Source organism: Cynocephalus volans, chromosome 5 (assembly GCF_027409185.1).
Source record: "Cynocephalus volans isolate mCynVol1 chromosome 5, mCynVol1.pri, whole genome shotgun sequence".
In the NCBI taxonomy this organism is placed as follows: Eukaryota; Metazoa; Chordata; class Mammalia; order Dermoptera; family Cynocephalidae; genus Cynocephalus; species Cynocephalus volans.
This window is the reverse complement of record NC_084464.1, coordinates 22,851,127-22,922,519: the sequence shown is the minus strand read 5'-3', so window position 1 is coordinate 22,922,519 and position 71,393 is coordinate 22,851,127. Positions and strand designations below refer to the sequence as shown.

At 46.8% G+C, this 71,393-nt stretch overlaps 2 protein-coding genes and 2 pseudogenes across 2 annotated transcripts; 2 read left to right on the top strand and 2 right to left on the bottom strand.

Moving 5' to 3' along the window:
• Positions 1-22,414: 22,414 nt before the first annotated feature.
• Positions 22,415-23,099, top strand: LOC134379204 (chloride intracellular channel protein 4-like; annotated as a pseudogene).
• A 13,490-nt stretch (positions 23,100-36,589) lies between these two features.
• LOC134378916 (butyrophilin subfamily 2 member A2-like) lies at positions 36,590-45,822 on the bottom strand. Its single transcript, XM_063098216.1, has 8 exons — positions 45,774-45,822; positions 45,200-45,327; positions 43,853-44,200; positions 41,247-41,528; positions 39,539-39,760; positions 39,119-39,139; positions 38,994-39,020; positions 36,590-37,194 (listed from the first exon to the last, which is right to left on the bottom strand). The coding sequence occupies exons 2-8, from the start codon at positions 45,282-45,284 to the stop codon at positions 36,590-36,592; spliced, it is 1,590 nt and encodes a 529-aa protein (XP_062954286.1). The 5' UTR covers positions 45,285-45,327; positions 45,774-45,822.
• A 4,092-nt stretch (positions 45,823-49,914) lies between these two features.
• Positions 49,915-61,833, bottom strand: LOC134377816 (butyrophilin subfamily 3 member A1-like). The gene is given in 11 exon segments (XM_063096543.1): positions 49,915-50,463; positions 50,465-51,003; positions 52,461-52,487; positions 52,909-52,935; positions 53,814-53,840; positions 53,929-53,949; positions 54,108-54,308; positions 56,065-56,346; positions 56,833-57,189; positions 57,423-57,557; positions 61,712-61,833. Coding segments are annotated over 10 exon segments (1,743 nt in total). The 5' UTR covers positions 57,502-57,557; positions 61,712-61,833; the 3' UTR covers positions 49,915-50,280.
• Positions 61,834-67,824: 5,991 nt separating this feature from the next.
• LOC134379287 (ragulator complex protein LAMTOR3-like) lies at positions 67,825-68,198 on the top strand (annotated as a pseudogene).
• Positions 68,199-71,393: the final 3,195 nt, after the last annotated feature.

Here is a 71,393-nt window from a genome sequence, read left to right as displayed (position 1 = left end):
TTCCTCCTTTCCTTCCAGCACGCTGGAGGGAGTGTTCTTCCTCCGCTCTGAGGATAATCTGCCATCCCTACCCCATGCCCTGGGCCCACCCCTCGCCTCTCCCAAGGGCACCATTCCACAGAGAACCCCTCTCTCGTCACCTCAACATCTCCATCACTACTGTCCTACCTTAGAATATAAACTACCCAATCCTCTCCCATTGTTACACCAAAAATTCTGGAGAGAGGTGTCCTCACTCACCCTCCCATCCCCCCGCTGCCATGCACTCCCTAACCAGGCTCCTGCCCCCAGCAGCCACATGTCAGTCCTTCTGCTTGACCCACAGCACTTGGTGCTGCTGACAGCCCTGACTTCTGAGAATCAGCCCCTCCCTTGCTCTTCTGCTGGTCCTCCCACCTCTCCCCCAGGGCCTTCTCAGTCACCCTTACAGGCTTCCCTTCCCTCTCCCATCCCTAAATGTCCGTGGTCCCGGGGGCCCCCATCACTGCCCTCCTCTCCATGTGACGGCACTACTGCCTTGGCTCCGGTGATCACCTACAGGCTGACGTCCACTCCTCAACCTCTCTCTCCAGCCCACTTCTTCACCTGAGCTCCACACCTGCAGGTCTGCAGGGTATGGCCAACAAGAGGCACATGCCCCCAAATGAACTCACCATCACCCACCCTCCCCCTCAAAGCCTTCCCTGTTTTTCTGAACGGCCCGAGCATCCATTCAGTGGCCCGAGACAGGAAACAGGGTGCCCTCCATGACTCCTCTCTCTCCTCACGCTCTTACTTCACTAGTCACCAAGACCTGTTTCTTCTACCTTCTGAACAGCTCTTAGAGCATCTCCTCCTTTCCTGACACTCTCCTGGTTCCAACACCATTATCCCTAGCCTGTATCTCTGCAGTGGCTTCTCAACAGTCCCTCCACTCTAGTCTCTGCACAGAAACCACGTTAACATTTTTTGGAAGCATAGGTCTGACCATCTCCCTTAAAGCCTTTCAGGGCTCCCTACAGCTCACCAGATGTCATACCCACCCCACTGCTCTGTCCCCTACTTTTCCTCCCTGCTCCCAACTCCACTCTCTGCCACATCGAGTTACTTTCAGTTCCGCAGGCAGGTTCCCTCTCTCACATCTGGGCCTCACCCATGCTGTTCCCTCCACTGCCCACACTCTTCCCACATCCCGTACACAATTCTGGCTCACTCTTCCATCTCGGCTTGGAGGCCGCCTCTTCCAGGAAGACTCTTTAGATTTGGTAACAAGGGGTTTCTAGATGCCCCTCCAAGGTGCCACCACAGTGCCCTGTGCTTTCCCATCACAGCCCCCACGCCCTCAGATGACACACACCCCCTTTCTTAACCTGCACCCCACCCCAGACTACAAGCTCCCTGCAGACGAAGGCTTCGCCACTTGTTCTCGACTGTTCCTGCAATGCCTAGCAGACACTGAGTGCACGCCCAATAAACAGCTGTTAAATTAATAAATGAATGTCTCCTAAAGAATATCCAGTTTGGAGAGGGAGGAAATGGAGGGTGTTGGGGAGGGGTTCACAGGTTCTACCTTGCACTTGGAGGCAGGCTTGCCAAGGGATGTGGGACCTGCTACCCACACACCAGCTACAGAAGGCTCCTCGGCCAGCCATAGGGTCCAGAGCCACGTGAAGGGCGGGCCTCCTGGAGCAAGGAGGCAGGAGCAGAAAGGATGGATGAGGCAGCCAGCTCTGGGCTCAGCTGCCTGGCAGGACAGGGCAGGGGAGAGCCAGGGGCTGGCTGCTCTGGGCATCAGTGCTCTGCATGCACACGGCCTGCCCTTCTCTCTCCTCCCTCCTACTTCTCCACCTACCTGATGACTCTCGCCTTCTCTGGGACCACCTCACACCGTCCTTGCATAAATCCCATGGTCCTGCTCTTTCCCCACCCTGCTCATCTCCCCTTCCTCCAGCCTTAGCTCTCCTGGCCTTCTCCCACACCACCCTCCTAGGTGGGGTGGCTACGTCCTCTGGGCTCTAGATTCCCCTGGTGGATAGACACAGAAAGCTGGCCAGTCACCCCATTACCAAGTCCTCCCTCCTGAACCCCGGGCCCACCACCGCCACCTCCCGGGCTTACCCTCGGTCAGCCCCAGGTGGATGCTCCAGTAGATCTGCAAACACTGCAGCTCCTTCTTCATGCCCCGCTTGCAGCGGCAGTCATAAAGCGGTTTCTCCTGCAGGACGTTCAGGGCCGCCTGGCACTCCTTGTTGGCCAGCATGGTGTTGCCATCGCTGCCTGCCAGGCACTGCCGCAGCGTGCGGTAGCGGGAGCTGCAGTTGGATTCGGCCACACACAGTTCATTGGCCGGGACACAGTCCACCGGAGGGTACCAGCCGTGGAGCTCGGGGCCCTGCACGGAGGAAGGGCTGGCTAAAGAGCGGAGGGTCTCATCTGGGTGGTGGGGAGGGAAGACAAGCATCAACAAGGACCCCAGAGGCCGGCCCAGGGACGGGGCCCTTCTGGGAACTTCACGCCCATTTTACACCAAAGCACACCAAGGCCAACACAGTGGAGTAGTCCTCCTCAAACCCAACGAGAACTCAGCCGTCGTTCTCCCCTGGCTCCACCAGGGTGGCTTCCTCGGCACCGGCACTAGGGCTAGGAGCACAGCACAGGAAAGCCAAGAAGTCCCTTGCTTGAGACTACAGACAGTCTAAGACACCAGGAGTCCAGAGAAGCATGTCACAGCCTCAGCCCAGAGCTGGGAGCTGCAGGGCTTGCTGGGGTACAGAGGGGGACTCTCAGATCAACACCACCCCAGGCCTCCTGCAAACCCTACTCCAGCCAGAGGCCCTTGCAAGGCACTGTGTGAAGCCGTGAAAGCAACAGAAAGTCACTGAACTTGCACAGTCTGTTAGGACCTTAGAGAGACACGCAGTCGGGCCCCCACATTCTACTCTTGGGAGACTGAGGCCCAGAGAACAGAGATGACAACTCAAGATCACCCACAGAAGCAGAAAAGCCCCTCCGACCCCTACTCTACTCATTCTGAGTTGCTAGACTGTAAGAGAAGACAGGGAGAGAGAAGCCAAACTCTACGGTCCAGGCGTGTCCAGCAAGGAGGGGCTGCCTCATTCCCTTCCAGCCCAGCCCGACTCTGCACCAGATGGAGACCTGAACTCTGCCTTCCATGGGACAAGTTCCACCCCAGCTCTCCCAGAAGCAAGTGCTTTAGGCAAGCCTGTAGAGCAAGTCCCATTCCTGCCTCTCCTGTCTCTGCCTCTCACGCCTCTCCTGCCACCTCACAGGGGGTGTGATTCTCCACCACCTTTTATCCGTTCTCCTTGACGGGCCCTCTCTCTCTCCTCCTCTCTTTCTCATTTTCTTTCCTCTCCTCCCCACCCGTCCCCTGAAACCCTCTCTCCTTGCCTCTCTTTCTTTTCTGCCTTCCAAAAGCCAAATAAATCAATTGCAAATGGGAATTTTTTCCCCAGACCTCCTTCGGACTCTGGCCTGGAAGACCGACCCTCGCTTCTCCACAAATGAGCAAGCACCCATCAGCCAGCCCTCTCCATCCTTTGCCCCTGGTGTCCAAACCCATGGTGCTTCAGAAGGGAGGGCACTGGGGGAGAAGATTATACAGAGGTGAAGGGCAGGGAGAGGCCAGCCTGATGCCTTCAAGGCCAAGCTCCCAAAATGGTTTCTTTCAGACATAGACATCCTCTTCCCAGCCCCCCTGTCCTCTCCTAAGGCCCTGATTCCATATCCTGCCACAGAAAAAGCCCATCCCATGTCCCAGAGCCATGACTGCTTTTTCTAAGATGCAAATAGTGACTTGGGAGACTTCCTCCACTCCGTCCCACCCCAACGCATAATAAAATTGTAGGCCACAAGTCTCCCCCTCAGAATACCGCAGAATCCCCTCGTCCTACCCAGAAGGGCCACTCCTTCCCTCAGGAGGCCCTGCTCAGGGGGGAGCTACTGCAGGGAGACAGCGACACCTAGAGGCAGAGCACAGCACCGCAAGCCTGTCCCTCCCCAGAGCCCGGAGGGAAAAGGAACCCACACCACAAGGAGACCACATGGAGAGAGTGCTGGGGTGGGCCTGGGGTGGAGAAGACCTCAGCGCCACAGCAAAAGACCTTTCCTCCTCTCAGTGACCATACCTGTGCCCCAGAACAAGAAGAGCTAAAGGCTGTAGCCAGACTGAACTGGACCAGAGAAGAAATCGCAGAGAGTGGAGTGTGAGGCCCAGGCAGGGCAGCGGGGCATCTGCCCAAGCGCGGGCTGGAGAGGTGTCCTGCAACAAGCTGAGGCAGCATCTTTCTTTCTTGGCTTCAGCAGATTCCAACATCCCTGAGCAGGACCTGGGTGCATCTGGGCCACTCAGGAGCAGCTGAGCCGACACGGCCACTGGCACCTGCTACCCCGGCCCAGTGTCCCTGCAGGCTTCTCCCCTCCCACCTTGACTGAGTCAAAGCCTGCACAGCCAGAGGAGGTCTGGGAATGGGACATCCTCTCATCCTCGGCCTTCTGTAGGCTCAGGCCCTTGCTCCTGGAAAGACACTTCACCATTCCCCCAGCCAAGACTGCCTAGCAAAACTCCAGGAAAACCTCGCCCGCACGTGGAATTTCCAACCAACTCCCAACTATGGGCTCCTTGCCAGGAAAAAGGCCTTAAGGCTAAAGTTGCCACCAACCTATCCCTTTCTTTTGGCTGGCCTGACCCAGAGCCTCTCAAGATCCTGCAGCCACTCAGCTAAGCCCTCAGCCCGGCTTTGGAAAAAGACTTCTCAAAGGAAAGAGAACTAAAGGGCTGTGCCCCGAGGGGATGCTGCCCCTGCGCCTCTCCTGCTCCCGCCACCACCACTACTCAGCACTCAAGTCACAGACACCAGGTGGGAGCCTCCGACCAACCCCCCCATGCACACACTTCCACACACAAACATACACACCCACCGTGAGCAGGATCCCCAATGCCACTTCTGGGAAGGACAGGAGAGTCGACTCCTCAGCTGGGGAAAGCCTGACTACAGCATGGGGGTCTGGTCTGGAGGGGGCTAAGGGGCCCACACTGCTCTCCTCCAGCCCCAGCCCTCAGAAGGCGCCCCCACCAGGGAGCCCTGCAGGCAAGGGGGTGGGGGGGTGTGCAGCTCAGCATCGGGCAATCTGGCCGCTTTTCCTGAAATAAGATTTTCTTTTCTTATTGGCCCTGATCATTCTCAGACCCAGAAAGCTGGGTTTTCAAATCAGCAGTGGGAGAAAAGGTCAGGTTTTATAATAGCCCCTTCAGAATGCGAGGCCACTTCCCCAGGGCTGCTTGGAAGGGCTGGGGGATCACAGTGGGCCCAGAGCATCTTCCAGCTTCCCTACTCACCCTCCCACCCCAGAGAGAAGCTGCCTGCCGCCTGGGAGGTGGGAAAGGCCACACCCCAGAACCGGGCCATGCCCCCTGGGAACTCATGCCAAGGGCCTGGGGCCTGACCAAAGTCCACCCTCGCTGACTCCGAATCCCCTGTCCAGTCTGGAGAGTTCTTCTTAGACGGCATACCTCTTCCTGTAACCAGCACCTACCGCCGCCCACCCCTGCCTTCCCAGGGCCCCTCCTGCAGGAAAGAAATGGTGCCGGGCTCACAGCGGGCTCACAGCGGGCCACACAGCCAGGCAGGGCGGCTGGGGCAGCACCGGCACTGAAGCACATGTGCCTCTTTGACACACACCGAGTAGTGCCCGGGCTCCCCTTATGGGGCACCTACCCGGTGGCAGCAGCGTGCCTGGGACTCCTGTCAGCACACTGCCTGGCACACACTCTTCCGCACTCAGCTGGGCGACTGCTTTCTCTAGACTCCTCTTCCTAAGCAGCTATTGCACACAGGATAATAGGGGGCGAGGGCCTGAGAGTTCCGTGTGGGAAAGAAGCTGCTGTGGGGATCGGGGGCACCGGGCAGCCCCTCCTCCCTGCCCTGGAGGAAGGGGGCTTTACAGAGGGGCAGCGGTCTTTGCTCGGATCCGTTTCCACCCCACCTTCTTCACCCTAGGAAGCAAACTTTGGCCTCCCTGCCTCTTCTTCCCACAAACTACGGGGTCGCCGGTCCCCAGAGGTGGGCGAGGGAAGGCCGGTACCGCTGCTCGCAGCGCTCCACTCCCGCCCACCCATCTGGCTCCGGTCGCGGTGGGTGGGAGGGAGGGAAACGGCGGGGAGACACTTGAAAAGTGTTCCAGGGGGTGGAGCCGCTGGGAAGGGGCTCCGGGAGGGAGGAAACGGGGTGCATTTTCCAGAGGTTGATTGGCAGGTGACTGCCCGCGCTTTCCCGCTGATGTCCAACCAGGAGCTCCTGGACAAACCCATGCCCTGCACCGCGACCGACCGCGACCGGGAGCCTACCGCGAACGGTGGGCCTGGCACGACTTTTCCCTGCCAGTCTCTGAGCCCCTCCTCTCCTTCCCCTGTTCCACATGAAGAGTTGGATTTTTTTTCTTAAGTTGGGGCAATGTGAACCCATTAATTCGGGGGAAATATGTGCGATCGCGGCGTGTGAGCGAGCCAGGCTGTCTGTGCGCGGGGATGGTTGGACGTTGAAGTCTCCTTCCCAGGCCCCCGCGCAGCCAGCCAGACGCGACTCGCGTCGCTCCGCCCGCGTCCTCGCTGCCCGGCCCCGCTCGCTCCGCGGCGCGCGGTCCCCGCCGGTCCCCCGCCGTCGCCCCGCACGCCCCCGCGATCCCGCGACCCCGCTTCTCCACGCCCGCAGGTACTCACCTAAAAAGGAGGCAGAAGGCGTTTGCCAAGATCATGTTAAATAAATCCCACAGTTTTTTTGTCTTTCTCCCTTGGGTAAAAAAAATAACAACAATAGTAGAAACAGCCAAGCAGTGATAATCAGAATGTTCTGTGCTCTCTCTTGAGCACGCCCAGCCACCAGATTGCACAAGCCAGGCCCCTGTGGTCTCATTTTCCCGTTGGTGCTAAAAATAGGTCTAACTGGCAACAGTTACTTTCCTGCAGGGGAGAGCTCAGAGGAGGGGGCCTGAGACCTCAGGGAGTGGCTGGAAACGCAGAGGCCTGTCCTGAAACCCCAGCCCAGGGAAACCGAGCACCTCCTGTATCAACCTGGCAGTGTTTGTCCTCTTTCTCCACTTAAAGGTCCTCCCCCCACTCCCTACTTTCCACACTGTCCTCTTTTGAAGGAAGTCACTCTGCAGAGCCCATACCTGGTAAGATGCTGTGAAAAAGAACAGAAAACAGTAAAAGTAAGAAAAGTGTTAGACATTAGAACACGGACGTTTAAGGGAGGAGGCTACTTGGAGCTCCCCTCATGAAAATTATTTAACACAAATGTAATGGTCTAATAGCATTATTTTTTCTTTTATCCAAATTATTCTCATGTTAACCCCTAACCGAGGACAAGCACTGAGGATCTCAGAGGTAGAAAGCAATGGAAGCAATTCTGAAAAAGGACATATTGCTTGAGAAAGGAATGGGCGAGGAAGCTGCCCCCAGTAACATGCTGGGGGTGACAGGGGTTGTTTGTTATCAGGAAGTTGGAACAGAAAATCAGAGGTAAGAAGGTGCCAGAAACAATCAGGTGAATTTACCATGCCTAAAGTGCCTTGTGGGTCTGGTGGCAAATACACTGAGCAGATCACATGATCGTCCCTCTTCTTTTTTGCTTTGGCTTTGACCATGTGGTGAAGAACAGGACTTCGAAGCAACAGATTGCATCATAGGTTGTCTGGATTTCTTCCTGACCAGGATGATGCTGAAAGTTCACCTGCTCTGAGACAGGATCCAGACATTTGCTAGTAAATTACCCCAAAAGAATTGCCCTAAAAAATGGTTCCATTTGATGATTTTTTGTTAAAATCAGATTTTTTTTATTAACTCAATTCAGAAATGTTAAATGTCCTAACAGTCTTGCTAATGAATATAAATGGCTAAGAAATGTTTGTTTGTAGTTTTTGTTTTTGCTGGCCAGAAAAGATCATACCTCTCTTTCACCTACTAAGAACCTGGGTTTTGTTCTCCCCCAAAAAGATTATAAGCAGAGCATATGGCTAGTGAAGTAAGGTTAGACAACATTATAGATATAACCTCATATCGATGCCACTACACCTGTGAGAATTGTGCATTTGTTTGTAAAATATAAATTTGCCTAGGCTTGCAATGATTTTATAGTTTCTCAGTTGGTAGAGAACATGTCATTTACTGAAACTGAACTGAAGAACGTGTGATTTGTGCTGGGTCACACAGCTAATTAATGGCCTGCAGCAAGACATGTTCCCAGGAGTCTTGATTCCGGACCAAGTGTTCCTCTAAAGGCCAACATGTCTGACAGAACAGAAAGTTTCTTTGCTTTTGTAAATTCACCATTAGCATCAGGAATAAAATATAGATGCAAATGTCTGCCTTGCTTAAACAATATGTCATACCACCATCAAAATATTCTGACTGGATGCCTGTTAATTGACTGTCTTATCATATGATGCTGTCTAATTTTTATGACTATAACTGAAGTCCTAAGAAGCTCAGTCTATAACAACAGTGGGCATGTCCTTATTCAGTAATATCCACAAAATATTAGAAGGGATCTGAATACATTTTGTAAATGCCAATAGCACCTCTCCACTACCTTTACCTGCAGTACCACTTTTCTTGTCTAGGATGGAAAACACAGAACCAAGCTCTCCTCCAAACCCTCCATTCTGCACCTCCCCCCAAGCCGACCTCCAAAGCCATGGGAGACACTCGTCAGCCTTGGCCCTCTCTCCTGCTGGCTACAGCTCCACACTCCTTAGCAACACAGTGCTCCAGGAAGTCCCTAAAACTGAAATGGATTTGGCAAATGAAGGGAAAGTTGTTTAAACATCCTAGTACTAAGCCCCTTTGCTGACATCCTGACACTTACTCTTTTCTTCTTCATACCTCAACCTCTTTATCCAGAAAGGCAGTGAAGCATTTATTTTCATAGCTTGGTACTTTCTTAATTAGAGTGTACAGAAGCAAATTAACTATTTTTTGACATAAAAATTTTACACACAGCCATCATGGTACTATGTAACAATAGAATGTTGAATTTCTAGGTTTCTTTTCCTCTGTCCATTGTTATGACTTCATTTCTTCTGCTACCAACAGCCTCCTGTTCCCTCCATGTCTACCCCTCATCCTCCAAGTCTTTGCATCTAGTATCCAATTTTATATGCTGAAAGCTATAAAGCGGTAGACTAAACTCATCAGGGGTGTACATGTAAAGTTAGTATCTGTAAAGCTGTACAGGCTCCAGGTGGAAAGAATGTGGGACTGCTGTGGTTGCAGCTCATAGTCCCTTTTGTTAAGATCTGGGTGTGGCTGGATTGTGACACCTAGCACCAAAGACTGGGGCAGATTAAATGGAACCACTTAGCTCTGCTTCTTTCCTGCCTATGTCTGTTACATTTCAAACATCGATTCCCCTGATGCAGGGGTTGGTTTTCTTTTTGTGATGTTAGGTGAGAGCTGCTCAGACCAGAGGTGCAGCCGATAAGTAGGTTGTTCCTGAAGTGTATAGAGTGACTACTGTGGACAAATCGAGTCTCCAACCTATTTTCAGAAGGAGAAGCCCAACTTTGGTAGAGTCAGGAGCTGGATGAAAGGGATGGGGGACAGATAGGGGCTGGGGTGTGTGGCCTCAAGTGGAAGCAGAGTCCAGGTGTTGTAGAGAAGATCTCTCAGCAATCAGAGGACTTCAAGGGTGGAGGTCTGGTATGAAGGGGTTGTCTCTGAATGTTCACATTGGGCTCTATTTATTTTATCAGCTGAGTCTGTTTCCCAGTTAGTTTGGAATTCTGCTGTGATTTTCCCAAGTGTTGAGTAGGCCTCATGGAGCATCTGTCAACACAAGTCCAACATTGCACCCTCCCCAGCACCTGACTAGGAGTAAGAGGTGGGTTGTCCTGTCCCGGGCTGGGTTGAGAACCCTCAGTCCTTCTGCACAGCTGTACCCCACTTTCCTCTGCTGAAGGTGAGCTCATTATTGGGCTTGACTTTCCCTTCTTGGTTCCATTCTTGTTTAAAGTTAGGCTCCATTTCAAATTCATTAAAGAGTGTAATGACACAGCCACTCAAGACATCTCCCTGGAAAGTCATCAGAGCTGACCACGGCTGGTAAACGTGCTGACCTCCTGTCATTCCTCATCCAGCGTGAGGAAGCTCACCACCTCCTCCTCTTTGCTGGTTGTCACTAGATCCACGGACGTTCACTGGTTTTACTGAGAAAATCCTGACAGTTACTGAGATTTTCCAGCCCTCTCCTGAGAACAGTCATGGACACAAGAATCACGTTGTCCGTCTTGTGAAAGTTGAGAACATTGATTGTGGCTCCTAGAGATGGTTCTGGTGCCCTTTAAGAGTCGGTGTGGACGAGGAGACTGAAGCCTCTTTTATTGCCATGAGTCAAGTAAGGGGCTCGTTTGGAAGTGCAGTGTCTTCTGGACGCATCCAGAGAGTTCTTTGCTTCCTGTTTTAGGTATCAAGGAAAATGTCAACAATATTGGGGAAGGTTCTGGAATGATTCTGAGTAGAAAATGGCTGTCTCCCTGGTGTGTGCACGGAGGGTGTCCTTGAGGCTCCCTCAGGTTGAGGGCATCCCATACTACAGGACTTCATTTTTTTGGCCTCATGGCAAGTACTTTGCTTCCATAGCCAGACGGACACCATGGACCATGTAGGACCGGCTACGACAGGCTGTGGTCACGGACCACTGGAAAGTGGTGAACTGGCTCATAGTGGAGTGAACAGCAGTTCAGTGCTAGGATAGGATGCCCATCATTAGGGGGCAGGCCCAGAATTTTAATCTTTTTTATAATTACGTCTTCCAGGAACCCCCATCTGCAATTTTAAAGTGTCAGCCAAGGTGAAAGGCGCCCATCCCTCCTCTCCACAGGCTATTTGCTCACTGCAGATGTTTCTTATTCCAGTCTTACCACAGCTGCCAGACAACAGAACAAAGAGCTTAGACAAGTAGGTCCTAGATCACGTGGTGTACTTGGGTTGCCAAACCCAGAATCGACTCCTCAGTGTGGTTTGCAATCTTGGCAAACCCTGTCTTATCTTAAAATGGAAAGTATATTCTTCAGGAGGAGAAAGATAACTGATAAAACAGAGAGGATTTCAGGGAAGCATTGTTCTTAGACACCCACCCCGGCCCCTTGTGCTCAGGAGGTAGAATGTTGTCTTCTGCACGAGTCCAGCTCCGGCCCAACGGGCCCCTCTCTCCAGGGCTCCAAGCCCTTCCCTTCCCAGATGTCCAGGCTGGGGAGAAGCAGTTCTTGCTGAGCAGGGATGTGCAGCAATACACTTCACAAAGACACGAGGTAATTACTGGCCACAGCTCTGCATTTTGACAGACTTTTCTCTTCCCGGACTGAACATCTGGATGTGGCTGCTCCTCTTCACCTTCCAGCTCCCTGGAACTGCAGCCCTCAGGCCCTCCTCGACTCTCTCCTGTGCTTCACATGGGGAAAAGCATCCAGGGCAGCAAGGTGGCAGGCCCCCACTATGCTGGACATTTTTGACTTCAATGCAAGTGGTAGCATGGGGGAGCCACACCTGGAGGCAGCAGCACCTGGATTGGAACGATGCTGTATCACTGCAGCCCTGTCACTGTGGAGAAGTCTCTTCCTCAGTGTGATCTTAGGGCTCCTTGTTTATAATGCTGGGGACACCCCGTGATGGCCACCTCCTCCCAGGCTGGTCTGAGTGTGATCACATGGTGCAGAGCAGGCTGGGAGCTACCAAGGATTGTGCAGAGGAAGCGGTACTTTGACTGAAGAAGTTGGCCTGGCAAGTGGTGCAAAGGGTCCTGGCTTTGGATACAGGACACCAGGGTGGTAAAACTGCTGATGGCACATGCATGTGCCCTCAGCATGCCTGAGTTCACCTGACACTGGGGCAGCACGTCCTCTGCAGGCCTACAGCACCTTCTCCCCAGACAAGTGCGCGCGCACACACACACACACACACACACACACACACACACACATGCATAGACATCTCTGCACACCCACACCTATGTGCACACCCACACGACTGCACATACACACCTACAATTACACAACCCTGCACACACACACACACCCAAAGACACAAACCTCCACATGCCTCCACACACTCACACCTACAGACAGACGCCTGCCCACACACATCTGCACACACACACACCTCCACACAGACACACACACACACACTAGCCTGAACGCAGGGCAAGAACAGGAAAGAAGAACACCACAGTGGACACCCACTGGGCATCTGGGTGGAAGGACTGTGTTTTTAATCTTATTGTTCATTAATATTGAACTACTGATTTACTTATAATCATTATTGTCTTTGTAATAAGTGCCTACAAAAATTGAAACCGGGTAATGTACTTTACTTAGTAGGTGAGTGTTTAGTGGATAGTATTTAATGTGATGTTAATGTTTATATAAACATAAAATAATGTGCATATTAAAAATATTCGCATATCACGTAAAGGAGAATAAAAGGTTTTGAAAGTCCCACCCAGCAGAGCTGGTCCTCATTCATGGCTTGGTCACGTCTCCCAGCCTGTCTCTCCCATTTGACTTCCTCTGTCCTGTGTCTGTCTGTCTCACTCTCTCACCTAAACAGTCATTTACATACAGGTGTGTATGCATGTTGACATCACATAGATGTTTTTCAACATGAGACCCTCAATACAGACTGGCCTTCATGACATGTTTACATGACAATTTCTGTGTGCAGCTCAGCACCTGCTCAATTTAACACCCAGCCCCTCTACAAGATGTTAGAGACGTGGCCAGCCACTTGCTACCTCCACCAGTGCTGTGATGAAAACACTTCAACAGAAATCTTGAAAACCTGGGCCGTTGTGGTTGTTGAATAACCTCCCCAGATTACCACTACTTGGCAGATGGACACGTGTGTTCACTTTGATAGAAGTTGCTGAGTGGTTCCTGAGATGGGGTATCTACGCACATGTCTCCCAGGACATCCGCTGGCACCTCTTCTCCCACATTGTCACCAGAGCTGGTCATCACCAGATATACAGACCTGTCCATCTGATGGGGCAATGACATCTCAATAATGTGTAAATTGTTGTGTGTCATCATAAGGGATGTCGTGGATGTCTGACATTTACTGGCCATATGAATTGCTTCCCTTTGGAACTGCAGGAATATATCCTTTGTCCCCTTAAAAACATGGATAAATGAAAACTCTTTGTACCACTAGGTCCATGAAGAATTTTCCAATGTGGGGTTGTCTTTTAAGTTTTTGACATTATTCTTGTTTTGTTTTGACCAGGAAAAGTCAGTCTTTTCCTCTGTGGTGTCTGGCTCTCCAGTCATTCAAAAGTAGTTCCTATTTCATGATTATGACAATAATAACTATTGCGGCTCTGTGTTTCTATGTATAGTCTTTGATTTTTCTGTAATTTTCCTCTTACTAAAAATATAAAATAAAAATTAATCAGTTCCTTCTCATATTATGTGGCCAGACACAAAAGGCCACATAACATATAACTGTACTGATAGGAACAATCCAAGATAGGTAAATTCACACACAGAGAAAATGGAGTGGTTTTCAGGGACTAGGAGAGGCGGGATGGGGAGTGACAGCTTAATGGCTACAGAGTTGATGAAGCTGTCCTGTCACTAGACAGAGGTGAGGGTTGCACCACATGAGAAATGTACTTGATGCCACTGAATTGTAATTTTGAAAATATTAAAACACTTTATTTTATACAAGGGATATAAGTGAAGAGAAAAGATGATAAAATTTGAGGAAAGTCAGGACAAAGACAAAAACGAGGACAAGCACAGTGGCAGGGAAGGGGAAGGACAGCTCTGGAGTGGGGACTGGTGAGGGTGTTTGTGGGAGCTCTGGAGCCAGGGCTCGCCTGGATGCTGGTGTTTCTTCTACTCTGGCTTGGGCTCTGGATCTTGCTCAGGCTCTGGCTCTGTCTTGGGCTCTGGCTCTAGCTCAGGATCTTGCTCGTGCTCCAGATCTAGCCCTGGATTGGCCTCTGGATCTTTCTCCTGCTCTTTCTCTGGCTTGGGCTCTGGCTCTTGCTCTGAGTTAGACTCTGGCTCTTGCTCTGTATCTGGATCTAGCTCTTGCTCTTTCTCTGGCTTGGGCTCTGGATCTTGCTCAGGCTCTGGCTCTGGAAGTGGAGGTGGAGCTGGAGCTGGAGCTGAAGATGTCTTTAGCCCTTGGGACAGTTGTTCAGCCTGGGCAGAAGCTGGAACTGGAGGGACAACAATTGAAAATATCAACATGAGTTTCTATGTCTCTTCCAATGACACTGTCTTTCTGAGAAGCCCAAGTCCAGAGACCCAGGCTCCGGAAGTCTTCCCATACTGCAGAACACTGAATGATTGTTCTGATTACTCAGTGCCCCTGTCCCCAGCTTCCTTCTAGAAACTCTCCTCTGTGTGGCCTGGCCCAGCCCCCTCCCCAAACCCTCACAGGCACCCACCCTCTTCCTCCTCACCCTCAGTCTCCGCCTCACTGGGCTCCAGGTGCTCCAGCTTCTCCAGCTGGGCCAGAAGAAGATCAGCCTTGCGCTCCACCTCTGAGCCTGGCAGATTGATGTGTACATATGCCAACAGAAACTTCAAAGGAGGAAACTCAGGAGGCTCGTGGAAGTCAATGGAATAGAATTCCAGCCAGATCTTTAGGATGGAGGACATGGCGCTGGGAGGAGACAGGTGGGCAGCAGCATCAGAGGCCTGGCCTATCCCTCTATGCTGCCCTCCCAGGGCTCCCCTGAGTGAGCTGCCGTCTTGTACCCTCTGTCCCTGCCTGTCCATAGACCAGCCCCTCCAATGTCCAGTATGACAGCCCTGGCAGAGATGGGCCTGGCAACCAAGGAGGGGCTGGGAAAAGCCTCCATGGGGGGAGCCTTCAATTTCCCTGCAGGGAAATCCTGAACCCTCAGCCCTGTAGCAGGAATCATAAGATGTGTGGGAGCCAGAGATCTGCCAGCTCCCCCATCTACTGGCTCCCATACACCACACACAGTTCTGTGGAGATGGGAGCCCCTCCATCTTGACCCAAACCCTACTTACGCTTTTAGCTGCTCCAGGGGTCCGCCATCCCCATGATAATCCAAAAGGATGGTCCTGTACCTAGAGGAGACCAGGGCGGTGTCACATCTACCATATGGTGGCACTACCTGCTCCTCACGTATGTTGTGGTTTACTGACCTCTGACTAGAATGGAAACCCAGGAGGGCAGGGAATGTAGTCTCCTCGGTTCATTGGAATATAGTCAGTGCCCAGAAAGTCACTGCACATAGTGTGACTTCAAATATGTTTGTTGGAGGAATGAACCCCAACCGACTTCTCCCAAGATATCTGGGTGCACCTGAAGCCCCCTGCCAGCCCCCGGTCTCCCTGCTTTGAATACTCCCAGAAGCCTGCAGATAGGATCTCAAATGTGAAAACAGTGAAGCCCAAGTCAACGAGGTCAGTGAGGGTGTGACAGAGACTTCCTCGTGGGGGGGCAGGAATCCTGAATGAGGACAACCGTGGCCCCTCCAGCAGAACTTTTCACAGGGCTGGACTCAGGAGCAGCGCTTTCCATGGGGGACCCACTGGAGCTTGTTCCTGTTACCACCCACCGAACACAGGTGGAAACTGAGGCTCAGAGGGGTGTGGTGACAGTCCCAAGACTCACAGCTGGGAGGCGGCTGAGTGACACTGTGATCGAGGGACAGAGTGCTCACCTGAGGAAAAGCAGATCCAGCGCCTGCTGGGGAGTGGCGAAGTTTCTGTAGTTTAGCAGAAACGTGTGCACATAGGAGTCATTGCCACGCATGACAGTGGGCACCAGGTACTCCACCCACTTTTGCAGGGTGCCTGCCGGGACAGGCCACAACATGTGGGTGGCATCTGGGCTTAGGGAAGACTTCTCTTCACTCTAGGATAGGACAGGGAAGAGATGCACAGTGACAGCACCGTGAACACCCGGGACGGAAGGGGCTGGAGGCCAGTCTTAACCCCAGGGAGGACATGAGAAGTGAGCCTGAGGGTCCAGGGTTAATGTACAGGGTGGTGGTTGCCACCCCGGCAGTCCCCTTTCACCCTCTGGCCATGACCTGAGGTGTGAACACACCAGGACCAGCAGGTTTATAAACACCCCACCCTCTGCCTCTGCCCAGGGAGGTTGTCCCATGTCCCCATTCCCCCGACACGCAGGAGGAAGGTGTGCGGTCACCCAGGGAGGCTCACAGTGCTGGCCTGGCCTGGCCCGCCCTCCCCTGGGACACCTGACATTACCTTTGGGGACCTCCTGCCAAACGGCCACTGGAGTCCAGGGCGAGGGCTGACCCAGCGCCGGAAGCAGCGGACAAGCCTCTCAGCACAGGGCTGCCTGGGGCTACTGCCCCGGGACCTCGGGATACAGCACAACATCTCACTCTGCCTGTGGCCAAGTGAGCTGGGGAAGGGGCTGTGTATAGAATGTGGGTGCCAGGTTACCGAGTTCCGAGTTCTGTTGGGGTCTGTTCTCAAGGAAGTGAGGTCACTTCCTGGTACCTCATTTCCTGAACCCCTCCTCTGTGTACAAGACTGCAAGTGCCCCTCTGGGTACCTGACTGCTGACCCTCCTTCCCCATGACCTCTCTCTGTTGCCCACACTTCCACCAACACTGCCTGACCGCACCCCTGTGCAAGGCCTGGGTGCAGCCAGCTTCACAGCTTGGAGGAGATTCATGTAGGTTCAGCCCCAGCACCTCCTTCTTATCACTTATGTGACCCTGGACAAGCCACTGTGATTCTCAGGACCTCCCCAGTCTCCCCTTCGGCACAGTCATGATCATTCTAGCATTTCCTTCCTAAGGATGTCATCAGGGATGTGTGAGCAAACATCCGTGAAACCTATGACCGGTGTCACATGTAGCTAATGAACAAAACTAGAGATAAAAATCCATGATGGTGTGGAAGGTAGCATGGAATACAACTGACCGGTCTGGTTTCTGCCACTGTGGTTAACATAAAATGTTTGATATTTACTAAAGAAATCTGTTTACCTTCATAACTGTATAATAGGGTCATTAAAGACAATAGATACAGTAGTTTAAAAGTAATAAAATTTAAAGCAAAGTGTATTTAATTTAAAATTGAATTGCCAGCAAACGGGTGTCCTAATGAACACTTGTGTCAACATAAGCTCTAACCAAATTAAGAGACATCATTTGTATCACAGGAAACTAAATCAGCAGTGAGACCCCAAAAGGCACTTCCTCTGGTGGGGATACAGTCATTGTCACAGATGACCTGGCTGATGGAATTAAGTCAGGACAAGTGAGAGTCAAGATTCTTCTTAACTTAAATGAATATGGAAAAGCAGGCGAATGCTGTCAAGATTTGAGAAGTTGGGAAAAAAAAAGAGTCAACAATAAAAAGGAACCTCCAATGAAGTCAGCAAGTTAAAAGGAAGAAAAGAGTCTGGGGAGCATTTTGAGGGTAGAAATAGATCTTGATCTCTGGTCATTGTAAAAAATAAGAACGTTTATGTCCTATCAGCTATCCATCTATTTAAATGATTTTTTTCCTCAAAGTTTCTCTACCAATTTATAAGATTGAAGCGGGGGAGGTGATAGAAAATGAAGTGGGAAAAAGTCTTATCACATGTGTGATCTGGTCATTTCTGAAACAAGTGACATTTTAATTGTTGGGAGATCAGTAGCTAATATAGTGAGTCGTATTTTATGGGGCCACACTTCAAAAGCCACTCACCTCTGTGAATTTAATCAGCCAGAGCATGTGTAATATGGTGTCCATCTAACTCCTAGTTAATCTGACAAAATGTTTAAGGAAAACATCAAATTGTGTTGTGGTTCCAAAGGCAAACCTTTTCATTATACCTCGTTGTCAATTTCTCTTTTATCTTCCCTCATTCTCGTGAGTGCTGTAGAGCTCCACGCCAACCCTTCATTGCAGACCTAAATGTCTGTAAAAAGGGCAACAGAGCTAAGCCTGGTACCCACAGAAGTAACTAAGGACTTCAAGGGAGCAGCCGGGTCTTGCTGCAAGGTAAGGCTCTTGCATCTGGCTTTTCCTCTGATGTAAAATGTTAAATGATGACATCAATTGTATTGCCCCACTCGCCTGGTGGGCTTTTTCTCCTGTGGGACTCTTGAGAGAAACAGTTTTAGCAGGTGTTAATAAATAATTCTATCGAGAATCCAATGCCAAAATAGGATGGTTAACAACTCTAAATGCAGAGCTGCTGGAATTTCTCAAAACAGAGCATCAGTAGGACCAGTCTCAGCCCCCAGCAGACAATGAGGCAGCCTGCACCGTGCAAATGAGACCAGGCTTGAGATGGGATGAATCTATCTTCTTTTCCTACTTGTCTGACACTCGCTTTGAGGAAGGTTGTAAATGCAAGAGAGACTGTGGTATACTTCCTCAGACTGGCATTTCTGCCCCTAGTCACCATTCGATTATCTTCCAAATTGCTGTGCTTCAGAGAGAGAAAGATTTTTTATGGCTTGCTGACTTGAAACAACCACAAGAGCCAGCGACGAGATGGCTAAGTGGCCAAGCATAGTAATTCCATTGGTAAATGACAAAATCTTTGTGTGTATGACATTTCCAAAATTCCTACAAAAGATGAATCTAAAATACAAAATGTCAGAGGATGAAGAAGTACATCGAGGACATTTTCAGGGAGAGGGAAGAGAACCACTAAGAGATGAGGTCACAAAAATATACATAGTGTTAAAAACTGCATCAAGTCTGTCGGGAAAGGCAAAGGCTGGCGATAGCTCCAATGATAAAATGTGTTTTTGTTCCTGCCAAACAGAACCAAAAGTATCTTGGACTAGTTGATATAGCAACCCCAAATTTTCTTCCCCTGTGTCAGAAACAAATGAACAAAAAATAATTACCTCCTGCCACAGTCAAGGAAAATTTACTCTTTAGCAGCTTGACAAAATGTCACTGAATTACATCCGTCCCTTGCTTTCACCTAGCAAAATTCTGGCTCCCCAAAGGAATATGCTAGGCTATTTCGTATTCAGTGAATATAAGAAAAGTACAAAATTTAGGATGAAAACAAAAACAAGAAAAGCACCAAAATATAGAGAACTTGACAGGAAAGAGAAGTCATCTGAGGCGTTTTGCTTTCACAATAAAAATGCTGTTGCTCAAAGTCTGCTCATTCCACTGGGCGCTACCCAGTAGCATCAAGTTTTCCCACTAAGCACACAATTCTGCTGCCGGTCACTCTCCTGGCAGTTAGCGGGAGACTGACAGGTAAAAAAGCAAGTTTTCAAGCAATGCAATTCTGTAATAAAAGAAATAAACTCACAAAAACACATACATGTGCATTGTGTATGTAATTGATATGGGGACATTTAAGATATTTATTTCATTCCATTTACAATACAAGTCTAACATAGGTGCATCTCTATACTTACACTGTGAGTGGGAGAAGTGGGCTTCCATAAAAAAGAGAGAGATGATCATGGCCTTGGACTGGGTGTCTCCCCAAAACTTGACCCCCACTGTGACAGTGTTGAAGAAGTTAGGAGATCCTATTATGATCATTGAAAGGTGGGGCCTTGAAGACGTGACTAGATTGCAGGACCATGCCATAGTGAATGGATTAAAAATGGTGGTCATGGGCATGTCTCAGAGGGCTTTAAAAGGAGAGTGAATGAGGTTAGTCTCCCTCTGTTTCTCTGCTTCCACCATCTTGCAATGTGAGACCCCTGGGTCACTGTCACCACTTGTATTCCTTGGACTTCAGACGTCCCAGCCTCTGAAGAATAAGCAATAAATTTTGTTTTCTTTATAAATCACCCAGTTTCAAGTATTTATGTTATAAGCAACAGAAACAGACTAAGACAGTCATCTACTCCTGTACAAAAAGAACTGAAAGTCATACAAGGCCCCATTCATTGAGAAGCCCCAAGTCTGCAGAGGAAATGCCCACTTTACACATCTGTAAGCCTACGCTGCTAACAGATTTCTGAATGAGGGCACAATGTTATAGCATCAAGGGTGGCTTACCTTTGACATCAGGCTGGGCCAGGAGACAAACTCCTGAAGGTTAAGGTGAAAGAGTTGCTTATAGGTGTTTGAGAAGTCTCCTGAGGGAGTAGGGCCAAAGGTGTATCACTCCAGACGTCGCAGTACCATTTCCAGATACTATCCCTTAGATCTTGCTCCAAATAATTCCCCATCTTGACATCGGTTTTTCTCAACTGTAAGGTGAAGGGGGTCAGACACAATGAGTTAACTGACAAGTCTAAGGCTCAGTCCCCTCATGGAAAATAAGGTAGTAATAATTCCCTTGTTTGGGTCACTGTGAGAATCTTGTTAAGGCAAATACAATTATGGACTCCAGACTTAGGCTCATAACTTTTGAGCATCTTTTTCAAAGATTTTGAGTAATTCCTTGGTAAAGGCATTTGGAACATATTGATTTCTGACATTTATCCTGGAAATATTTCAGATGGAAAACATTGCCTCCTTTGTTGATAGTATTCAGCAATAGCCAATAGGCTTAATTCTTTGTAAAAAATGTGCCAAAAAATATGCCTTTTGACTCATGGTTCTGGCAGGTGATGAACTAAGGTAAGAGTTCGTGTTATCTCACTCCACCATCCTGCCAGAACCAGGAGTCAAAGGCATATTTTATTTTTAGAATTTGTTCTATAGACACCTGGGAATCTAGGTAAGATATGAGCAAAAGGTGTTTCCATGCATAAACACTCAAGAACAAAAGGCATCTTCTTGAGTACCAGAAATAAAGACAAGATTAGAAACCAGAGAGGGAAGTGGGTAACCTGAGGCTGTGGCTACCAAGGAGAGGGGAGAACAGACTCTCAATCTCATTGAACTAAAGGTTTGGATTTTTAGTGGCCATTCAGGATATGAATGAGGCCTTGGGACCAGCAGGTATAGAATGTTGAAAGACAGTCTCCTGCATAAATGTAGGATACTCAAAGTGTGTCTAAAAGGCATAGACTACACCAAAAAAATCTGTCCATTAGATAAAGATAAAAGATGGAGATAAAAATCTCTATTAGAGAACTAATAAGAAATTTATCTTCCTCCAAACTCTGTTCAAAATTGTAATTCTCCTAAAAATCTGCAATAGAATTCCTATGATGGAAAAAAATGTATAGTAGTTGAAATTAAAAATTCAAAAGGTATATTACACAAAGATTAGACCCTCTGAGTAGAAAACTAATGAACTAGAAGCCAGATCTGAGGAAATTTCTTAGACTGCAGCACTAATAGATAAAAAGATGGAAAAAGTGAAGTGACTTGAACAGACAGAGAAGAGGAGGTCTAACACACCTCTTATACAATTTCCAGAAGTGCAGAATAGAGGGAAGGAGAGAAAGACATTACGTGAAGAGATAACAGCTATGAATCTCTCAGACGCATCGGAAGACGTGAACGCTCAGATTAAGGGAACAGAAATTCTGAGCAGGACAAAGTTAGACTAATGCACGTGGACACAGTATAATGCTACTGCAGACAGAGTCAGCAGAGGACTGAAGACAATTGAACAACACATTCAAAATTCTGAGAGAAAATTAATAAAACATATTACTCAACCAATCTATCATTCAGGAGTTGGGGCTGGGGTGTTGCAAATCAATAGAAACATTATTTGACTAAGAATATTGTTATTAGTTTCCTAGGACTTCCATAAGAAAGTACCACAAACATAGTGGCTTGAAACAACAGAAATTTGTTGTCTCAGTTCTAGAGGCGGGAAGGTCCAAATCGAGGTGTTGGGGCACCAGGCTCCCTCCGACGGTGCGGGGGTCTGTGCCTTTCTCCCGGCTTCTGGTAGCGCCAGGGGTTCCTTGTCCTGTACACGCGTCCCTCCAATCCTCATCTCCACGTGGTGTTCTTCTTGTGTGTCTTCATGTCACCTTCCCTCTGTGTGTGTCTGTCTCTGTCTCCAAATTTCCCTTTACAAAAAAAAAAAAAATACACTGGTCATACTGGATTAGGGCCCATACTGATGACCTCATCCTAACTTAGTTAAATCTTTAAAAAAAAAAAAAGGGTCGCGCGCGGGGCTTGGGGCGGTGCTGTGCAGCCGAGGCCGCGGCCAGCTCCACGCCGGGACTGTCCAGCGAGCGCAGCGCGGCGGGAGCCAACAGCCCCAGCGACCCCGGAGCAGCAGCAGCAGCCACAGCGACCCCGGAGCAGCAGCAGCAGCAGCCACAGCGACCCCGGAGCAGAAGCTGCAGCAGCAGCAGCCACCGCGACCCCGGAGCAGCAGCAGCAGCCACAGCGACCCCGGAGCAGAAGCAGCAGCCACAGCGACCCCGGAGCAGCAGCAGCAGCCACAGTGACCCCCGAGCAGCAGCAGCAGCAGCCGCCGCCGCCGCCCTCCGCGGGGCACAGCCGTGCCGGCCCCTGGCGTTGTCGATGCTCCTCGAGCTCTTGGTCAAGGCTGGCAGTGATGGGGGAAGCGTAGGAAAACGCCCCTTTTCCCAGAGGCTCTTCATGATTCTTTGGCTCAAAGGCGTTGTATTTAGTGTCACAACCGTTGACCTGAAAAGGAAGCCTGCAGACCTGCAGAACTCGGCTCCTGGGACCCACCCGCCATTTATAACTTTTAACAATGAAGTCAAAACGGATGTCAATAAGATCGAGGAATTTCTTGAAGATGTCTCATGCCCTCCCAAGTACTTAAAGCTTTCACCAGAACACCCCGCATCAAACACTGCTGGAATGGACATCTTTGCCAAATTCTCTGCATATATCAGGAATTCAAGGCCAGAGGCTAACGAAGCACTGGAGAGGGGTCTCTTGAAAACACTGCGGAAACTGGAAGAATATCTGAATTCTCCCCACCTGATGAACTTGATGAGAATACTATGGAGGACATTAAGTTTTCTACACGTAAATTTCTGGACGGCAATGAAATGACATTAGCTGATTGCAACCTGCTGCCCAAACTGCACATTGTCAAGGTGGTGGCCAAAAAATATCGCAACTTTGATATCCCAAAAGGAATGACTGGCATCTGGAGATACTTAACTAAGGCTTATAGTAGGGATGAGTTCACCAATACCTGTCCCAGTGATCAGGAGGTTGAAATAGCATGTAGTGATGTAGCCAAAAGACTTACCAAGTAAAATAGCACTTACGAGAGAGCTATCTTTCTGTCTTCCCCTAAGAAGACAACAGAAACTGATAGGTACCTGATACTCTGTCTAAATGTATTGCGTGTTACGTGTATTTTGCCCAGTGCCATTCATTTGGAGCATTATTGCTTTCTTTCCTCATTTTAAAAAGCTCCTTTTTAGGTAAGCATACACCTTGCTGTTTATACATCTTTGGAGCAACACTACATAAACTGATATTTAGTTGACTTAGCTCTAGCAGTACAGTGTTTAGTAATGTAGAAGTTAACACATACAGAAATTAACCTATGGAATGTAGGGTGGGTTTCTCAAAATATCAAGTAAAATTTTGTTTCTAAAGCATGTTTAATGTAGATGACCCAAAGAATACATTGTCCAGATGGCCAACTTTCCCGTCCCATCCCCATTTACTGTTAAGACTTTGCGTAGAGGATTGTTCACTCCTTGTGGAGTAAATTATAGTTGTGTTATGGTGAGTGCATATTAACAGTTTTGCCTGATCTCAATTACTGCTCTTCCTCAATTTAAATTTTCTACAGCCACATTGGAGAATATAATCCTGCATGTTTTTGTTTTGTTTTGTTTTTGAAATCAAAGTCCCAAACCAGGAATTATTTGTGCTCTAACAAGGGAGAATGAACTTGGTGATTAAAAAATAAAAGTTTTCTATGTATGTAATTCATCTTTAAAAAAAACCAAAAAATGGACTTTCTAAGTACTAAAAGAACTGTGGTTGTGACTCTAATACATTTTGGGTAATTTTTTGTACCTAACTTGTTTAAGAAGTGTTGTTTCTCATAGGCTGATTAGGCTGTTTTTTGAAAGTTTAAGTATATTGCTTTAAAATGGCAGTACTTTCCCCCCTTTGATGTGCTAGCATTTAGTAAGCACTGGCTTTGTGGAAGCAGCCTGACTTTTATCAGCATACTGCATTTTTTACCTATCAGTAACTAGCTTAGGATAGAAACATAAGAAAAACTCTATGTTGTATCCATTTGGCTCAGGGAGATTCCTTTCCCTTAAGTTTTCTAGAACTCCTTATTGCTGATCTAGAGTTTGAGCACCCATGTTTTTGTAATTAAATGTTGGGTGATGATGTGTCTGGTTCCAGGAAGAAGCACCCGCTCGTTATCTACTGAAAGATTGTGTTGCAGTAGCTTCAGGGGGTGCAAGTGCCCTGTCTGCACTGGTGCGCGGACAAGCTTCTCACTCTTCACCTACTTTTAAATCATGGCAACTTGGCCTTCAGGTGATATTGAACCTTGCCTCATAGCTTAAAGTACAAGAAAGACTCGAGGAGGGTGTCTTTCTCCTAATGAATGGTGGGCTGAGTGGTGCAGGACAGAGGGCTGACAGAGGAAGGAGCTCCAGTTCTCAAAACAGAGTGGCAAACAGTACATTCTGAGCCTCAGTTGTGAAGTGTTTTCACTTTGGGTATTTATTCTATTGTTTTTTATTTATCCACTGATTACAGTTGGCTGTCCCTCTGGATGTCCAAGGAAGTCAGGTCTATTATTATTTTGATGAAGGCAGAATTATTTTTCTCTGCAGAAAGACAGATTTTATTACTTTACGAGGGAAGTTATTCACGTGAAATTGATTTTGGCAAATGGACGAAAGCTAGTAAGAAGGATGATTCTACATGCTTTTACCCCATTGTATATTTGTGGAAAGATCATGGCTTAAAATCTTGAGATATTTGGGACATTCAAGTTTTCTTGGCAGTTTGTGTAGCATATGTATTAACATGGAAATCATCTGGTTTTATTTCTGCAACTAAGGAATCATTTCCCCTTTTGTGTTTCACTTCAGAGATGAGATCTGGATGGAAGGTCTCATTATTTTCCAAGGGATTTTGAAAAATCATTGTATTCAACCTTTGGAAAGCTCTCTGCTATTCCACTTAATGTAACTTCCCTTTTTTGATGCAGATGCAGGTTTTCTATACGGTTCTGTTCTCTTCTTGTGCTAGGATTATTAACTTTTGTGATAGAATTCAAATAAGATTTTATTTCTTGGTAACTGGCTTTCACAACTTATCTTTAAACCCTTGAGCAATATGTGTACAATTAAGAGATTTCTGACATTTATTCTTATACTAAGTGGATAAACTCTAGAATTTAGGCATTTTCACTTTACTTCTGTTGTGTTTCGATTCTCTCCAGAGTTGCATGTAGATAGCTTTTATTTCTGTGCATTTACAAAACCCATTTAGAAAATATCTACAAAGTAAAAATGAGAGGAAATAGAAATGTATTTTTTCAAGAACATTTTGATACACATTTCATGAAGTTTACTGATTTATCAATTTCTTACACTGGTTATAATCAATATTTAATTCAAAGAGAGGGAAGCATTCATTATGATATACATGGCTTTTTAAACTCCTTCCTTTTCGATTTATTGCGGTTGGGGCCACCAAAATTATATTTTTATCAGGAAAAAAATTTTCGACTCCTCTAGCCATAATGTTGAACAGAATTGGAATATTTTCTCTAGAATTTTCTTCAGCAGGCAAATGAAAGCTTAGAGTACTTGTATTTTCTTTTCTCTCTCTGGAACATCAATACCAGTATATTGCTTGCAGCTATTGTAATAAAAAAAAATAAAGTATATTTTCACTATCAAAAAAGAAATCTTAAAAAAAAAAAGCCTATTTCCAAATAAAGTCACATTCTGAGGTATTGGGGATTAGGATTTCATCATATATTCTATTGGGAGACACAATTCAACCCACAACAAATACACCCTTAGCAGAAACTTGCTAAAGGAATTAACAGAGAATATCTTTTAAGATCAAGGAAGAATGCAAGAACTATGACATCTTTATTTTTTATAAATTTCCATTTTTGAATTGTTTTATAATTTTACAAAGGAATATTAAAAACACAATATGCCTTTTTATCCAATTTTAAGAAAATTTTAGGCAATTAAGAACATTTGAATAGCAAAAGAAAGAACAAATGATCATATAATTTGCATAATTAAATGATTATTTCTCCAACTAATTAGCTTCATAAAAACTCAACTAATTAACTCAAAGTCAAGGGTTGGGGCTAGGGCATCTTTACTTTTCATAAGACATACATACCACACTTTGGGAACCACTGGCTTAAACCATTCATATATGCGTGCAAATCCATCTTGTTGATAATTAGCAAGATGAAAAGTGACAGAAAACATTACTAAAAGAAAACACCAAGTTAGAAGAATATTATTATAGGAAAATTGTACAGAACCTTTAGAAGTTTGGTGAGAGATTTCACTATTTCTTCATTAGTGCTTGATTTCTAATTCATTAATGTGAATAAATAAATCCAGAAATTTTAGGGCTGTATAGAGGATTGAAAGAGAAAATGTTTTAAAGTAATTTCAAAGCATGTAAAGCTGGATACAAATTAAAAATTGTGATGACGATTTTCCTGTTGCTGATTATCTCGCATTGCCATCTATTGGGGTGACATTTTAAAATATCATTACTGAACTTTGGCAATGGTATCTGAGCTGAAAGCACTTTCTGTTAATTATTAGCTAGAACTGTTATGCTTGCAATTCTCATTTCATTGGGTACAGAGATTGGCCAACTTAAAAAAAGGATGCAAATAGTAGGTTAAAGAAGCAAAAGCAGCAAAATTCAGGCAAAGAACATTGATTAATGAATTTTTAAAAATTCTTAAAAGTCATGTACTCGAGTTTGGTTAAGCTTCAGGCAGACCTAATGAACATGACCAGACCACTCCATATGGAGCAGGTAACCCATGCTGACTCCAAATTTGCTGACATTTTAGGGTTATTATTTCTGGAAGGATGTAGCATTCTGGAACAATTTCTTTAATGATTCCATTAAGACCATGGTTTCCTTCCATTTAGGTTTACATATTTCATTTTTCACATTACCCCATACCAAAAAGAAAATAAAACCATATTTTAGATTGAGTGTCTGTGTCAGCCAAAGGAAAAAGAAAATCACTTGATTTTGATGGTTCTTAACCCCATTTTATTTGATAAGTACATGTGTTTTTTGGATCATGCATCAGTGTGTAAATGATGAAATTTTATGAATACTAGTTTAAAGGCAAAAAGTGATTTTGCTTACACTAAATTATGGCAAGCTTAAACGTATGCCATCATATGAATGATATGGAAATGCACACTCCATAACAAAGAAGCTGCAGGAATAGGGATCTCAGAGAACAGAATGTGACAACACAGGCTTCCAGATAACAGACTCACACTGAGTGTGCAGTTACTAGTCTCTTAGTTTGAAGAATATCTGCTTTTTACTTATTTGTCACTAGATGTTGCTTTTTCTTTGGACAAAGGGATAAAATTTATTTTAATTACTAATAAAATCTTTTGAAATGCTGTCATAGAAAGGTTCTTCTTGGATATTTAAATATAAAAAATTAATTCTGAAGGCCCAGACATGGTTGAATGGTGGTTGAGTGTGAGCCTTACAATCTGATTTGAATTCTGGTCCCCAAACCTGCTTAGCAATGTGACAGCAGTTACCTGACCTCCCTGTGCCTCTGTTATCTCCACTATGAAATAGTCATCCCAAGAAGCCCTGTGATGTTGATCTTATGACGTTACCACCAACAGAGCAGTGGTCTGGAGTCAATGTTATAGTGCAGTTAGTGTCTGGCATACTGAAGGACTAAAACAATTTTCAACTAAAACCAGACCAACTCTAAAAAGCAAACAGTGAACAAGACCCAAATATATACCTTAAATGAAGTTTTGGTAAATTAAAGTATGTGGTTATTTCCCTTTATAGCACATCCATGATCATATTGTTTGAAAGGATAAATGAGCAATTTTGAATAACATTTATATTTTGATTTTTTAAGTCCTTCCTTTCTAAAAACAATAAAATCTTTTTACATTACGGTAGCATTTACAGCTTTCACTGATATTATGACCCTGAACTTCAAAAGAAATTAGTAAGGTGTACTAGTCCATTTTGTGTTACTATAACAGAAATACTTGAGACTGGGTAATTTAGAAAGAACTGAGGTTTATTTGGCTTATGATTCTGGGACAGCTGCATCTGGCACGGGCCTCAGGCTGCTTCTACTCATGGCAGAAAACAGCAGGCAGCTGGCGGGTACAAGCAGATCACATGGCGAGAGGAAGCAAGAGACCGAGAGAGAGAGAGAGGAGGTGACAGTGTCTTTTAAACAACCAACTGTCATGGGAACTATGACAGCCCCCCCACTGTGCTGGTCATTTTTTACTTCAATGCAGGTGGCAGCATGGGGCAGCCACACCTGGAGGCATCAGCAGCTGGATTGGAACGATGCTGTGTCACTGCAGCCCTGTCACTGTGGAGAAGTCTCTTCCTCAGTGTGATCTTAGGGCTCCTTGTTTATAATGCTGGGGACACCCGTGATGGCCACCTCCTCCCAGGCTGGTCTGAGTGTGATCACATGGTGCAGAGGAGGCTGGGAGCTACCAAGGACTGTGCAGAGGAAGCGGTACTTTGACTGAAGAAGTTGGCCTGGCAAGTGGTGCAAAGGGTCCTGGCCTTGGATACAGGACACCAGGGTGGTAAAACTGCTGATGGCACATGCATGTGCCCTCGGCATGCCTGAGTTCACCTGACACTGGGGCAGCACGTCCTCTGCAGGCCTACAGCACCTTCTCCCCAGACAAGTGCGCGCGCACACACACACACACACACACACACACACACACACATGCATAGACATCTCTGCACACCCACACCTATGTGCACACCCACACGACTGCACATACACACCTACAATTACACAACCCTGCACACACACACACACCCAAAGACACAAACCTCCACATGCCTCCACACACTCACACCTACAGACAGACGCCTGCCCACACACATCTGCACACACACACACCTCCACACAGACACACACACACACACTAGCCTGAACGCAGGGCAAGAACAGGAAAGAAGAACACCACAGTGGACACCCACTGGGCATCTGGGTGGAAGGACTGTGTTTTTAATCTTATTGTTCATTAATGTTGAACTACTGATTTACTTATAATCATTATTGTCTTTGTAATAAGTGCCTACAAAAATTGAAACCGGGTAATGTACTTTACTTAGTAGGTGAGTGTTTAGTGGATAGTATTTAATGTGATGTTAATGTTTATATAAACATAAAATAATGTGCATATTAAAAATATTCGCATATCACGTAAAGGAGAATAAAAGGTTTTGAAAGTCCCACCCAGCAGAGCTGGTCCTCATTCATGGCTTGGTCACGTCTCCCAGCCTGTCTCTCCCATTTGACTTCCTCTGTCCTGTGTCTGTCTGTCTCACTCTCTCACCTAAACAGTCATTTACATACAGGTGTGTATGCATGTTGACATCACATAGATGTTTTTCAACATGAGACCCTCAATACAGACTGGCCTTCATGACATGTTTACATGACAATTTCTGTGTGCAGCTCAGCACCTGCTCAATTTAACACCCAGCCCCTCTACAAGATGTTAGAGACGTGGCCAGCCACTTGCTACCTCCACCAGTGCTGTGATGAAAACACTTCAACAGAAATCTTGAAAACCTGGGCCGTTGTGGTTGTTGAATAACCTCCCCAGATTACCACTACTTGGCAGATGGACACGTGTGTTCACTTTGATAGAAGTTGCTGAGTGGTTCCTGAGATGGGGTATCTACGCACATGTCTCCCAGGACATCCGCTGGGACCTCTTCTCCCACATTCTCACCAGAGCTGGTCATCACCAGACATAAAGACCTGCCCATCTGATGGGGCAATGACATCTCAATAATGTGTAAATTGTTGTGTGTCATCATAAGGGAGGTCGTGGATGTCTGACATTTACTGGCCATATGAATTGCTTCCCTTTGGAACTGCAGGAATATATCCTTTGTCCCCTTAAAAACATGGATAAATGAAAACTCTTTGTACCACTAGGATGCATATTACCATTTCTCTGCCCATGAAGAATTTTCCAATCTGGGGTTTGTCTTTTAAGCTTTTGACATTATTCTTGTTTTGTTTTGACCAGGAAAAGTCAGTCTTTTCCTCTGTGGTGTCTGGCTCTCCAGTCATTCAAAAGTTGTTCCTATTTCAAGATTATGACAATAATAACTATCGGGGCTCTGTGTTTCTATGTATAGTCTTTGATTTTTTCTGTAATTTTCCTCTTACTAAAAATATAAAATAAAAATTAATCAGTTCCTTCTCATATCATGTGGCCAGACACAAAAGGCCACATAACATATAACTGTACTGATAGGAACAATCCACGATAGGTAAATTCACACACACAGAAAATGGAGTGGTTGTCAGGGACTAGGAGAGGCAGGATGGGGAGTGACAGCTTAATGGCTACAGAGTTGATGAAGCTGTCCTGTCACTAGACAGAGGTGAGGGTTGCACCACATGAGAAATGTACTTGATGCCACTGAATTGTAATTTTGAAAATATTAAAACACTTTATTTTATACAAGGGATATAAGTGAAGAGAAATGATGATAAAATTTAAGGAGATGCAGGACAAAGACAAAAACGAGGACAAGCACAGTGGCAGGGAAGGGGAAGGACAGCTCTGGAGTGGGGACTGGTGAGGGTGTTTGTGGGAGCTCTGGAGCCAGGGCTCCCCTGGGTGCTGGCGTTTCTTCTACTTTTGATGTTTCAGCAGTGGTTAGGTGAGCTTGCTCTGGCTCTTCCTCTGGCTCTGGTTCTGGATCTTCCCTTGGCTCTGGCCCTGTCCCTGGCCATGGCTCTTGCTCTGGCTCTGTCTAGCTCTTGCTCTTGCTCAGGCTCCGGATCTTGCTCCTGCTCTTGCTTTAGCTCTTGCTCTTCCTCTGGCTCTCGCTCTGGCACAGGATCATGCTCATGCTCTGGCTCTGGCTTGGGCTCTGGCTCTAGCTCAGGATCTTGCTCGTGCTCCAGATCTAGCCCTGGATTGGCCTCTGGATCTTTCTCCTGCTCTTTCTCTGGCTTGGGCTCTGGATCTTGCTCTGGCTCTTCCTCTGGATCTTGCTCCTGCTCTTTCTCTGGCTTGGGTTCTGGATCTTGCTCAGGCTCTGGCTCTGGCAGTGGAGGTGGAGCTGGAGCTGGAGCTGAAGATGTCTTTAGCCCTTGGGACAGTTGTTCAGCCTGGGCAGAAGCTGGAACTGGAGGGACAACAATTGAAAATATCAACATGAGTTTCTATGTCTCTTCCAATGACACTGTCTTTCTGAGAAGCCCAAGTCCAGAGACCCAGGCTCCGGAAGTCTTCCCATACTGCAGAACACTGAATGATTGTTCTGATTACTCAGTGCCCCTGTCCCCAGCTTGCTTCTAGAAACTCTCCTCTGTGTGGCCTGGCCCAGCCCCCTCCCCAAACCCTCACAGGCACCCACCCTCTTCCTCCTCACCCTCAGTCTCCGCCTCACTGGGCTCCAGGTGCTCCAGCTTCTCCAGCTGGGCCAGAAGAAGATCAGCCTTGCGCTCCACCTCTGAGCCTGGCAGATTGATGTGTACATATGCCAACAGAAACTTCAAAGGAGGAAATTCAGGAGGCTCGTAGAAATCAATGGAATAGAATTCCAGCCAGATCTTTAGGATGGAGGACATAGCGCTGGGGGGAGACAGGTGGGCTGTAGAATCAGAGGCCTGGCCTATCCCTCTATGCTGCCCTCCCAGGGCTCCCCTGAGTGAGCTGCCATCTTGTACCCTCCGCCCCTGCCTGTCCATAGACCAGCCCCTCCAATGTCCAGTATGACAGCCCTGGCAGAGATGGGCCTGGCAACCAAGGAGGGGCTGGGAAAAGCCTCCATGGGGGGAGCCTTCAATTTCCCTGCAGGGAAATCCTGAGCCCTCAGCCCTGTAGCAGGAATCATAAGATGTGTGGGAGCCAGAGATCTGCCAGCTCTCCCATCCACAGGCCCCCACACACCACACACAGTTCTGTGGAGATGGGAGCCCTTCCATCAGCACCCAAACCCCACTTACCATTTTAGCTGTTCCAGGGGTCCGCCATCCCTGTGATAATCCTTAATGATGCTTTTGTATCTAGAGGAGACCAGGGCAGTGTCATATCTACCATATGGTGGCACTACCTGCTCCTCACGTATATTGTGGTTGTCTGACCTCTGACTAGAATGGAAACCCAGGAGGGCAGGGAATATAGTGTCCTCGGTTCTTTGGAATATAGTCAGTGCCCAGAAAGTCACTGCACATAGTGTGACTTCAAATATGTTTGTTGAAGGAATGAACCCCAACCGACTCCTCCCAAGATATCTGGGTGCACCTGAAGCCCCTCTGCCAGCCCCCGGTCTCCCTGCTTTGAATACTCCCAGAAGCCTGCAGATAGGATCTCAAATGTGAAAACAGTGAAGCCCAAGTCAACGAGGTCAGTGAGGATGTGACAGAGACTTCCTCGTGGGGGGGCAGGAATCCTGAATGAGGATGACCGTGGCCCCTCCAGCAGAACTTTCCACAGGGCTGGACTCAGGAGCAGCACTTTCCATGGGGGACCCACTAGAGTTTGTTCCTGTTACCACCCACTGAACACAGGTGGAAACTGAGGCTCAGAGGGGTGTGGTGACAGTCCCAAGACTCACAGCTGGGAGGTGGCTGAGTGACACTGTGTGATCGAGGGACAGAGTGCTCACCTGAGGAAAAGCAGATCCAGCGCCTGCTGGGGAGTGGCGAAGTTTCTATAGTTTAGCAGAAACGTGTGCACATAGGAGTCATTGCCACGCATGACAGTGGGCACCAGGTACTCCACCCACTTTTGCAGGGTGCCTGCCGGGACAGGCCACAACATGTGGGTGGCATCTGGGCTTAGGGAAGACTTCTCTTCACTCTAGGATAGGACAGGGAAGAGATGCACAGTGACAGCACCGTGAACACCCTGGACGGAAGGGGCTGGAGGCCAGTCTTAACCCCACGGAGGACATGAGAAGTGAGCCTGAGGGCCCAGGGTTAATGTACAGGGTGGTGGTTGCCACCCCGGGTTCCCCTTTCACCCTCTAGCCATGACCTGAGGTGTGAACACACCATTAACCAGCAGGTTTATAAAGACCCCACCCTCTGCCTCTGCCCAGGGAGGTTGTCCCATGTCCCCATTCCCCCACACACGGGAGGAGGGAGTGCGGTCACCCAGGGAGGCTCACAGTGCTGGCCTGGCCTGGCCCGCCCTTCCCTGGGACACCTGAAATTACCTTCGGGGACCTCCTGCCAAACGGCCACTGGAGTCCAGGGCGAGGGCTGACCCAGCGCCAGAAGCAGCGGACAAGCCTCTCAGCACAGGGCTGCCTGGGGCTACCGCCCCGGGACCTCGGGATACAGCACAACATCTCACTCTGCCTGTGGCCAAGTGAGCTGGGGAAGGGGCTCTGTATAGAATGTGGGTGCCAGGTTACCGAGTTCCAAGTTCTGTTGGGGGTCTGTCATCAAGGAAGTGAGGTCACTTCCTGGTATCTCATTTCCTCAACCCCTCCTATGTGCACAAGACTGCAAGTGCCCCTCTGGGTACCTGACTGCTGCCCCTCCTTCCCCATGACCTCTCTCTGTTGCCCACACTTCCACCAACACTGCCTGATCGCACCCCTTTGCAAGGCCTGGGTGCAGCCAGCTTCACAGCTCGGAGGAGATACATGTAGGTTCAGCCCCAGCACCTCCTTCTTATCACTTATGTGACCCTGGACAAGCCACTGTGATTCTCAGGACCTCCCCAGTCTCCCCTTCGGCACAGTCGTGATCATTCTAGCATTTCCTTCCTAAGGATGTCATCAGGGATGTGTGAGTAAACATCCCTGAAACCTATGACCGGTGTCACATGTAGCTAATGAACAAAACTAGAGATAAAAATCCATGATGGTGTGGAAGGTAGCATGGAATACGACTGACCGGTCTGGTTTCTGCCACTGTGGTTAACATAAAATGTTTGATATTTACTAAAGAAATCTGTTTACCTTCATAACTGTATAATAGGGTCATTAAAGACAATAGATACAGTAGTTTAAAAGTAATAAAATTTAAAGCAAAGTGTATTTAATTTAAAATTGAATTGCCAGCAAACGGGTGTCCTAATGAACACTTGTGTCAACATAAGCTCTAACCAAATTAAGAGACATCATTTGTATCACAGGAAACTAAATCAGCAGTGAGACCCCAAAAGGCACTTCCTCTGGTGGGGATACAGTCATTGTCACAGATGACCTGGCTGATGGAATTAAGTCAGGACAAGTGAGATTCAAGATTCTTCTTAACGTAAATGAATATGGAAAAGCAGGTGAATGCTGTCAAGATTTGAGAAGTTGGAAAAAAAAAGAGTCAACAATAAAAAAGAATCTCCAATGAAGTCAGCAAGTTAAAAGGAAGAAAAGAGTCTGGGGAGCATTTTGAGGGTAGAAATAGATCTTGATCTCTGGTCATTGCATTAAAAAATAAGAACGTTTATGTCCTATCAGCTATCCATCTATTTAAATGAATTTTTTTTTCTCAAAGTTTCTCTACCAATTTATAATATAGAAGCTGGGGTGGTGATAGAAAATGAAGTGGCAAAAAGTCTTATCACATGTTTGATCTGGTCATTTCTGAAACAAGTGACATTTTAATTGTTGGGAGATCAGTAGCTAATATAGTGAGTTGTGTTAGTCAGGGTTCTCCATACAGACAGAACGAACAGGATAAATAGAAATAAATATAGGTATAGATGATATATAGATTCAGGTATAGACATAGTTATAGATACCGGTATATGGAATAGATATGTTAGTGGAATTGGTACAGACAGTTACGGAAATTGTGAAGTCCCACAAAAGGCATTCTGCCAGTACCATGGCTCAGTGCAAGTCCAAAAGCCTCATAAGCACAGAACTTGAAGAAGTAACTATCAGTCAGAGGCCGAAGGCCTGAGAAACTGAGGGGTGAGAGGTGTTGCTTCTACAAGTACTGGAGTCCAAAGGTTAGAGAACGTGGAGTTCTGATGTCCGAGGGCAGGAGAAACAGGGTGTTTCAGCTCCAGGAGAGAGAGGGAGAATTTGCCTTTCCTCTGCCTTTTTGTTCTATTCAGGCCCCAAGTGACGGGATGGTGCTCAAAATAGAGGGTGAATCTTCCCCACTCGGTTCATCGACTTACAGGCCCAAATCCTTCAGAAACATCCTCACAGACACACCCAGACATAATGCTTTACCAGTTTTCTAGGTATCACTTAATACAGTCAAGGTGACATATAAAGTTAAACATCACACACCACACTAATTCAATACCAGGATCTTCTATCTTAGTTCTCAGATATGGTCTGGGGAGTCCTAGTGGATCTCTGATATACTTTCAAGGGGTCAACAAGGTTAATGCTATTTCTATAATAATAATAAAAACATAATTTGTTGTTTCAATCTCATTCTCTCACTAATGTACAGGAAAGTGTTCTTGAGTCTAAATGACCTGCAATATCCCCATTGATTGAAAACAAAGGCCACAAGGATCCAGCCATCTTCTATTCAGACAGACATTCGATTTGGGAAGTTAAACATGCCACACTTCTCAATAGAATTTATTTTGCCTTGCCAACAATAGTTATTTTTCATAAGAATGCTATTTAAACTATAGTTAGTTTATTAATGTTATTTTAATATAAATTAAAATATTTATTTTTAAAATCTGTCAGTTTCAATCTCTAATGTCATAAATATTAAAGATAGAACCCAAATTTAAAAAAAGCTATTAGGGTCCTCAGTAATTTTTAACGTCTACAGGCATGTTGAGACCAGGAATCGTGACACCACTGCTGTGCCAACTGAACCTGAACCCTGTGCTAGACGTGGCCCAGGACTCACCTGTTCCACCAGGACCTTAACCCTTAAGCCATACTCAGTGACTGAGTACCGATGCCTTCCTTATTTCAGGGACATCAGAGGCAGGCCAGATCTCGAGAAGTCCTTCTCCTTCATCCTCCCTCATCCCACTTCTAGGCCTGGGGGGCCTTACCTTGGGATCTGGAAATCTTTGGGGTTGGGTGGAAATGGGCCATCAGCTCCTGGCCATGTAGCTGTCATGGTGAGGCTTGAACATGCTCACAGCCTTGGCTCCCTCCCAGCTCTCTTAGGAAAGGTCCCTTTTCTCCAGCTCTGACTCCATGTGTGGTTTCCTCCTTCCCTCAGGAAGCTCTGTGGTCCCCTCCCTCTTCCCACATTACAAGGGTCCTGCTGCCCTTGCCCCAAGTCCACACTGTCTGATGCCAACTACAGCTTCAGGCTGAATGTGTCGCCCGGATGTTAAAGCAGCAGGTTTTCAGCCTGTCACCTTCACACACTTTCCTCCTGCATGGGAGCCCTGTGGCAGCAACAGCATCCCTCAGACTGGACCCTGCCCCATGGCCTAGTGAGGGGAGAGCTGGGGCTGCTCCTGCAGTGGGTGAGAAGGAGGCAGCTGAAGATGTTCTCTTGTGTGACAAAGGGAAGAAGGGCCCATTTTCCAGCAGGGGGCGCTGTGCAGATGTAGCTGAGGTGACCATAGCTTCTCTATGTTTCTCTGACTCCAGGGAATTGGGTCTTTGCCCTGTGAAGGATGAGGCCGCCCTCAGGCACCGTGATCTCATTGGCCCCTGTGAATGCTGGGCAGATGAAGAGGGGGCTGTCATCAGACCCCAGCCTGAAGAAGGGCCTCAGGGGCCCAGAAAACACTGAACGGGGACATGTGTAGATGTGTGATCTGTCCCTCATGTTGTAGAAGGAGACATCTCCAGCCTCATAGTCCAGGAAGATGCCCACCCGGCCAAGGCGCTCTTTCAGAGGGAGAATCCTGTCAGGGGATGACAGGGCCCGGTACTGGTTTCCAAACATCTCCAGGGTCCAGAAGCCATTCTCAGGGACCAGCAGGGCCTGTCCTTTTCTCTCAACACCATCTCTACAACCCCCCACGGTCCACATCATCACGTTTTCAACCTCCACCTCCCAGTAATGTTTCCCTGAACTGAAGGTCTCCCGACCCAGGACACAAGGGTGACAGTCGAATCTCTCCGGGTTGTCAGGCACCCACTGCTGGGAAGGGCCCCGCCTCACACTTCTCCGGTCCTCTGACAGGTAGAGCTCAGGGTGAGCGGTGTCAGGGTCCAGCCTCACACCAGCTGTAGAGGAAGTCTCAGGTTTAGACCTGGGGTCTCAGGACCCCTGAGGATTGTATGATCCCTGGTCCTAGAGAGGTCCCAGAAAGCTGGGGTGGGATCCCCCATAGGGTGGCCTTTTTCATGAAGACAACTTTATCCCAGGAGCTCACAGTCTAGGAATTACTGAGGCTGCACCTCAGTCTCTCTAGAGACAGGAGCAGTGCCCTCAGGCAGAAGAGAATTGGGGTGCCAAGAAATCAAGAAAATTAGCAAATGAGCCCAAATTAATAATTCCCACTTTCTCTCAGCATTCTCAGATTTTGCCCTCTTTCCTATTTAGGACATATGATCTCTAGGCCTCTGGAAACACTCCCACTTGGCTGAAACCAATGAAGATGGTTCATCCCCTGCTTCACCCCAACTCCCCTGCCCTAGTCTCATAAATTAATTAAGGTGAGTCTCTCACGACAGTGTCCTTGGTGGTATGGAGTTTCTTCATTTGTTCCTTGTATTCCTTTCACAAGTGACAACTGACTTAAATGACTGAGAAGGGCACCCTTCAAGGGGTTATAAAGGATAATGAATATCCCCAAAACCCAGTCTGTTTCCTGAGAAGTATGTGGGGCAAACATAAGAGGAAATATTTCCATCAAGTTTTTTTTTTTTTTTTTTTTTTTTTTTTTGTCGTGTTTTCGTGACCGGCACTCAGCCAGTGAGTGCACCGGTCAGTCCTATATAGGATCCGAACCCGCGGCGGGAGCGTCGCCGCGCTCCCAGCGCAGCACTCTACCAAGTGCGCCACGGGCTCGGCCCTTCCATCAAGTTTTGCTTTAACAACATGGGTCTGAAATCTATAGCTATGACCTTTCTGGGTATAGGAAATGCTTCAGACCCTGGACATTCTGCAGACCTATCTAATCTACATATATTATTAGGCATTCAATCTATCTTTCTATTTTGTTAATAAGATTTCCTCCTTTCCCCAAGTTGGAATATCTGATTATGACAACTAGGGATTGTGTCCCAAATTAATTGTAGCAATTTTGAAATTCACCCAAAGAGGGAAGGTCTGTGTGTCATGGCAGCAAGTAAACCCTGGATTCTTTGGTGCTTATGTGCGGAAGGTGACAAATCATGAAATGCAGAGTGCTCATTAGGAGTGGTCAGTTGGATTCTGAGCTCTCCACTCGCCTGACCCTCTGCCTGGCAGGCTACATGTAGAGCACAAGTGCATTTTGGGAGCAGGAAGGCGTTTCTGGCTATTTATAAAGCTTTGAGTCAGGTTTACTGGGGAACCTAATTGCATTTTCCTCATGTGGCTCTTCAATGACAGTCTACACCAACGCCCAGTTTATAAAGAGCTAAGCCAGCATTGTCCTCTTTCAAATTAATCCAGGATCCAAGAGCAATAAGTATAGAAATGGAACTCTTGAGGAGGTTCACTACGTATGGGGGACCTCTGGTAATCACGTATTAAATTATTCTAAGAAAGGCTATTCGGTTAGCTCACTTGGTCAGAGCGTGGTGCTGCCAGCACCAAGGTCAAGGGTTCAGATCCCCTTACCGGCAAGTCACCGAACAATAATAATAATAATAATGGAAGGATCATGGGAAGTAAACTGTAGGGTTGATTAGGAGCTGCAGGAATCCCTGACAGGAGAGCTGGGATCCAGCACAGGTGGGACACTGCTGGTGAACCGACCCCAGCACCCTACAGCCCCCCATCCAGCCCTGAGCCCCCTGTTCATCAGCTCTAGGGTCCTGTTGGCTGGCTAATGGGGAGAAAGCTCAGGGACTGAGGGTATGTCAGTTGCGCTCACCAGCATGTAGGAGGGTTCTTCTCCACCCTGCAAGGGACAGACACAGAGGTGAATGTCATGAGGTAACAGCTGACTGAGCAGAACACACTTCGTGCATTGAGTGGTTCAGGAAAGGTTAAACTTACGCAATTCTTCTTGAAGTTGATCTAAAAAAGAAACAGAAACAAAATAATGTTCTCAACAGAAGAAACGAGAGAGGCTGGGTTTGTGTTAAATGATGCACGACTGGCCCCTTTCCGTGAATAGCACTGTCCCCTCCCCTGTGCCTTGGGAACAGTAGGAAACCAGAAATGACACAGGATCAGGTGGCTGGACAGTACCACTACGTTTCTAGGCTCGCTTTTGTCCAACAATGAGCATTGTGCGTAGCCAGGTCAGTGAGTGCAAGGTGTGCAAAGTGGAAGACAGAGGGCCCTGAGGGACCAGCTACTGGACAGAGTTCCAGCCTCACTGCTGCCGTGATGCGTGCCTCTGCTGTTCCCAAGCTTCCACCTGTCACAGCTGTGTCCCTTCTATGACAGTGACTTGTCTTCCCACTCTTTTACCTTTCATTTGACGTTCTCTCTCTTTTTCCACACGTTCTTTCTCCAGTTCCTTCCGTGCATTTTCTTTCTCTTCATGTTCAAACTCCCTTTCCCCTGACAGAATCTCTTTTTCCCTGTGGAGTTTCTTGATGAGAAAGACGCTCCCAGCCAGGAGGATGATCAGAATAGCCAGGAAGACAACCAGGGCCACTGTCCAGGGAGATGTGTGGGGCATAAAGGATTCTGAAAAGCGAGCCAGAAAAAAATTCCATTTAGTGAGAAACAGGAGAGCCGGGCTGAGGGCGCCCCTCAAGAGCACATCTGAAGAGCTCCCTCAGGTCCCTGCTTGGTCAGCATCTGCCTCAGACCTCAAATGGAGAAAGTGATGCTGGCTCTGCCCTTCCTGGCCCCACAGTGACTGCCAGGGCTGGGCCCCAGGAGATAGAAGAGCAGAAACCTCTGGAGTCAGCACGGGAAGGACCGGGTAATCAAGGCTCATCGGGCATGCTGAGTCACCACAGCCAGCGCATGGGAACAAGCCCCATCACCCCGTGCCTGGGGAGCTGCAATGCCCTCCTCCTCGCTGTGCCCTTACCATCTGCATCATGTCAATGCTTTGCTCAGAACCTCCAAAGCTTCCCATTTCTCTCAGACTACAGGCCTGAGTGTGGCCTGTGTTGCCACATGTAGTGTGGTCTCTTAGGTTCTGTGAGTTCATTTCTTCCCATTCCCTGCACTCATTCCATTCCAGCATCACCAGCATCCCGGCTTGGACTTCCTCAAAACCAGAAGACATGTATCTACCTCAGGGCCTTTGCATGTGCTGTTTCTGTTCCTGGTTGCTCAGTTCTCCTACACCTGCTTGGCTGATCCCTTGATTGCTCAGTTCCCATCTTCACAATGATGTCTTCCTGACCATGCTGCTAATGTCCCTGACAATTCCTAGCCCTGCTTGCTTGATTTCCTATAGTATTTGTCACCATGTGATATAATTTGGACTTTAATTATTTAATCACTTTTTAAAATTAATTATTTCATTTATTTATGTCCCTGCATTCCCACAGGACCCCCTGTGAAGGGACGAAGGAAGGAAGGGAAAGAGGGGAAAAGACACAGGAAGGAGCAAAGGAAGGATGAAGGAAGCAAGAATGGACCGTGATGGTGGAGAATGACAGGAGATCAAAATGCCAAATGAATTGTGAGATCTCTGAGGAAACATTACATTGTACAGTTTCCTTAGTCCCTTGAAAATGTGAGCTCCATGGGGGCTGTGAACTTGGTGAACTTTGTTCAGTGATTTCTGTCCAGTTCTGGAACAGTGCCATGAACAGAGGAGATGTGTGTAAAGTACTTGTTGAGAATTTACGGATGTCTGTAGGCGGGGAAAGGAAGGGCTTTAATAGACAGCACCTCCAGGTGTAGATAGACACCCACCCATACCACACTGTGTGTTTTCTGATGTTCTGGATGTTTAAAAATTGCTGCAGCACAAGGACTCTATCAGGGAAAAAGATCAGATTTACCCTCAGAGAAGAGGCTCCTACTTATGTGGTCTGAGACTACTGGATTTTCCCCTTGTGAGAGGGGGCAAGGCCTCAGTTCAGCTGTAGCCTCCAGCTCTTCAGGGCCCAGGACCCTTCCCCTCAATCCCCTTCCCCATTCTGGGCTGCAATCTGTCTTCTGAGGATCCGCCTCCACAGGCTGAGTCTCCAGAGGGCAGAGAACTGACCTGGGATGAAAATCACGGTTTCCTTCTTCTGGCCAAGCAGCGTGTTGTTGACGGAGCAGGACATCTTCCTCACAGAGGAATCAACGATGATCACAGCCGTGGTGACCGTGAAGAGGCCGTCTGCATCAGCCGTGTAAGCCTCCTCCAGGGCGGGCATGACCTCACCGTAGGGGTCCCTCCACACCGCGCGGGGCTCAGGGTACCACCCTCCAGCTGTGCACTCCAGCCGGATGCCCCCGTCCTCGTGGCCCTTCATTTCAATGACGGGCTTAGAGCCCAGGCCTGAGGGGACAGACCAGGCTCAGCTACAAAGGCAGGGGTGTCTCAGCCAACATGTCCTAGAGCAGCTCTTAATGGTGGTCATCCAGGGAAGGGGAGAGAGCAAGAGGGCCGCACCCAGCCCCCCTGAATGTGCATGTCCCATGCATTCCCACAGGACCCCTCTGTGAAGGGACAAAGGAAGGAAGGAAAAGAGGGACCAAGAAACAGGAAGGAGGACAGAAAGGATGAAGGAAGCAAGAATGAACCTTGATTCTGGAGAACAACGTGACACCATATGACAAACAAACTGTGAGCTCCTTGAGGAGAAAATCACACTGGGCACTTTCATTTGTGCTCCACCTACAGGCCCCATCACAGCACCAAGCGTCTCTCTGTCTATGATAAATGCTTGTTGTTCAATTTATTCTGCCAAACACTATCATTTTTTCACTTCTGGGTGGGTGTGTCCAGTTTAACTTGAAAGGGGCAGGTTTAGGATTTCATTTTCTCCTCCTCGGATGACTTCTCCATACACGGGGTTTCCTAAATCTCTAGAATAATACAGCAAGGACAGAAACCTGCCAGGCTGACAGAATATTAAGAAACCTTATGACGAAAGACCGTGTCCCTTCTATGCAGGTTCAGGTCTTCACAGCACCACCGCTATCGACTACCCACAGGAGCTGGTGCTTCTTAGGAGAATGGACAGAGCTGGCCTGCAAAGCCAATCCTTGCCCTGATTCACAGAAGTTTACCCTCCAGGGGCTCAGTCAATTAGCTAATTCAGTTATAGTCTCTTGAGAACATCAATGTATTAGAAAGATCTGGACGCTACTGGGATATCCTTAAGATGACCCTGTGACATCCTTGATGTCAGAAGATCATCACTAAAAACCCTAGGAATCCAGACTCATCCTAACTATATTCTGTCTTTAAAACGACCTTTAATAAAAGAGAATACCTGATGTGAGAAAACTGCAAAGACATGGTGCTGGAGGCCCTTCAGTTGTGTCTGACCATCCAAACTTCCATTGAGTAATTCCTTTGTAAAGCCTCACCAACAAGTTATATCAAAGTCAGAAAATTAAAACAATCACTTGTCCAGCGCTTCCTGTTCAATGTGATTTTGCCAAGAGAAAAAAAAAAAAAAAAAAAAAAAACCTAGTTGCACATTTAAAGGCTCACACAGAAACCCTGTAGTAGAATAACAAATAAAATAACTTAATTACAAAAAAGTTCTACAATACATTTTACACGGTTCAATATGAGCAAGTGGGAGACAAAAGACTTAAGGACAGAACCAGTCAGCCAAATGATCCAACAAACAAAAAATCCTACGACAACCCCATTCAGAGTAGGACAGGCCAGAGCAAGGTCATGCTTACAGGGAAAGAATAAAGAGTTCCTGCCACACACAAATCATAATGGGTCAACTGGTAAGTACTGCTTCAAACAGAGTCAGGACACAAGGGTCAAAAAAGCCTCCTTCCTTCATGTTCTGTATTAATTACATACAACATTGCCACTGTGAGCAACAATGATGGGGTCTCCTACCAGTTATGATTTGAGACCCCCTGGGAAGGTCACACTGTCTCCAAACCTCACCTCCCCTGATGGACTGAAATACCACCATTGATTTTTATGTGTCTTAAAGGATTTTCCAGTCTTCAAACATTTCCTTTAAAGAATAACATACTGATTCCAGGAGTGAGGTCATCCCTTAAAGCCATTGTAATAAACTCTTGGAAATACCAGTATAAATGCTGCTTCTATTTTGAAGTCTTGACAAATTCCTCCCAGCCGAATTCTCATTCGTTTTGTTGGTGGGGCCACCAGGCCAAGTACATAAGTTTGCCTGTGTACTTAATTTTGCTTTAATAAAATCACCTATTTAAATGTCAGCCACTCTCACTACAATCAGTGTTTGGGGGAAGGGACAAAGGCAAGATGAATATTTATCAACAACAAGACACGCACATGTCCTTCTCTGGGCAGTCCTTGTTTATTCCACTTGGCAAGTGCAATGCCTGACAGTGCTTCCTGTCACCCTCAAGAGGGCAGAGTTTGAATGATAGGGCAGGTACAAGAATAATCTGCAGGGATTAACCACTCTCTCCTGCCCAGGGCCTCAGCTGAGATCGTGTGGGCTTCTCAAGCAGTGATGCCCACAGCTTAGCATAGAAAACCCACTCATGTGGCCCTTGGGCAGTAAGAAGCCACCCTCCCCGCATAAAGGGCATTCCAGGCAAAAATCTGTTGGTCTGCAATGGGCCCAAGGTTAAGAGAAAAGGTTTCCTCAAAAGGAACACTGCGCAAAGGCAACAAAGCAAGATAAAGTGACGCACCTGCCACCATGAGGCGCAGGATGGCCTCATCATAGGACCTGCCTTCTTGGAAGTAACAGCGGTAGAAGCCGTCCTCCTGGGCTGTGACGTTGTGTATGACCAGGGCCACACTCCCCCTGCTGATGTCGTTGCTCACAAAGATGGTTCTTCCTCGGTAGTCCTCCATCTGCTCCTCTGCTCTCTCTAGCCCTCGCTTATACACCAGCACCGCCGGGGAGAACTGCGACCGGAACCACCGCACCTCCATGTCCTCAGCATTTTTCTCGGGAGACAGGTGGCAGCTTAATGTGATGTTGTCTCCCACCATGGCCAGGATTGGATCTGCTGGTCCCACGACAGTAAGCTGTGCTGCCCAACAAAGGGGAAGAATCAGAGGGGACACTAGGCATCAAATATCTCAGGCAGGAAAGGAAATGGATATTCCGGGAGACACATAAATTCTTTCCAAGGCCACAGGAACTTCCTGGGCTGAGGAAGGATTTGGGGGACCAGTAGCCGTGGCTGACCCTTGGGAGCGGTACCTATTGAGGCTGCTAATGCTTCATTAGCAACACATTGAGGAGCTCACCCTGATCACCTCTAGGACCTGTGCTCCCTAGGACTTTTCCTCTATTTCCCAATCTAGTGCAGTGCCTGAGTGTAGCATGAACTTGAGCTGTCCAATAGGGGAGCCACAAGCCTAGTGTCAATCAAAATGACCTGAAAGTGTAAAATACACACAGGACTTTGAAGTGAAAATTTTAAAAAGTTGAGCTGAACACATCTCTCTTAGTACTGGACAGATCATCTAGAAAGGAAATCAACAGAATACCTGTTACTGTTTCAGAAAGAGAGAAGAAATCGAGGGTTATCAGAGGTGGGACAGGGGAGGGAGAAGGGTATGGGGAGAGACTGGATAAGAAATATAAAGAATAAGTATGATTTGTAATAATAAAAACCACTCTGACAGGTTCTAAGAAAAAATAAAAATTAAATTAAATTGAATTAAATTGCAAAATGTTAAATTTCTCATTTGTAATATTTTGTAGTAAAATAGACTTAAACGTAAATCTTTAGTTGCAGTTAAATGAAATATATTATTAAAATTTACTTTATGGTTCTGTTTACTTTTTAAAATAAAAGGTATAAAAAAATTTTTTTTGATAAGTTACAACTAAATACGCAGCTCGCCTTTGTGGCTCTCAATGCATTTCTTTTGGGCAGCGCTGGTATAAATTTGATGAACACGCTCAGACTAAAAGAAGAGTCCACAGGGCTGCAGTCCTTCTTGGCTCCTCCTCCTTGCAGACTGCAGAGCTGGTGTTGCTTTCTGAGAAGGTGACAGGAGCTAGTGGCATGCATCCCTACCTGAGACTCGTGCAAACAGGCTGAGGAGCAGGGAGAGGAGAAGGGCGGCCGGCAGGGAGAAGGGTCTGGAGGCAGCTGGCTCCATACGCACAAGGACGGAGTCACCCCGGACAGGCAGGGACCAGGGCCTAGGTGTGCAGAGGAGAAGTCAGCAGAGGAGAAGAACTCGGCAGAGCAGACTGGGCACCGCAGCTGCCATCTACGTCAAACTCGCCCGTCACCATGTGGTCGCATCAGCGCCCTAACTTCGGGCTTGGGCAGCCTCCTTGGTCCCATGGTTCAGGTACCTCCTGACAGGTGGGTTCGTGAGACGCGCCATGAAATAAGCCACTAGTACGACGCGGAGGCAGGCGGTGCCCGCCCTCCCCGGCTCACGTCTCTCGCCACAGGGCACTTCCCTCAGTTGTCACTTGACAGCTTCCGCGCTCCCTCCCTTCTCTTCTTCCTCCCCGTCAGCCAGGCCGGGCACCTACCGGGGGCTCCCCTCTCCCAGGGACCCCGTTTTTCCTCCGCAGCAGATTCCGGCCCCCTCCCGTCCACCCCGGAGCTGCAGCGCTTCCCCTCCCTTTCCTACCTTCTCCAGTTAACCTCGCGTCTTACTCGGCCGACCCTCGATGACCATTTTCCGGTCGTCTCTTTTCTTCTAACGCTCCCATGAGCACAGTCACCACCAGGGAACAAAACGTCGGGAAGACGGAGAGAAAACTTTTCTTCACCTCCCAACATCTCTCAGTGTCCGGTGTCCCAAGATTTCCTGTTAATGGTTTGGAGCCCGGGATTGGCCGGCTGTGGTCAGCCAGCCAATGGTGTCCCTGGGCCTTAATTGTCACCAGTTACTGGGTAGAATACACAGAAGTAGTTTTTTTAAAAAAATCACAAGCGAATAACCTTTTGAGATGATTATGTTGTTAAATTTCCTTTTACTTCTTTAGACACAAGGCACTTTTTGTTCTTTCCGAGGCCTTTAGGTCCCCCGCGGATTGTGGCGTTGATGCCAACCACGAGTAGAGGCCTCTGTTTGCCGTAGTGTGTGTGGAGAGATGATGAGGTAAACATAAGCAGCCTTCTTTGCCAAGCCAGAGGAATCTTGTTCTAGTTCCTGGCTTTGGAGGTTGTTTCGGGGTGGTCTTGCCGGCAGGGGAAGGATTGCAGAGATCAGGCAAGGGCTGATGGGAAGGGGTAGAGAAGGAAGTGAGACAGCAGCTGCAGCAGCTGTTATGAAGACCTCGTCACTCATTCACAACTGTTGGGTAAGAGAAGCTGAGGAGACTGAGCGAGAGTCAGAAGCCCTTTCCCTCAGGCAGGTGGCATTCTAGTGCGGGCAGGAGATGGAAGTGGACAGAGACTTCCTAGTTGGGCTTAACATCTGCCAGAAGATGGTCTGGTTGGGCCCATCCTGCACCCACACCCACACATACTCTCCTCGCCACCAGCATGCCCCACAGACTCCAATCCAAAATCCAGGAATAGATTTTCTCTGTAATAATCACCCTAAGTCTCAGTTCTCAATAGTCCCCTCAAGTGTCCAAATGCTTCCTCGGAGTCCTACGATCCCCTTTTGATTCAACTCAGAACTGTGCAGTTGACCCGCTAGCAATGGATCCCCCTTGCTTGTGTCCCTCCTGCACCTGAGGCCAGCACTCCTTTTCCCATGACATTCCCCTCGCCTGACCTGTTCCCTCCATTTCTGCCTCTTGAAATCCTGCCTGGCCTTGATGCCCACCTCATCTAAGAACAACTCAGGATGTTCTCAGCCTCTTTTGACACCCACAGTTTTTGCTGTTCCTATACTCTGTCCTGCATAATTGTTATTTAGGGAACAATTGTTATCTTCCCAGGAACTGGAGTGTCTGTTTCTCAGGACAGGTATCTGGCGACGTCATTCCTCTCTCCTTACAGGGCCCACCCCTGGCTGTGCACTCAGTTGTGGTTCAACGCACGCATGAGAAAGGTCTGTGTAGGTCATTTTTCCAACAGCATGACCTTGTTCCTTGACTCATCTGGCACCAGAGCCAAGAGCAAGGTGGCAGCAGGATCAGGCCACCCATGGTCAGTGGTTCTTGGACAGGGAAGGAGGATCAGAGGTACCCAGAATAAGTTACCAAAGCAGGTTCCTTCTCTACTCTGCAGAGGGAAATCTTTGATTAGAATAAGCTACAGAAGGCCCCAAGAACTGCTTTTTGTATTGTGCTGACCCTTTAACTGTCTGTTTCTCATACAGCAGCTTCACTCATCACCTGATGCTTCTGGTTTAAAATTAAAGAGGCTTCTGAGTTCAGCCACAAATGAGAATAAAAATGTAGTAAGTATGATCACCCCATGCAGGAGTTGCTATTGAGAAGGCACAGAAGGGGAGACCATAAGGATCAAAGAGCCTGGACACCCACAGCTTTTATCTGAAGAAAATGAGGCCCAGGCCTTCTGAGGCCATTTATGCCAGATGCACCCAGTGAAGCCAGGCCTGGGCACCTGCCACGGCTGGCCTGAGCCAGAGGGAAACATATGTTCTGAGCAGGAGAAGGGTCCACTGCCCATGCAGTAGTTAGCAAGAGACCGTGTCCAACTGGGGTGTGCCCCATTGGGTGGTGAGAACCTGACCTAATCATTCTCTGCCTTGGGAGGAGTCAACACAGAGGGAGGGTCTCCTTGGTATGGTTCTCTATGGACCTGGTGGACATGGCAGTACTGCAAGAACCCAGAGTGACTTCTGATCCCCTGTTCTTTCCGAGAAACTCTAATTTCTTTTTTTCTTTTTATTTTTTAGGGGCTGGTCACTGTGGGTTCCAAACCCATGACCTGAGTGTTATAAGGCTATGCTCTATCTAACTGAGCCAACTGGCCAGCCGAACTCCAATCTTTGAAGGCAATCTGTCTGCATCTCTTCCTGTGAGTCACCTCCAGCCATGGAGTCCTCCCTTTGAGGCCCAGACATATTGGAACACAGAACAAACATTTCTATTCTTACCCGTTCAAATTTCAGATTCTTGACTCTCAGAATCCATGAGCATAGTGAAACAGTGTGCAAGCTGCTAATTTTTAGGGCTGCAGCAATAGTAACTGGTACATTTACCTTCTCAGAAAAGAAAATATCTCACCAAACACAGCAGAAGTGATAGTGGGCCCCCAAAGGAACCAGAGACAGGAGAGTTGCCCCAACGTTTTCCATCTCCAAGCTTTCTATGCACTGCTGCTTTGGTCTTCTCTCTCTGCAGTCCACCTTTGATTTTTCTGGACCACACTGTGAGTGGAATATGCCTTCCCACAGCTCCTATGCATACCTCCTACAGGTGTAACTGGTAAGATGTCACATGGGGATCCTCTAGCCTAGCCTGGGGCAGGTGTCCATCCCACATCCAGTCCATGTGTTAGGGCAGCAGGGCCATGTGACATGGACGTGTGTTGGAAGAAAGGAGGTCACTACTGCTGCATGTTGGGGATGCAGGCATCCCTCACCATGGAAGACAAGAAGGGCAGACGGAATTTAGTAGGTACTCACTATGTTCACAGCAGGGCCCTGTGAACAGATGCTGTTAATGCCTCATCCCATATCCTCTTGGCCCATCTCAGTTCACCCATAACTGAGGCAGACGGTTTCCTGAAAGGATAACAACTTCAGACCTCATGAGGCCTGCCTTCTTCTACCTCTCTGGGAGCCTTCTCCAATTCCAGTGGTGTTTGCTTTCTTGCAGATGTATGGTCCAGCCTGGAAATGCAAGAGAATTAACAGCTCCAGGGGCAAACTTCAGCCAGTTCAAGTGAAAGACGATGGGAGTTGTGAGTAAATGCTCCACTCCAGGCTCGCCAACCCTTAGGAAGATTTTGAGATTCATGTCACAATTTCATATGGTTTCATAGAGAGTCCAGGGTGGGATTGAGCCCACGTACCTACATGGTAAGGGGCCCATTAATAAGCCCATTATGCCATTTCTTAATTGTTTTTCTGTCTTCTGTGTCTCACTTTATTTCTGCACTTGTGTTTCCAGGGATCACTTTCCAAGTAAGTGTGGTAGGCTGAATAGTGCCCCATCGCCCAGTGATGCCCACTGCGAAACTTATGAATATGATATATTACATGGCAAAATGAACATTACACATGGAATTAAATTATGGACCTCAAAATAGAGAGATAATCTTGAATTATTTGGGTGGGTTCAATCTAATCACACTCAATCTAATCAATTTAATCTAGTCCTTAAAAGCAGAAGGCCGAAGAATCAGAAAGTGAAAGAACAGGGAGAAATACAAAGATTGAGAGGGGCTCAGTCCATGTTTGCTGCTTTGAAATGGAGGAAGAAAGCCATGAGCCAGGGTGTGGCAGCTGGTAGAAGCAGAGAATAGCCCTCAGTTAACAAGTATCGGTGACCTCAGTCCTATAACTGCAAGGAACTGAATTCTGCCACCACTCTGCATAAGGACACAGATTCTTCCCTAGAGCATCTTGAAAAGAACCCTACAGATACCTTGATTTTAGCTCAGTGAGATCTGTCAGACTCCTGACCTATGCAAATGTAAGATAATAAATTTGAGTTGTTTTAAATCTCTAAATTTGTAGTAATTCATTACAGCAGCAATGGAAAACTAATACGATAAAGATTTTGTGCAGATGTTTCAATGAGGTAAGCTGTGAAACTGTGGTCAGAGAGTGGGTGTGGAGACCACTGTGGTGAGCAGACTCATCAGAGGACAGAAAAAGTTCAGGAGAAGAGTGAGGGTTATTGACAAGTTTATTGAACAAATAGAACTTAACCACAACATGCCAGGCAGAGGGGATACAGTGAGGAGCAACAGTGGTGATGACGATAAAGCATCTGTCAGCTGAAAGGAATATCCTCTGAACCTCCACCAATGCTCCGGAGTGTGTATACGCCTTTCCAGGAGATGGATTTCACAGAGTGGTTAAAAACATCCTGAAGTTCTTCTAGCTTCCTTTCTCCCAAATTCATATATCTCAGACAATGTTTAGGTTATTAGCTACACTTCCTAGAAACCTAGAATGTAAGAAGCTTGGTTCAGGCTCCATGATGGTACCAAACACAAAGAACTGTCATAGGCGATAACTGAATTATTTCCAGTAAAGTGCCTCAGTCTGTGCATGTAGCTTTACAGTTGTCACTGGCTGCTTTGGAGGAGGATGCCCTCAGCTCCAGACTGGCAGAGAGAAGCAGAGACCTTAGATCAGCATGAAGCTCCTGGCTCCCATTAGCTGGGCCCTGGGTTAGTGGGGTCTCCAGGGAAAGGTCAGCGTTTAGGTCAGGAACAGTGGGGACTTTCCGCTCCTTTTGGTGCTGGGCAAACAGTCAGAGCGGTGGGCTCTAAAGTCAGAATTCTGAAAACAGGAAACAGAGGCTGAGAGAAGGAGGTGTGGGGAAAGGTGTAGACATGAGAGCCATCCAGAGCATTGTAGAACGAGACCTCTCCAGACTCATAGTCCAGGAAAACCCCCACTCTTCTAGGGCGCCCGGCAATCTTCAGTTCGGTCCTGGGCTCCGTGAGAGCCCGATACTTCTCCCCGTCAGATAGCCCCATAGTCCAGTATCCATTCTCGGGTTTCATTTTAACCCAACCTTTTCTCTCCACGTTCTCTCTACACACTCCGATATGCCAGTCTTTCCTGTCGCCCACCTCCACCTCCCAGTAATGCCTCCCTGATGTGAAGCTGTCACAGCCAAGCACGCAGTGATGCCAATCAAATCTCTCAGGGCTGTCTGGCAGATTCTCCTGCTCCTTTGCCTGCTGCAGACTCCTCTGGTCCTCAGAAATACGTAGGATGGGGTTTGCTGTGTCTGGATCCAGAATCACATCAGCTGCAGAGTTTGAAGATGTGTCTGTGGGCTCAGCCATTCTTCCTGGACCTCACAGCCTCAGCATTCAAGGACTGAGCCTTGCCAAGGAGGCCAGAAACAGAGCCTGGCACCCCTCGCCTGCCCTGAATGTCACTCCAGTAACTAACATGGGAGAAAGCCCCAGGGGTCCTGTGTCCAATGGGGAAGGGGACGGGAGGGTGAAATGAGGGTCAAGGTCTGCCTAGCCAGATATCCTGATGCTGGCTCAGAAGGCAACAGGACTCCTTCCTTTACATTTTTCTTGTTTCTTCCTGAAATTGACCCTACCCATTTCAGCTTTCTAGTCACATACATTTAACTTTCAGTTATCACTCTACCAGTGGTGACCTGAATGACTTTTTCCTTTCTGCATAGTCTCTCTTTCCACACATCCAAGTGATGGAACATCGTTGAGCCTTACCTGAAGCATTTCCTTACCTGAAAAGTGGGGATAAAAGTACTAATCTTTAGGGTTGTAAAAGTCAACAGTGTAACTCACTCAGCCCAGGGCAAGGCACAGAGGACGCACCTGACATGTAGCAGGTGCCATGCCTTCTCTGTGCTAGGGGCTATGTTGGGGGCTTTATGTGCCCCCACATACACCCTCATCTGGGCCCCAGGAATCTGTCCTGTATGGACAGCATCTCTGGGCTCCCTTGTCCTCTGATTTCCTGTTGGGTGTGGCCAGTGGGAGGCCCTGGCAGAAGACTGGAAGGATCACATGGTGTTGCTCTGACAAAGGCATGACTCTTTGGAGGCAGCCTGTTTTTGAGCTGCAGCTTCCTCTGGCCTCCAAGAACTGCCCGCCTCCCCATCCCTCCAAGCCTAGGGCTGGAGACAGCTCCCCACTGCTGTGAGGCCTGGGACACCGCACTTTCCCTCACTGGTTTCTCTTGACCCTGCTTTCTCCAAACGCTCCTCAACTACTTACTTTGAATATGCCATCTTTCTTGCTAGCTTTTCGGCTAATACATAGTCCTTCAGTCTTTACCTTAGACCTCCCAGCAAAGGAGGTATGATCATCATCTAATGTGGAGGCCGAAGCTCAGAAACATTAACTCATCAGAGGACACGCAACGGCAGTAGGTGGCATGAAGCCCTAGAGAGGCAAAGTTCCCTGTACGCTGCCTTCTCCCCTTGGCATTTCCCATCCTCATCCCCTGCAGGGTCGTGCAGCCTCCCTCTGCCCCTCGGCTCCACCCTTCATGCCTCCTCCTTCCCATGAAGGTCTCTGGAAGCCCAGGACAGCAACCCTCCCCAGTTCCCTGGGCTCTCAGCAGGAAGGGCCCTGGACTTAGGCACACCTTTCCGATTGGGAACTAAAGACACCCACTGAAAACTCTCCTAGTTATGGGGACTTCCCTTCCCCAAATCTCAAGAGTTGGAGATGAAAAAGGAATAGGGCCCATCAGATTGCTGGCCTGCAGTGATTCACTCACCAGCTTGAAAGAGGGCGTCTTTCCATTCTGAGAGGAGGAAACAGACAAGGAAAAGGTCAGTATTTCTGTCGTTGCCCCCACCCCATTCTCCTCATTAAGTCCTGTCTTTCCCTCTTTCTGCACAATCTCTCCTAGGTCCAGCTTCTCTCCTCCACAGCTCTGATGGATCAGGGGCGGCGGCTTCTCACAAATGGTGGACTGTGTTCCCTTTGTCATGAGGGCCATGGGCTACGTGGACAGGCTTTGCTAGGGGGTGAGCAAGTGGTCCATCAGGGGGCGGGTTCTCTCAAAGCCTCTGGAAAAGCAGACGTGGAACCCCACAGAAAATGAGCGTTTGGTTTTGATCTCATTATTCCTAGTGACAACGCCAATGGGTCCATTCAGAGAAAAGGTTGAAATGTTCAGGGCACATGTCTCAGCAAACTCAGAGAGCTTCAGGGTCACTCACCAGCATAGGCTGAAGACTTCTCCCCACCTACAATGGAAGAAGCGAACAGATGTCACCTGGACTCTGCCATGTCTGGGTCATCCCCTTTCCCTTCTTTTTGACCCCGCCCCCGTTCCCTACCTTCTCTCTGTGTGTGTACAAGGCTCTCCTCCCCTCTCCTTCATTTCAAGTCGGGGAACATCAATGGCCCCCCTAGTGATGCCGCAGGCACCGTGTGAGTGTCTTCCCAGCTGTGGTCCGGCTGATCTACTCTGTGTGTATCTATGCTCCTGTATCTGGGAGAAGGTGTTGCCATGTCTATATGTGTATGTGCAAGTGTACAAGATCCATTTATCTCAATCTGTGCTATTTCCTGCCTCCTTCTGAAAAGAATTTGGGGAACTTAATGAGGAAATTTCTGGGACTAATTTTCGATAGCAGATACAATAAGTGTTTAAGAACTGAGTCACTATAGCTACTCCTGTTTATGAGGGACAGTTTTCTCCCTCCATCTTTTCTGATTTTCCCTTTCCTTGTAATCGTCCGTTCTTCTTTCCTTCTCCGCGTCCCATACAGGATGTAAAGCAGCTAGTGTGGATCCTGGCACAGAGAAGGCACCTCATCTGTTGTTCCGTCCTCCTCTCCCCTTTCCTTTTCAATTGTACCCTGCATTTTCCTCTGTGCTTTGTGGGGCTAAAGGGTTGTGGGCCCCTAGAGGAGAGAGATTGAAGGCCTGTGCTGTCCTTCAAACAAAATCAAATAATTGAAATAAAAGGAGAAAAAGAGACACTCCTGGGTGTCTATTTTCTTTCCCACGGTAAAAGGAACTGGGGTCATTTGTCAACCCTGGGCAAAGAGCTAGGGCTGCAAACTATCCAAGCAGAGAGTCTGAGATTAGAATTCTGAGAAAATGTCAGGCCACTCACGAGTCATGTACTGGATTTTTCTCCACTCTGCAATGGAATAAACAGGAAGAGTCATCGAGTGGCTTGAAGCAGGGATAGGAAGCCACGCCTGGTCTCTGGGGAGACAGGAACTTACCGAGTTCCTCCTGGAGCTTCTCTGGAAAATAAGCAGAAGCAGTCATGAACTGTTAGCGGAGAGGGGACCTTCTGGAAAATAAACCTTAGAAACTACACAGCGCCTGGGTGGGGATGGGGTGAGGTGTTCGGGCGCAGGCCTGGAAGCCAGGGGTTCCATTCCCTGCCGAGGCCAGATACCTCTCGCGCTTCGTTCCTGCTCCTTTTTGGCCCGAGCCTTTTCCTTCTCCTCCTGTTCTCGCTCTTTCTCCTGGGACAGAGCCTTTTTCTCCTCCTGCTGTCTCCACAGGAAGTAAGCGGCCCCCGCGAGAAGCAGCAACAAGGCCGGCAGGGTCGCTGCCAGGGCTGTGATCCAGGGCTGGGCGCTCCTGAAGAAGGGGCCTGCGAGGGGACGAGGGGACGAGGGGACGAAGGGCCTGGGCTGTGGGCAGTGGGTGGGACACGCCCGCCCCCTCCCCAGCCCGTGGGTCCGGAGCTTCAGCTGCTCAGCGCTTGGGGGGGCCGCTCATTTACCCCATGAGAGCAAGTCATGTTTCTCTTCCTAAAGTCTCAGAGAACCGTGCACGTGCGCCTCTCGCATGGATAGCGAGTGACATGAGCGCCACAAGCATGGAGATACTTTCTAATACCCAAGTCTCTCACCACACAGCCCTCCTCCTCTCTCCCCCATCGATTAGCTTCTCATTTGTCAGCTTAATATGAAGGTGAAGACCATAAACTGTGGAGCCAGAGGGCCTGGGCTCTAATTGTGACTCCTCCACTTGACTAGCACTGCGACCCTGGACTAGTTACTTAACTGTGTGCTCCTAGTGTCCTTATGGGTAAAGTAGGGGTAATAATAGTACCTACTTTCTGACGTTAGAAGGATGAAATGAATGCTTAGAAAGTGGTTGACATATAGCGAGTGTTATATAACTGTTAAATTTAGAAAACATAAATAGAAATATATTCTTACTTTTCCTCTATTTACACTAAAGATAGCATTCTATATCCATTGCTCTGCATCTTGCTCTTTCTGTGTAAAGTGTACCTCGGAAATTTTTCTATATTAGTATAGCGAGAATTTGTTTCCATTCACACCTATGCGGTATTTCCTTGTATGGAAGTTCCCCATCAGGAAACATTTGCATAGCTTGTAACTTTGTGCAATCATAATGCTATGAGAAATAGCATTTCACGTGGGTCATCCCACAAAGAGGCAATCCTATCTGTCAGATAAATTCCAAAAAGTAGAATTTTATTTCTTTACTTTTGGCAGCTAAAGGGTACAGTTATAGAACCCTGGACCTCGGCATTATTAGCACCATGCCCTAACCAGCTGAGCTAACCGGCTAGCTGCAGAAGTGGAATTTTGGATCAACAAATATGTAGTTTGGATAGACATTGGATAGCCCCCAATAGCAGTTGTGCTAATGTATGTCAAAAATTAAACAAATTAGGGTTTGCTTGTTAGCTCAGTTGGTTAGAGTGGGGTATTGGAACACCAAGGTCAAGGGTTCACATCCCTAAACTGGCCAGCTATCAAAAACCAAAAAACAATGAATTAATATAGCAAATGCCTGAGAGTTGTTGCCTCCCCTGCTCCTGACATCAGCAAGTGTTATCCACCACCTCAGTTTGATTTCACTTTGTTTTGCCAATCTCATGAGTGAAAAATTCTTTGCTATACGCCTCTCTAATTAGTAACATTGAGAATCTTTTTCTGTGTTATTTTCTTTTCTGTAAATTAATAATTCTTGTTCTTTGCTAATTTTTCTACTAGGGTCTTTGAAACCTTCTTATATTTCAAGGAGATTACCTCTTTCTCCATGATATGAGTTGTAAGTACATTTTCCCCCCATTTTCTCATTTGTCTTTGCTTAAGGATCATATCTTAACCATTTCCACCCAATTCCCATTGCCTGTCACACTTTTGGGCCGGAAAATTTCAGTAAATGTTAGTGGCATAACCAGATTTATGGAGGAGAGAAGCTCCCCTGGAGGACGGAGGAGGCTCCAGGTCCCTGTTCTGGTCCTTTTATTCACTGCAAGGACCCAGGTCAGCAGGAGAGACTCACACGGGGGAGAATTACACACTCTCCTTCTTTCCATAACCACAGTCCAGCTCGGTATACCTGAGGCCAAGAAGGGTACCGACCTGCGATGGAAATCCTGGCTGTCTTTTCCTGGCGGATGAGGGAATTTCTGATGGTACAGGATGGCCCCTCCCCAGAGCCACCTCTCAGGACCACGGATGCTGCCACTGCATACAGTCCTGCTTCGTCTGCAGCCACAGGCGCTGCCACAGCTGGGATGCTGTGTCCCTTGGCATCTCTCCACTGTATTTGGGGCTGGGGATACCAGCCAGTGGAGGTGCAGTCCACGTGGATCCCTCCATCCTCATAACCCTTCATTTCCATGTGAGGATCAGAACCCAGTGCTGTGGAAGGATAAAGCAGCCTACATTCCTGGAAGCCTCCTGCACCAGGGAGGGTCTCAACAGGAGAGATGGCACAGGCACATTGGATATCTCAATGAGAGTTTCATTCAGGAGCAGTTTATAAAGTGTGGTGGTGGTGAGGGGAAAACTACATGGACTGGTGCAGTACCCCAGGGCCATTTACAATGGGATATCACCCCCCACCCCTATACACAAAGGAGGAGAAGGAGCAGTTTTGAAGACCTAAAAGATGAGAGTCTTGTATGGATGGTATCCTTGAGAGGAGTTGTGATCCTAGGTAAGGGCATGCAGCCAGCCAGAGGCAATCCTGCAGGATCTCCCTCCCCATATCCTCTGCTACAGCTCCCCACTGACCAAACCCAACCAGAGCCACAGGGCAAGAGATTGCACCAAGAATTCTGGAACTCTGCCTCTTCCCCCAGGTCCCAGGGAGGAAAGATTTCAGAACAAAACCTGGAGGCTCACCTGCAACCTTCAGCTCCACGATGGCTTTTTCATAGAATTTGCCATCTTGGAAATAACAGAGGTAGTTTCCACTGTCAGAGGCTCTGACATTGTATATTCGGAGAGCAGCCTTCCCTGCACTGATGCCGTCTCTTAGAATCGAAGTTCTCCCTCGATAGGCTGCGGCCTGTTTGTCTTCCACTTCCTTTCCATCTGCATATACATTCACCTCCTGCCTAAGGCTAGACCTCACCCACCTCAGCTCCATGGACTCTGCACTCATCGCTGGGGACAGGTGACAGGGCAGATCAGCATCTTCACCGACCATAGCCAGGATGGGCCCAGGGGGTCCAGTCACAGCAAAGTGAGCTGGACAGCCTAAGGGGAAAGCTCCATCAGAGGGGTTAGAGTCGGTGCCATGAAAGAAAGGGTAGCTCTCAGGTAGGGAAGGCAAGGTAGAAAGAGTCCAGAGAGGAACACGAGCCTAACAGAAGCTCAGCTTGTCTCTTAACGATGGGTGAACCTTCACTTCAGATGGGACTTCCAGGTTCTCAGTGGGCGTGAACAGGTAATGTCTGCTTCAGACACATAGAAGCAGAATCATTTCCTACCTGAGCAAGAAGTGAGTAGCTGGACCAAGACGAGGCACACAAGGAGGTCGAGCAGGAGGAAGAGCCTGGAAGTTGCCATTTTCGTCTGTGCTGCATATCACGACTCAGCAGAAGGGACAGGGCAGACACTATGGCCTGGAAGAAGACATACGATTCCACGTTGGAACCTCCACTTCCCCAGGCCTAACTCAACTGTGGTGACCCAAGAAGATCCTCAGCTGTGAGAAATGTCTGTCCTAAAGTCTCTTCACCGTTGGGTTCCGCCATGGAAGATCATCCGTAAAAATATGTATGTGTTTGTTGTACGTGTGCTATTCCATCAGGAAATCCACCATTCTACTGTCTGAAAATACTCAGAATCCTTCCCCACACTTCCCCTGCAGCAGCCAGGTCCAGGCCTCCATCATCGCCCTCTGATTAACACAGGACCCTCCTTAATGGACTCCCTTGTTTTACTTGTTCCCACACTGTGGGTGTGCCAGCTAGTATGGCTTGTTCTTGCTGTGGTTCTAGCTTGCTTCCACCTAACCACTCAGAGTTGGTGCATCCCTAAACAGAGGAAGAGCCCAGGAGAGCCCCTCTGGGTGGATCCCTCAGAGACAGGGCTGAGAACTGGCCCCAGGCCCCTCCCTTCCCCCTCCCTCCACTCCTGTAATGTTCCCTCCTGCTGGGAAGAAGTCCGGTGGAAAGGAGTCCCAACAAAGTGACTGGAAGGTGTACCCTGCTGGGAGTAACACTGTGGACTCCTCTAGACACCAACTCCTGACCATCAGCATAGTCACATCACAGCCCAGTAGACTTTGGGCAGGATCTGGGCAGACTCCCTGTGGAGGATCCAGAGTCAGTCAGGGGCTGAACCCACTGTTTCTTAATCACAAGGCCAGTGAGTGGGAATGCTGGGAGTAGGACCAGCTCTCTCCCGCGTTTTCCTTCCTTCAGTCAGTCAACAAATACTTACTGAGAACCCACAATGTGCCAGGCCCACTAAGTTAGTTGTTAGGGACAGCAAGAGGGTAGAAAATAGGTAATGGCACTGTGATTCACAAGCTGTGTGATCTCAGTCATGTGACAAAACCTATGTGAACTTTAGTTAACACCTAAAACATTGGGAAATGTGAAAATCAGAATGTGCACAATTCACTCAGCAATTGCACTCGTGATGTCTAGTTCAGCACAGTAGTGCCACGAGTGCAGAGGTTGGCACAGTGGCATTGCTTTTCATTGTATGTAAGTAGTAGGAACCGACCAGGCCCCTCCGGAGACTGGTGAGAAGGGTGACGGCTCATCCCTGTGAGGGAATTCCACTCTGCAGTTGGAAAGAGTGGTTTGTTGTCACTAACCTGTATGATGGAGATGTCATAAGTGATTAACAAGCACGTTGCAGAGCTGTCCTACTGACTGTATAGTAAACAAAAGCAAAGCTGTAGACTTGTGTACACATACATGTGTAATTTCAAAAGGTCTCAATAGCTGCATGCTGAACTGCAGACTGGAGGTTAGGGTAGTGAAAGGACACTGGCCCATCGCTTCCTTTTCTTTAAATTTATGTGAATGTTTTCAATTTTAACAATTTTACGTATTACTTAATTGTAATTGTTATGAGTAATTCTAGTGACTGGCTCATACTAGTTGCTCAGTAAATATTAACTCCTCACACCATTTCGTCCAAATCAAAGGAGACTGAGGATGAAGTCATAGTCCCTGTGCTTCGGGTACCTGGGCCTGGGAACTGCCTGTGAGGAGGTCTGCAGGGGCATTGGGAGGGGTTAGGAGGGGGCAAGGGAACAGAGGTCTGTGCAGGTGGCTCTCCCTCCATCCCTGCCTGAAAGCTGCTGCACCTGCAGACTAGACACTGCCTTTCACCATATCCTGTGCTCCTCACAACTGCTCCTTATGCTGGTAGAGAGGGGCAGCAATTTTTATCTTGGGGTCCCTGAGATAACAACTTCAGTGCTTTCCTCATGGTTGGGAACAAGCATTTTCACTTATTTTTTAGGATATTTATTGTTCTTTCTTGTTGATTATAGACAATTCTGAAAATGGAGAAGAATGTAAAGGAATAAGTATTTAAATAATCTGTAATGGTAGTCATACACTTTGCCAGTGTGAATGCATATATTTCTGGAAGTATTTTGGCTATATGTTTAGCAAGGGCCTTAAAAATTACACTTACCAGAACTGCTCTTCAAAAAACAAGACATTAAAAAAAAAAATAGGGATTAACAGAAAGACTAATGTTTAAGGCTGTTCAACATAGTAAAATCTACAATAGCAAAATGTAGATACAGTTTAAATATGCAAAGTAAAGGGGTAAAAAAATAATGTTATATTCATACAGTGTAATAGCTTGCAGCCATTGTGAAGCATGCTCTAGGTTTTGGAGAAAAGCACAGACAGAAAATAGATATACCACAAAAGATACCAAATAGGTGTAATGTATGGACACAATGCTGTTAAAATTATAAATAATTTCTCTTCACTAAAAACACAATTCGTGATGGCTGCATTAAAATCCCTTTTCTGGCTTCTGGTCAAGATAGCAGAATAGATGGTCCCCAGTGTCACTCTCTTCCCCAAATCAACCAATTTACAACTACCAAAAAGCAACAACAGCCAAGCTGGGGCCACTACAGCTCAGGGGAAGAGAAGGAGAGACCTACAAGGTTCATGAATGCAGGAGAAGACACAATGAGAGAAGAAAGGACTGCTCCCATCATTTCAAACCCCAGCTGCTTCCAGACTGGAGCTGCTGAGAGCACGGAGCAGGAGCTGGCAAAAGCTGTAGCTGTGCCCTTCAGGTGGAGTTGCTTGGATGCTGCAGGGAAGAAGAGAGTCTTGGTGGCCCCACACAGGAGTGAAGCACCGCAACAACTGAAAAAAGGAGTCGTCACAAGGGATCTGCACATGGCCCGTCCTATGGGACATGTTTGGAGTACAGGCAGTGGAGGAGATGGGTCCACCAGGGGAACATTGGGGCACAGCATGGACAGCTGATCTGCCTCCCAGCCAGCACAGGATCACTCTGTGTAGGCTGATATAGAACTACCAGGGGTGCAGGTTGCTGAAAAGACTCAGGCCCAGACCAGAGTTTCCAAACAACCCAGGTGCACTGAAGCTCATGAGACCCAGAAGTACTTACAAGGTCAACAATTAAAACCTGAGCTGCACAAAAAGCCTTCCCCAGGGAATCAGCAGCAAAGAAGCAATTTAGCTCAACTACAGGACTCAAGTGCTGGTTCCACAGGAAGTTCCCCCATTTAGGAAGTAAGCAAAGGACAGCAAATTAGTTCCAATGCAGAGTTTAAGTCGTGGGAACAGCAAATAATACAAGACAGAACTGAAAGAAAAAACAAAATACCAACAGATCTAGAGAAAGTTTGATGTTAACTAGTAAAGCCCTCACATTACCAAAGAACACCTGTAAAACCTAGAAGGACTGGAGGCCCCCTGGGCTCCCAAGCGAGGGAGGGGGCAGGGCCAGGGGCCTCAGCAATGCCCCCCAACATTTGTAACCAGCCCAGCAATGACCACCAAGCTGCCGTAAGAAGCACCACATGCTCTGCAGCTGGGGTGGTGGGAGGCTGAGAGCCTCAGCCACCCGTTCTGTCATCTGCATCCAGCCCAGCAATGACCAAGCCACCACTGGAAGCCCCCTTCTCTCCCCTGCAGTAATGAGGGGGGGTGCCATGGCCCTCAACCACACCCACCTCCTGCCTCCTTCTCCCACCCTATTTCCTTCTCTCTTCCTCCCTCCTCCTCCTCCTCAACTGCTCTGCAACCTCTTAGAATGTAAATATATAATAATATTAATAAGCAAATAAACATAAAAAATTTTGTTTAAATGAAAGAATCCCTTTTGTGATTGAACCATGCGTTGTTTATTCATTTGCCACTGTTCTTTATGTATGGTGGTTCAGGTTTTTCTGTACTATTAGTAGTTCTCTAATGAACATCTTTACATGGAAATCTATAAGGCACATCTCTTTCAGAATATTTCAGAATACGCTAGAAATACCAGAGATAAACAGAACAGATTTTAAGGGTCCCTTGCTCCTTTCAGATGATAACATGTTCTTAAGAACATGGAGCTGGAAAGTTTCTTCATTCAGGTCGTCCCCCTTCCACCAAATCCCAACCCCTGCAGGTCCTTACCCTTTGCATCCCCAACCCCCACCCCAAGCCCCTCAGCCTCTCTCTGTGCCAGCCCCTCCCTGCAGGCCCCTCTCAGCTCTCAGACCCTCCCCTCCCAGGCCCTGCTGCCCTGGCTCTAATCAATCTCCCCCACTCACCCTCTGGCAGTCTGTCTGAAAATCACAGCCCACGGAAGAAGGGTAATCAGTAGTTCCCAGTCCTCTCTGTTACACTGAGAGTCTCTCATGTGGAAGAAACGAAACAGAAAGAAACCAGAGTTTGTCTGCTCACTGTGAGAAACAGTAAGAGCTGCTCTTTGGAATCAGTTTTGTGATTGGCTCGGAGGAGGTGCTTCCTCAGTTGCTGGGCAGAAACCACTGGGGAAGGTCAGAATAAAAACTGAAACTGCATGAAATTGTACACATTGAGGAAAATTCCAGCCCTGCCTCCCTTAGTGTTCGCGTTTCTCTGGGTTTGCCTGTTTAAATCATTCTTGTGTGATATGCGTATGAGGGTCCTTCACAGAGTTCATGGAAAGCTTTGTGTTATCTTTCAATTCTATTTTTCCACGAACTTTTTAAAGTACGCTTGTATAGTAAGTATTATTTAATATTCCCCTTTTTTATTTCTTTTTTATATAATAGAAGAACTGAGTGGAAAAATAAAAAGATTTTGATGTGTGAAGAGGGGAAGATGTGGATTAATGAAAACGCTACTGTGGCAGTCAGCTAACATCTGCTTGCATGTGGATGGGTCCATGCAAGAGGACAATCCTTTACTACAGAGCTAAATGAAAGTAGGAAGAGAAAGAAAACCAGACACAATGAACCGTTTTAAGCACCTCCAACATTCGGGTCTAGGGTGCATTACCAAATAATATAATTTTCTGGTTTCTGGAGGCTGGGGTATGGATGACATCTCTGAGATGCCAGAAGAGTCTTGGATTGCCATCCTCTGAATTCATTTTGCATGAAAGGAAAATAAATCCTTGTTTTGTTTAAGCCAGTGGTACTTCTGGTCTCTGTTATCAGCAGGAAAACACACTTCTTCCCTCCCCACTTCTCTCTCCACCCTCAATGTTTATTATGAAACTTTTCAAGCATATAGCAAAGTTGAAAGAAATTTCACCGAATACCAATATACCTGCCATCTGGATTGTACAATAATCATTTTAGTGAACTTGCTTACTTTATTATAATCCATTCATCTGTTCATCCCACTATCCATCCATCTATCCTTACTTATTTACTCATTTCTTTAGTTTTAAATTCACTGTCTATCAGAAGTTTTGCTGCTTGAAATTATGTCAGTAGAACGAAATGTCCCACTCTTGCCTGGAGGATCCAAGTTACTTTGACACAAACAAGTAGCCCAGATGCTGAGCTTGAGATAAGGAGTTTCTGGGTATGACACTTTAGTTTTCTGCACTTTGCAGTTTCCAAGGAAATGGGGCCCTGAGTCCACTTTTAATCCAGTCTTCTACCCAAAGCCCTGGGAAAGAAATCCAGGAAGGTAAATGCACGTGAAATAGGGCAGGAAAGAATTCATTAATTTAATTACTTTTTATTAAGAACCTACCAACCTACCATCTAGGACGTCTCAGGCACTGAAATTCAAAATTGGTGAGGAGAGGTTGCATAAAGGAGTGGATAGGAGCACAGTATCTGAAGCCAGGCTGCCTATGTTCCTTTGGGCCAGTTACACAACCTCTCTGTGCCTCAGTTTCCCTATCAGTAAAATAATAATAATAGTACTTGACTTTTTGGGTGGCTGTTGTGAGGAGGAAATGAGATAATACAGGCTATTTGCTTTTAACAGTGCCACACACAGAATAACTCATACACAAGTAAACTTGTTTCCCCTCCTCAGGGTTGATAGTTTGGAGGTTTTCCTTGAGAAGAGTGAGATGTTCTGAATTGATGCCAAAGAAAGGCAAACTGGAGGGTTGGCTTCTATGTTAACTTTAAGAGATAAGCCTGACAGAGACCAAAAAATATGTGCAGTCACTTCTTGCCTGTAGGAAATAGATAGGTTTGTACACATACATAAGAATAATTCTAGTCCCATTTGTCCAGCAATTGCACATTCAAGAATTTATCCTAATGACAAATGCAATTTGGACCTTCATTCTGTGGAAGTGGTCAGAGGTATGTCTAACCATCTATATACAAAGATGTTTATAGCAGCATCATTTGTAATAGGAAAGACAGAAAACTGTCTTGATTATGAATAATATAATATTGGTTTTGACATAAAATAAGAATGTCAGAAAATAACATATATAGTATGATCCAATTTTTATTAGAAAACTATGTGTGTATATTAGTATAAATATATAAAAAGTTAGAGAATATGCACTTAACTGTTGATGATGTAGAATATGTTAAGCAGGAAAGTATTTACAGAAAGGAGAAGTAAACAAACTTGCGAACTGGATAGTTGTATTAGTCCGTTTTGTGTTGTTATAACAGAAATACCTGAGACTGGTAATTTATAAAGAACAGAGGTTTATTTGGCTTACAATTCTGGGACAGCTGCATCTGGCACGGGCCTCAGGCTGCTTCTACTCATGGTGGAAAGTGGCAGGCAGCCGGCGGGTACAAGCAGATCATATGGCGAGAGGAAGCAAGAAGGTGAAAGAGGAGGTGCCAGAGTCTTTTTAAACAACCAGATCTCATGGGAACAAATAGAGCGAGAACTCACTCATTAATGCCCCCTCCCCCGAGGGAGAGCATTAATCCATTCATGAGGGATCCACCCCCATGACTTAATCAGTTTCCAACACTGCCACATTTGGGATCAAATTTCCACATGAGTTTTTTGTTTGTTTGTTTTTTGTTTTTTAAAGATGACCGGTAAGGGGATCTCAACCCTTGGCTTGGTGTTGTCAGCACCACGCTCAGCCAGTGAGCTAACCGGCCATCCCTACATAGGATCCGAACCCGTGGCCTTGGTGTTATCAGCACCACACTCTCCTGAGTGAGCCATGGGCCGGCCCTTCCACATGAGTTTTGGAGGGGACAACACATCCAAACTCCATCAAAAGGAAATCTTGAAAAATATGAGGTGAAAAGTGCTACAAGGGTCATTGAAATTGCTTAACTGAAGATTTATTGAACTCTCAGAGAGGAGCGGACATGGCATTACACTTAAGATCGTTAGATGTATGGTTAATTCCCAGATCAGCAGGGTGCCCTGGAGAAGTCACTCTTCTCTATGAGCTTTGTTTAGTATTTCCCAGGATTTTATGTGAATCAAAATGAAATAAAGTCTTTGCATGTAAAGGCTGTGAAATGGCACTGCTCCATGCAGTACCAGCTTATGCGGCTGTTCTATTGTGCAGCATTAAAGACAACCACTGCTACTGGGCCTCCCCCTTTCTTTTTATCTTGACATTGTGAAGGCATCAAGTTCAGACACCCCCCCTCCATCCCTCTAGTTTCTTCTGCCCTGTCAGTATTTCCTGTCTCTGCTTTCCCTTTGTGGTCCCTTTTTCAGTGTCCAGTTGGGGTGGCCACACCAGATAGTCAATCCTGACAAGACACTGAAGTGTTGCATCGTTCTTCCTTGGGTCCCCCCATGAATGGCTCCTTTTATGAGTTATCTGCAGCCCCTCACTCCTTGGTGGGTCCACAGGAACCCTGTTAGAGGTCTTGCTGGACTGGGAACCACCAAGACCCTCTTCTTCCCTGCAGCCTCCAAGCAACTTCATATGAAGGGCATAGCTGTGGCATTTACTAGATCTTGCTCTGTGTGCTCACCAGGACCAGACTTGAAGTGGCTGGGGCTTGAAACAATAGGAGCGGTCCTTTCTTTCTCTCATGTGCCTTCTCCTGCCTTCATGAATTCCGTAGGTCACTCCTCCCCTTCCTCTGATCTCCAGTGGCTCCAGCTTGCCAGTCGTTGCTTTTTGTTTGTTTGTTTGTTTTTTAAATAGCAGGGTTTGTACTAGATTAACATTTTCAAAACTGTGTTCTTTCAGTAGTTTATTGGGGGGGGTTATGAATATTCATTAGATACAAAGCTGATTGTCACCCCTCATACCCAAGATGTGAAGGCCCGATTCATACTGGCGGCATACCCATTACTACAAATTGCATTTGTACCCCTTATCCCCCACCCAATTATCCCCAACCTCCCTCCCCCTCCCCCTCCCCCTTTACCTCCCACTCCACTTGTAGACCAAGGAATGTTCTTTCCCTCTGCAAGTCCAAGTCATTGCTTTTTAATAGTCATAAATTAGTTCATGGTGGGAGAGAGTGATGCTGGGTATTGTGTACTTCGCCATCTTGACCAGAAGTCAAAAGACCCGAATTGTTAAGATGGAAAACCAGATTACTTATTTTTATGTGTATGTTTTAATGATGTTCAGTCAATTATAATGAAAATACAAAGATTGCATTGTTTGTAAACAACCGAAATTTATTTCCTACTGTGCTGGAGGCTGAGAAATCCAGGATTCAGTCACTAGTAAATCAGAGTCTGCTGACAGCCCTATCCCTTGTTCATAGTCTTTCTGCCATATCCTCACATGCCGAAGGGAAAGTGTAGTTCTTTGCAGTCTCTTTTATAAGGGCAATAATCCCATTCCTGAGAGTTCCACCCACCTCAGAGGAAAAATAGGAGGAGATTTCAAACTTCCTGCCCCTCCCCTCATCCGGCCCTCCCCTCCTGACCTGTTTCCTCTGACTTGAACGGAGCAGCTGTCTTTCCTTTCTCCTGTCTGAGGCTAATCCTTCACCTGCACCCTGGGCCACCAACTCCCCAGCTTCCCCCAGGGCTTCTCTGTTCAGTTCATTCTTTCATTCATTCAACAAGGATTCATGAGCACTAAATATGTGCCAATCAGTGTTCTAGGTACTGGGGCACAGAAGTGAACATAACAGAAAGACCCCTTCCCAAAGAACCTAACTCTGTGCGGTAAGAGACAAAACAAAAAAAAAAAGTAAATATGTGGTTTGTTACTTGGTGATAAGTGTTTTGAAAATAAATAAATAAATCAAAGGAAAATCTGTAGTTGACATTTAAAATAGGAGACAGTGATGAGCAGGAGTAGGCCACAGGAGCACTGGGGGGAAAGCATTCCATTAGAGAGAACAGCAGTGCCAAAGCCAGAGGCATGAGCATGGGTGGCATGTGTCAGGACTGGCAATGAGGCTGCTGTGACTGGAGCACAGGGAGTGACCAGCAGAGTGGGAAGGGGCAAAGTCAGAGGGGTTTGAGGGCCAGATCACGTATGGCCTTAAAAATTATGCTGACCTTGGCTTTGCTTCTAAAAGGGGAGCCACTGAAGGTTTTGAGCAGAGGAGGGACTGGATCTGACCTGTGTTTTAAGAAGTTATATCAGACGCTAGACAGAGTGCGGTGGAAGCAGTCGGTGGAGGATAGAAAGCTGAAGATCGGCTGTGAGCTAGTGCAGTGATCCAGGTGACAAATGAGGATGACTTGTACCGGGGGAAGCCCTGAGGAGGTGAGAACTGGTCCAATGCTGGGTTTATTTTTAAAATAAAGTAAAAAGGCTTTGCTGACAGAGTGAGATATGTGGTGTGAATGAAGGAGGGTTTCAAGGGTGACTGCAAGCTATTAGTTCTAAAAAACTGGGAAGATGAAGTTACCAATATCTGAGATGGGAAAACTTAGAGGCAAGAGACAAGAGAGGAGGTAGAGCTGAATCCAAAGTTCAGTTATGGACACGTTTATGGTTGAGGAGTCTGATAGAGTTCCACGGGGAGGTGCAGAGTGGGCAGTTAGATCATCAATGGTACAGTCCAGCTGAGAGGTCAGGGCCAGAGATAAAAATTATATACTCAACCTTGCCCATCCTCTTCATGGTGGGTGAAGAGACGGAGCTGCCCTGTCACCTGTCCCCAAATGTGAGTGGTGAGCATACGGAGCTGCGATGGTTCTGGAAGAAGTTCTCGCCAGTCTTACTGGTGCGCTGGGACGGGCAAGAGCAGCAGGGAGAGCAGATGCCCAAGTACCGAGGCAGGGTGACACTGGTGGAGGAGAACATCACCTGCGGGGTGCGTTGCTGTGAGGGTACATCAGGGCCTCTGATGACGGGGTCTATGGATGATCTTTCAGAGATAAAGAAGCCCAGGAAGAAGCCTTCCTGCGTCTGAAAATCGCTGGTGAGTGCACAGGTTTTGAGATTTTCATTGACACCATGAGGTATGGGAAAGTGCTTTGTAACCTTTAAAAGTGTAACAGGGAACCTGGCAGCCCAGAAACCCAGGTGTGGAGATTGATCCTGCCAGAGAAAGGGTTCGTTATGGCTGATGATCTAAAGTGATTCCTGTATAAAAAGCAACCATGTGTGGAAGGACTCCATGCTATTGTTGTGTCAGATAGAGACGGAGTATCTGTTACTAAGGTGGCCAATGATAATGCTCCAGAGCATGCTTTGAGACCTGTTTCCTTATGTACTTTTGCCCTTGCAACAGACCAAGGGAGCAAACTTGGACTTTCAAAAAATAAAAGTATCATCTGCTACTATAACACCTACCAGGTGGTTCCATTTCACCATTTGCTTTGGTGGTGAGTGTCATAGCAAGCAGCAATACCAACACAGGACTAATTGTCAGCCTAGAAGAGGAACTTGCTCCACTATTTGAAGAGTTGAGACAACTTGTGGAAGTTTCTTAATCTGACATTGGTTTCAATGTGTTCCTTATCTTTATTATAACAATACAGTATCAATCCAGCAATCTTTAGGCAACAGTAATACCTGTATCCATGTACTCAAGAAAGCATCCCCTTTTCCAACTTATACTAAAGAAAGAGCCTGTAGATATAATTTGTAGACAGATCAATTGTTATAATTCCTTGTGGAGGATCTTTTCTTATTTAGTGAGATCTTGGGATACTGCAAAAAATGGTTCAGTCTATCACAGCTCATATGGAGTTAGTCCAGTCACTGAATATGGATGAGATTCTATTCAGTGGATCAGAATCAAAATGGTACATTCATTCACTAGAGCCGTTAAGTGCTTCCTATTGTACAATATGCCCAGGCCTGTGGAATGAAGCAGACTGTTTCGGTTTTTTTTTTTTTTCATTTCATTAAATATTTAAAAAGTACCTACTCTGGGTAGGGTACTCACGATTCCAAGATGAGATCGATTCCAACATCTGTTCCTTAAAGAAATTGCAGTCTAGGTGGAGAGACTAATATGTATATAGATAATATCAATAAAAGAAGACAAATTATAAAATAATGGGTTAAGTTGGCAGGGGAAACTAGATATTGTGGTGAGTTTAAATAGATAAAATATCTTATTTCTTGTAGTTCAAAAGCCACATTTAATAACCTTATTTGTTAATTGAAACAAAATTGGTCTGCAAATTAGTAATTTACTGTGAATATCTATGTGCAATAACAGGACATATTCATGTACAGTTTAAAAAGTACAGCCATAGGCAAAGGCTTTCTCGTTCTTCAACTCTGTGTTATAAGCAAGATAGCAAAGACTTCGACAGAGGTAAATATTAGCACAATGATATAATTAGTTCTAAAACTGCATTTCTAATTTATAGAAATTAATTTAATTTTTCTAATATGTCATTCAGGTTCCATATTTGGACATATACCAAGGGCTATTCTTTTATTTTTTTTTAAGTTTATTTATTTATTTATTATTATTATTTTTTTAAATTCTCAGATGTTGTTAAGGAGCAGTTGGTTGGGGAGCGGGGAGATAGGAACAGGGAAGGAAATAGGGTGGGAGAAGGAGGAAGGAGGGGGGCTTGTTTGAGGCCCATTTCACCCCCCCTCATTCCTTCAGGGGAGACCAGGAGCTTCCAGTGTTTGCTTGGATGCAGATTTCAGGGGGGTGTGGCTGAAGCCCTAGGCCCCCCATCACCCTGGTTTGGGAGCCCAGGGTGTATCCAGTGGCAGATCGGTGGTCATTGCTGGGCAGGTTGTGGGTGTCCGGGGGACGTGGCCAAGGCCCGAAGCCCCCTACTGCCCTGGCTTGGGAGCCCAGGATGCTTCCTGTGGTGGCTTGGTGGACATCACTGGATTGGTTGAAACAGACTCTTTATTGTGAACAGTAAGGACAAATTTTTCTTCAGATTGTTTTATTTCTTTGCATTGAGTGTGAGGAAGATAAAATAGCATAGTAAAAGTAATAATATCAGTACAATCAGTAAAAAAAATTTAAAAATCATAACAGGATCCTAAATTATCACTGTGCTTACAATGTGCTAAAAAATATGATCTATAAATACAGTAGTGCCTCTTAATATCATTCATGTTTAGCTACTCAGATAAGCTTTCCATTTAATAACTGTGGTGCTGAAATCTAGATCTCAGCTCTATGACCGTGGACCCTCTGTGGCCACAGCTTGTATAGTGCATGTCCTCGTACTTGTAGAGAGGAAGAAATATCTTGAAGATTGTTTTTAAAAACCTAGTGACTTGATAGGATGCAACAATGGTTCTTTTATAAAGTGACAGACCTAATTTTTAAAGTTCTAACATCTGTTAACTCTTGTCAGATAAATGTACAATCTCATACATAGACAAAAATTTGGGTAAGTACTTAGTGGCTTTGCTGTGAAACTCTGTAGTATGTTTTCTGTAGTCTGTACAGTTACAAGAATAGATTCAGGCAGAAGAGGAAAGAAAAGAAGCCTCTGTGATAGTAATTTAAATGCTTGAGGGAAGCTGAGGTAGAAACTGTGTAAGAGAATCCCTAAATCTACATCACAGCACAGGAACCCCAATTCATGGTTAATTTCCCAAATAAAAGGAATGCCTCTCTCTTGAGGGTTCTGGGAGATTAACCACTTCGGGGCTTCTCACTGCTCAGAAGAGATGGGCTTTGAGTAATCCTTTGTGGCTCCGTCACCCAGTGGAAGAGGGTTGACAAATCCATGGGAGACAAAGCAATGTCTATTTAATTAGCTTTTTAAGTTTTTTTATCAGCATTTTATAGTTTTCAACTTATGAGATTCATACATATTTTGTTAGCTTGATATCTAAACATTTTATTATTTTTTGAGCAATTGTAAATGCTGTTATTTTTAATTCAACACCCACACGTACATTGAGAGTATATAGAAATATCCCCGTATCAGCCAGCTGCCAAAAAAAAAAAAAAAAAAAGGAAGAGAAAGAGTATATAGAAGTAAAGTTGATTTTTGTATATTTATCTTGTATTCTTTGATCTTACTGAATTCACTTATTAATTTTAAGAGTTTCTTTTTGTAAATTTTGTGTGAATTTCTATGCAGATAATCATGTCATGTACAAATAGGACAGATTTTATTTCCTTTCCATTCCTTATGACACTAGCTGGAACTTCCAGCATTATGTTAAATAAGAGGAGGGAGCAGACATGCTCACTTTAATCCCAATCTTAAGGGGAATCTTTCATCATTCAGCATCATGTTAGCTACAGATTTTTTGTAGATATGTCAGGTTGAGGAAATTCCCCTCTATTTCTGTTATCTGAGAGTTTTTATGATGAAAGAGTGCTGAATTTTGTCAAATGCTTTTCTTCATCAATTAATAGGATCATGTAATCTTATTTAGCATGTTAATTTGGATTCCATGGATTGATTTTGAATATTGACTCAGCCTTAAATTCCCAAATAAGTCCCAATCGACCATGTTGTCTAACTTGTTTTTATATTTTACTTACTTTTATTTGCTAATATTTTGTTAGGAATTTTTGTCTCTGTATTAATCAGGGATATTGGTCTGTAATATCTCTTTCTGATTTTATTATCAGGTTAACACTATCTTCATGAAATGAGTTAGGAAGCTCTTTTCCTCTTTTTTTTTTTTTGCAACTAGATGGTAAGGAAATCCAAACCCTTCACATTGGCGTCATG

Bases quoted from the DNA above. Each gene is read 5' to 3' on its own strand.
- LOC134378916 (XM_063098216.1), bottom strand. From the start codon at position 45,284: ATGGAGCCAGCTGCCTCCAGACCCTTCTCCCTGCCGGCCGCCCTTCTC. The intron at 44,201-45,199 runs GTAGGGATGCAT...TTTGTTGGGCAG, and splicing joins CCTGTTTGCACGAGTCTCAG to CACAGCTTACTGTCGTGGGA. The intron at 37,195-38,993 runs GTGAGCGCAACT...CTTCCTCTACAG, and splicing joins AAGAACCCTCCTACATGCTG to CTGGTGTGAGGCTGGACCCT.